At 55.5% G+C, this 69505-nt stretch overlaps 1 protein-coding gene and 1 long non-coding RNA gene across 2 annotated transcripts; one reads left to right on the top strand and one right to left on the bottom strand.

Annotated features, from left to right (window-relative positions):
- The first annotated feature begins 1059 nt into the window (after nt 1-1059).
- On the top strand, nt 1060-24829 carry SDC1 (syndecan 1). Its single transcript, XM_045073812.1, has 5 exons — nt 1060-1446; nt 20162-20243; nt 21157-21629; nt 22425-22551; nt 22688-24829. Exons 1-5 carry the CDS (start codon nt 1381-1383, stop codon nt 22855-22857), a joined length of 918 nt encoding a protein of 305 aa, XP_044929747.1. The 5' UTR covers nt 1060-1380; the 3' UTR covers nt 22858-24829.
- Nucleotides 24830-30946: 6117 nt separating this feature from the next.
- Nucleotides 30947-38609, bottom strand: LOC106005202. The gene is made up of 3 exons (XR_001178413.2): nt 37373-38609; nt 33701-34030; nt 30947-32934 (listed from the first exon to the last, which is right to left on the bottom strand). It is a non-coding gene; the product is annotated as an uncharacterized LOC106005202 (long non-coding RNA).
- Nucleotides 38610-69505: the final 30896 nt, after the last annotated feature.

Here is a 69505-nt window from a genome sequence, read left to right on the forward strand (position 1 = left end):
GAGGCCAAGACACTTCAGAAGCCCTTGTTGGTTCCCAGTTCAGGCCAACGGAGGACAGCCCTGCCAGCTGCGGGGAGAGGATGGGTGAGGACACGCCATCTTTGATCTGCTGGTCCAGGTACGAAGGTCATTTGGCACCATGACCACCGCCTACTAGATGCCATGCAGGGCCGGCAGGTTCTTCCCCTTTTCTCTCAAGGCCCGTTGCACTACACCCACAGGCCTTCCATAACCTTTTTGCACAGAGGTTCCTGAAGGGTGTTGGACACACTGAGAGGGGCAGGGCCTCTCCCGGAATCACAAAGGATCACAACTCAAGTGGTTCTCCTCAGATCTGCAGGCCAGAGGAGGCCTGACCTGGGAAGAAAGCCCTTCAGTTTTCCATTTAGACTCAGAGCCTAAAGAGAGAAGGTAGTCTTCTACAGAAAGACACAGAAAACGTTTTTTTTCTTCCCTTTTACAGCCAGTCCTGAGCATGTCCTGCTGTTCAAAGCAAGGCCCCAAGTTTTCAGCACTTTCTGGAGTGCTGGCAGAAGGCGAGGGCATGTGGGAACCTGTCCTTGGGGAAGTGGGGACGCTGGGACCCCTTCCGAAGCCGGACCAGAGGATGGAGGAGGGCTCCATCAGTTTAAGGCCCCTTCACCCCGAGGCGCCGCACAGCCCGAAAAGGTTCCCGCCGCCGGGATCTGGGGAGTCTAACGCACCTGGAGAACGCTCGGTGCCCACGCCCAGAGGGCGCTGCAGACTGGCGCTCACGGTCGGAGACCGACGCCCGCCTCTCCCGCCCCTCTCCCGGACAGCGCCCCACTACACTGGGTTGGGGCGGAAGGGGGTGCGCCCCGGGCCCCGCCACCCAGGAGCAGCACAGCTGAAACGCCGGGCACAACAGCCTGTGGGGGACCACAGCTCCGCAGGAAGACGAGGTTCTCCTGCTTCGCGCAGCGAGAGGGGGGCGGGGCCGGGGGCGGGGCCAGGGCGCCGGGGGAGGGGCGTTGCGAGGAGGCCGGGCCGTGTGGCTCAGGGGGCGGGGTCCTAGGGGGTGGGGACTGGGGCTGGCCGGGAGACCTGGCGAGCTGGGGGTGGGGGGCTAGTTTTTGCAACGGCTAAGGGCCTGTGGGTTTATTATAAGGCGGAGCTCGGCGGGAGAGGTGCGGGCGGGAGGCGAGCGGAGTCGTGCGAAGAGGAATCCAGCGGCAGAGAGCGGACTGTAGCCGGCGGGTCCCGCAGCCCTCGCCGTAGACAGCTGTGCGCGGGGCAGCGCCCGAGGGTGCAGAGCGCAACGACCCGGCGGAGCCGGCCAGGAGCCCCGAGCAGTCCGTGCCGCGCGGCGCCGCCCCGATCCCCGCAGCCTGCCGCGCTCCCGCCGCCGGTCCGGGCAGCATGAGGCGCGCGGCGCTCTGGCTCTGGCTGTGCGCGCTGGCGCTGCGCCTGCAGCCGGCTCTCCCGGTGAGTGCGGCCCGGGGCCGGGCGGGGAGCGGCGGGAAGCCGGTGCTTGCAGACCCGCCGATGCCGCCGGCGGCACGTGGAGGGGGAGGGGAAGCGGGGACTTTCCTTCCCGCGCTAGCCGGGCGGGCCCGGGACCGTGACCGCGAAACCGGGGCTTCCGCCTCAATTGCCTCCGCCGTCGGTGGGCGCCGCGCGGGTTCCGCCGCCAAGAGCCGGGGGCTCGGGCGTCCCGCGGAGAGGAGCCTGCGCCGGTGCCCCGCGCTCAATTATGTGACCCCGCTCCACATGCGTCGGAGCCCGCCAGCCTGCGGCGGCGCCGGGGTCGCAGGCTCCCCTCCGCTCCGCCCGCGACCTGAGAAGATGCAGTGACCGCGGCCACGACGCCCCGCCCGCAGAGCCTAATTTAAAGCAGACTCGCCGAGCCCGGGCGCCCAGCCCCTTCGGCGGAGACGAGTTTGGGCGCAGCGGGGCCGGCGCGTTGGCCGAGGAGCCGGGGCCAGGGCTGCGCGGGGGTCGCGGTGGCGGCGGAGGTGGGGCCCTCGGCTTCCAGTCGGCTGCCCTGAGGGAGCGGGGCCGAGCTGGCAGCGGAAGGTTCCGGGAAGTTGGCCCCCGCACACCAGAGCCCCGCAGGAACCCAACTTCGGGGCTGCTGAAGTTGTGCTGCCCGCGGAGGGGCGCGAGCGGGGCCGGGCACGGCCGGCGCGGGCTGCGGCTTCCACGCGAGTGGACCCCGGAATGGCTCTTCCCCTCCCCCGGCCTGGCTTTGTGCTGGAGCCGCGCGGAGGGAAGGCGGGTCCCTTGGCCCGCCCAGTGGAGCCGAGGGGAAAGAGGGACAAATGTGGAGCCCGTGGCTGAGGGAGGAGGCCTTCGGGGAGGACTCCAGCGTCCACCTTTGGCGAGGGGGTGGGTCCCCCTTTAAAGAGGGACCTGGCCGACCTAGAGCATCCCGAGGGCCCCCAGAAAGTGATCTCCCGCCCCCGCCGCCGTCCGCTAGCCCGCCTTCCCCAATGGGGGCGCTTTGTTCTCGGCCCCTGTAACCCTTTTCTGGGAACCGCCCCGCCGCGCCGGCCCTGCCGTGGGCCAGGACGCGGGCGGCCGCCAGGTGTCAGCGCTGGCCGCCGGGTGTCCACGTCCACTCCCAGCCCCCACGCCCGCTGCGGGGGTCCCGGGGCCCTCCCCGCGGGCTGGCTCGGCCATCCCCCGGGATGGAGAGGGGAGGTGCGGACGGAGCGGGGGGCTCTTCCCCTTCCGGAAGTGGCGGTCTCTCGCCACATCTGGACCGCTCGACTTCCCTAGCTCTTGGTTAGGGAGGCACGTGGGCAGAGAAGGATCGCGGCCGGGTTGGGGGTGGGGTGGGGGGAGGTGCCGGGTCTTCCCCTGGTAATGTGGCATCTGCGCAAGTCTCGGCAACGCCGACCGTCTGGAAGCGGGTCCCTCTACAATGATAGAAACTACCAGCTCCTGAGAGCTGGCGGGTATTTTACAGGGTCTGGCTCAGGTGAGGTGTTTCCCAGGCTCATCTGGGAAGGCTCATCTGCTTTCCAGGCGATTGTTGTTTCTGGAAGTATTTTGAAGAGTAGGGTCCCCGATGCTTCTGGAATTGCTGATGAGTTGGAGGTGAGGGGTCGAGGGTGCCAAATCTGAGGGAGCCATGGGGGACTCATGGGATTTCTGAACTCCGTCTCCGGTGCCTTCCTGGCTTTCAGGTCCAGGAAGTTGGCATCTGGCTTCTTCTCTCTTCAGGACTGCAGTTTCTGTGGGATTCAGTTGGTGCCTTGAATCCTAGTTAATATTCGGGAGAAGAGAGTGGAGGTGTGTGGCTTACTCCCGTGGCCCCTCTGGCCTTACCTGGCTGCTGCACTCTCTCCAGGTCCAAGATGGGGCCTCAGCAAAGATTGCTGAGGTGGGGTTCTCCACCTATTTCCAGCAGAATCGGGGGGAGTGTGGGTGGTGGTTCTTTTGCCCCCCCTTGATTGGGGCTGGCATTCTCCTGAGATGGGATCTGAGGCTCTCTGTGGAGCATGTTTCCCAGTCTCCTGTGCACTGGGTAAGGGCAGATGCTGCAGTAGGAGGCATTATGTCTTGCCTGGAAACTTTGACCCAATACAGAGGGAGACACAGGACTGGGAGGCAGTTGTGTCTCAAGGGGGACAGGAGGAAAGGACGGAGTCTCCTTAGACCGCGGCGGCGGGAGGGCTTCCTGGCGGCTGAGTGGAGCCCGAAAGCACTAAGCTTTGGAGTCAGACCTTGGCTTGGAGTTCAGGTTTTCTTTTTTCTTTTATAAAGTGTAGCGTGTTTTCTCTTGCCCAGCCCTGCTTTTTCCTTTTATAATGGATGTCCATATTGAGTTAAAAGTGGGGACATAAAGTGGCATAAAGTATCCACCCCTACCCCCTTCCTAAAAGAAGTAAGGCAGTGGGGTTTGCCTAAAATAGGAGGCGGGGTCCACAGGTTGCAGACATCTGGTCTACTCCCAGGGTTCACTTTGGTCCCAGTGGGAAAGCAGGTCAGAGCCCCCCTGGGGACCGGTGAGGTAGGGTATGATCCTGGGCACCTGACTTTGAATGGGCAAAGGAAGGCTGCTAGGGCAGAAGGTTGCTTGAAACCACTCCCAAGAGACAAGAACAGGTTTGCCTAAAAAGGCTTCGGAGTGTGTGTTTCCCGTGGTCTTTTGTTTCTTCCATGCCAGGAGAGTTGCTTGTTCTGGAATAGTTACTTGTTGTTTTTCTCTCCTTCCCTTTTCTCTTTCTTGAAAGGCATAAAATCCCTTTTTGCCCTAATTATGGGGGCCAGTAGAGACATTTCCCAAAGGCCTGGCAGAGTGGGTGGGGGGTGGGGGAGGCCTTAGCTGCCTCCTCCTGGGCTCGGAGCCTTCTAGAGGTGATGTCACTCCTGGCTTCAGCTCTTCCAGGAGGGTGGAGCTGGTTTTCATCTCTACCTGTGGCTCATGGTGGGTTCCAATAAAACCTCATTAACCGAGGCTGGTGGGAGACGGATGAGAGAGAGGCCTGGAAAGAATTAGAAAGAAGTGAAAAGCTTGAATTTTGTAGTATTTTTCTTTTTTTATAGAGGACTGTTTCCTATTGTCAAATTTGGGATCCTGAAATCCCTTGGGAATGAGGTATCCTTGGTATCCAGGTTTCCTTAGTGAGCTAAGAATTCACATTAGCCTCAGAAGTATTCTTACTTTGGGCAGGACTGTCTGCAGTGTATTTTCCTTCCCTTAGTAACAGAGGGATCCAAAGCATAATCTAATCCAGGGAGTCAGGGGTCCTCATTTGTCACCGTGTTATGTGAGGCATTTAATCTCCTGGGTTGTTGAGCTCCCAAGACTACTTTGCCTCCTGTGCTGGGTGCCCCTGGTTGGTGCCTTTTGAATTCTGGCTTGTTCTTCTTCCTCCATCTCTGATAGCAGCCTGAGGTGACAGTCATGGCCGTGCAAGTGCAGTCAGCAGCTTTTCTGTTCGTTTCTAACTTGCACTTTTCTCCAGCAGTGCTAAGACACTAATCAGAGTTGGGAGAACCATTTCTCAGAAGAGCAGATTTCCGTGCTGAGAGTTTCGATTGTGAGCCACGTTCGTGATCCGTGACACGTGCACTTTGTGCCTTCACGGGCCCAGCTGGGACCTCTGCAGTACCCCTGACGGTACCTAGAATAACAAAGGCTGTCAAGGGTGAACAGGTGTGGATGACCACTGGAAGGAGGCCCCTGGTGACCCCCATGTTTTGAGTTCCCCCATCTGGCTTGAGTTGTAAGCGACTCTCTAGTCACAGAGGTAGCCTGGACCAGGCGAGGCTAACTCCTTGTAACTCGTAATCGGAAGGGCCCTTGTTCTCAGCATGGGTCCTGTCTCTTCACCATGTTTTAATTGGATCGAAGGACATTTTCTTAGTGCCGGTACTGCCAGGCAGGCCACAAACAGCTTTGGATTAAGTAGAGCCCCAGGACCGAGTCTCAACCCTGCCACTGATTCACCGTGTAATCTTGGGTGAGTCACTTCACTTCCAAGTCTTGGTGTCCTCTGAAAAGCGGACATCATACCTGTTCTCCCTGTCCTCTTTCTGTCATTTGCGTGTTCATTTCATAATGAGCACTTGAAAGTGTTCGGAAGTGAAAGTGCCAGAGGAGAAGGGAGCTGTGAATAGAATTACGGGGCCCTTTGATTGAATGCCTGCTGTCAAGCGCTCACTGCTTCCCTTACATTCTTTGTGTGTGTGTGTGTGTGTGTGTGTGTGTGTGTGTTTGTTTTAATTTTTAAATTTTTTTAAAATTTTTTATAGCCATATAATATATTTTTATCCCCAGGGGTACAGGTCTGTGAATCGCCAGGTTTACACAATTCACAGCACTCTCCATAGCACATACCCTCCCCAATGTCCATAACCCCACCCTCGTTCTCCCAACCCCCCTCCCCCCAACCCCCCTCCCCCCAGCAACCCTCAGTTGGTTTTGTGAGATTAAGAGTCACTTATGGTTTGTCACCTTATATTCTTTAACCCACTGAGCCACCCAGGAGCCCCTGTCACCTTATATTCTTATTTCATTTTTTCCCCAAACCTTTACAAGATATGTCATTGTCCTCATTTTGTGGGTGAGGCCTCTAGAAGTGAGCCCCTCCAAGGGACTGGTGTAGAAGAAGCAGGATTTGTACAGATGTTGGGCCATATGTGTATGGCATAAATGAGTTGCTGGACTCTGACGTCTCCCCAGTAAAGCCCAGTAGAGGAGGCTGCCTGACACTTACTTGCAAGGCCCTATGGGTGATTGCTCTTCTGTCCCAGAGAACTGTGCACGGACATGCTTTGAATGGAGAGGGCATTGGGCTGGGCAGAGCTGGCCTGAACAGTGCCTTTAGGTGAACCCTGACCATTGGCAATGTCCTGGGCTTGGGTTGGATTCAGCTCACGGCTTAGGGACAGGCAAGAGTTGCTCCCAGGAGCCTCAGTCAGGAAACAGTGGGACCCGGGAGAGCAGGGTAGGATGTGCTCCCAGGTCTGATGCCCATGGAGGGACCATATGTCCTTGGCTTGGTGCAGAGTGGCCTGATGGGGCGACTGTCCCCATGTTTGGATGGTGCCTGTGTGTTTGTCCCCAGGGCACCAGCCGGTCTCCATGGACTTTTATCTTAGGCACCGGGGAAATGTTTTTGGAATTAGTGGACCCATTTTTAAGCTTGGGAGGCAGGCACCATGGTACCAGCCAGGTGACCAGACACCCAGGACTCCTGGCTCCTGGGTTGGGCTCCCCTGCCGGCTCCCTCCAGCTCCCGCTCTGGCTGCAGGAGCAGCCCTGTGAAGAAATGGTCATTCAGTGCTTTCTAGTCCTGGAACCTTGCTAGTTTTAGGGAACAAACGATTTCCCGATTTCTTCCTTCTTTTCAACAACCAGTCTTGGAGGCGTGGGTTGAAAGCTACCCCCCACCCCCACCCCCAACCCTGAGGGCCTGCCTGAGTGTGTCTAGAGAGAAGGAGTGGGATTAAGGGAGTCTGTGGAAAGAAGGCTTTTGGCGCCAGGTCCCTGCGCCCTGGAACAGACTCAGCACGGTGTCATTTCCCTCTCAGCTGTTCCAGCAGACGTGGGGCTTTAGATGGGAGTGTGCCTTCTGGAACCTCCCTCTGAGCGGGCTGGGGAGTGCCGAGGGAGGGCAGGCAGTATCCCTCAACACAAGGAGGCCCATTTGAGGCCACAAAGGCAAGACCGTGTGCCCCACGGTCACCTCAGCAACTGTGACTTCAAGACATGGGCAGCATCCACACAGCCGCTGGGACGGCGAGTTCTGTCTGCGTGATGGCACGGCTTTGTCCTGGCCTCACGAAGCTTACGCTGGGTGGGGAGTAGGCTCTCGAAGTTCTCCGGTATTTCTGGGCCTGAGACGGGGGCATCTGGTCAGCTCAGTGCTCTGGGGCCCAGAGGAGTGAGCCGGTGATGGGGGGTGACCTGAGGGAAGGTGAGCTAAGCTTCTTCTGGAAAGTGTCCTGCTTCCTGTCCTGCTGTGCAGGTCTGGGGACCCAGGGTGTCTGGAGGGGCGCAAGCTCGGGGAGGCAGGCTTATGGGGGAGGGGAGTGCAGTGGGCAGCCTTGGGGCTTGGGACCACAGGGCCAGGAGAGGGGAAGGCTGGTGGCTGGACCTGCTCCCCGACGCAGTCGTCTGCCCACGAGTGTTTCCTTGACTTGTAAAGTTGGAAGCTTCCCGATGCACCCCCTTCTGGTCTCTTTGGGGGTCTCTCTCCTCCTGGCCTCTGTTTATGGCTCTAAGGGCTGCGTGGTCCTATGCGGAGGCTGCTTCTCCTCTGGCCTTCGGTGCTGGGAAAACTCCGTGACTCCCCCGCCCCCACCAGAGGCTGCGCGCGTGCGTGCGTGTGTACGTGTACACACGGGGGGTGGGGTACTGGACACGCAGCGTGGGTTGAAGCCAAACCTAAGCTTTGCTTGGGGCATCCTGACTCTGTTTCCCCAATGGGCCTTTGTACTGAGTAGGCCGCAGTCTGTTTCGGGGGGAACCTGGTTCCCACCCGTCTACAGCTTACTCTCCAGAAGCTAGCAAGTGGTCTTCCTCTCTCTCCCCTTTTCTGGTGGGCTTTTCCCTCTTTAGCTACAACTCTTGACGCTCCTCTGTCACTGGCATTATAGGACTTTGGAAGTTCTTCCTAGAGAAAAGTGCAGCCAGGACACTTGTCCTTCCTAGTCCTGGTTTAGCCTTTGACTGGCCTGCGCAGGTCTTTCCGTCTCTGCGCCTCAGTTCTCCCATCTGCTCAAGGGGTTTCCTTCCCCGTCTTTAGCTCTGATGGTCACGTGGTTGCAGAGAGACCTTGTCCTGGGGACGGTGAAGGTGGCAGTGGGGAACATGGCAGGGGTTTAAGGTCCTCTGCTCTTACTCTTCTGGGTCTTGAAGGGACTCTTGAAGGGACGCTCACTGCCTGAGAGGTCCTCTGTGGAGGGCCGGGCAGGCTGCTTGGAGGAGGTAGACTTAAAGCTCAGAGTGGGAACCAGAGGTGGACGGGGGACCCTGGGCAAGGTCAGACTTGGTGATGTTCTGTGCACACACCCAGGCATCCTGGCCCCGCGCCCCAGGTCCGTTCATCAGCAAGAACGGAAGCCCCGTCGGGCAGGTTGGGGCAGTGGGGCAGGCGGGCGTGTTTATCGCTCCATTTGTCAGCTGAGTCATGGTGCCAGGCCCACAGATCCTCCCCTGACACTCACCCAACCAGTTTTGACCATGAGCCCACGATGTGCCAGATGGGATGGGGAACAGCCCAGTGTGGCTGACTAAGGCTCTGCTTGCCTGGCTTCAACCCTGGCCCTCCTCTTTGCTGCGGAGTGACTTTGTGCAAGGGCCTGTCTTGGCCTCAGTGAGCCCATCTGTGAAATGGAAGGAGGGGGCAAAGAAGCCGGTGACCATCATGCATTGGGGTGTTCATGATGTCCTGCTGGGTCACGGGACTGGGGGCGGGGCCTACCTCTGTTCCCGCTGCCTCGGTCCCTGAGGGTCCTGAGCCCTTCCTGGCTTGACCAGATCTAAAGCCCAGAGCCTGGGCACCTGCCGTGTACGCAGCCCCATGTAGGTGGGGAGCGCTCTACAGCCGATCGGGGGGCCCACGCAAGAGAGGGTGGCCATGGCGGACCAGACAGGAGGCTTGATCTGTGCAGATGGGCCAGAGGGGCCGTGACAGTAAAGGTCCTTCACTGGGACAGGGTTCCTCCCAGAATCCCTCAGCGGTACCTAGTCAGGAGCTCAGACCGCAGCTGGCCATGCGAAGTAAGAGCGGAGGTGGTGCCCCGCTGAGGGCAGTAGGGGCGGCCGAGGCTGCCAGTCCTGCTCCGGGACCATTCACGGGCACCGTGATCTCCAGCGGTGTTAAGAGTCCTGTCCCATCGCAACCACGTTGAATTCGTCTTTCCCACTTAGGGCCGCCCAGCACTTTCTGTGGCCACACCCGCTGTCCTTGGTGGTCCTCTGGCCCTGGGTGGCTGCAAGGTGTGGAGGTACGGAGGGGCCTTCTGCAGCCCGGGGTGTGCTCATCCGCTCCAGACCCAGCAAGTAATGATCGCGGGCGGTCCTGGGGGACTCGAGGACTGCTGTTCCCGTGCCCCTTGCCCTACAGTGGCCGCTGATGTTTGGGGCCTCGCCAGCCTGCTTGGGGCCTGGACTGTGTCGGCAGCACCGGCTCTTCTCTCCGTGGCTTGTCAGCGTCCCTGCTGCCCAGGGGACTGTCCCGGGCCTTGGAGTCCCATCTCTGACGAGTGTCCTTGACGGATGTGTGATCAGGTTTGGGCTCGCAGGGCCCCAGGCTGCGGGTGTTTTGGGAGGCCTCTGAGACTGGCAGAGGCTGACGTCACTCCACCTTCTCCCAGAGGGAACTGCAGGGGTGCGGCCCTGCTGTCTGTGGGGACCGCACCTGCTCCAGGGTGCCTTGTGGGGACCGTCAGGGCAGTGAGACCTCCAGGCTGGCCAGGGCCTGCGCGCTGTGGGCTGGGCTAGGAGAATGGGCCCCCTATTCAGGGGAGCTCCTCAGACTCTGCCCCGCCTCCCCCCACCCCCCCCCACCCCCGCAGGCATCTGGGGGTAGGGGTGGGGGAGGAGCATAGTTGCTGTGTTTTCCTGGGGTCATCCTGGATGTTGTAAGGTCCTGGGAAGGCCCTGAGGTCTGGGTCCTCATCCTGGGAATTGTGTGAGGAGCAGAGAACCTGTGACCTTAACACCCACCCCCCGCTGAACAGGGCCATCCTTCGACCTAGGGGCTGGGCGTCCAAGGGACATCCTGATCCACCTTTCCCCCAGTATGACAGCAGCAGCCTGAGCCTGATTGTCTGGGTCTGTCTACCTTTGGGGTGGGTTCTAGAGTCCTGATGCTCTGAAGGCTGGGCAGGCCAGGTGGGGTCTAGAGCTGGTGGGCTAGTGGGCATAGGTGAGCATCCCTGGGGACTGGACCAGGGAGAGGCGACGTGTGGAGGCTAGGACGAGCACTGGACACGGAGTTACCAGTCTCCAGGCTCCGTCATTACCAGGCTCCCTGGGTACCTCCGGCCTGTTTCTTCACCTGCCCCTAAGCCTCAGTTAACACTTCTGTAAATTGGGGGTTTTCATCTGCCTCAGAGGGCTTGGGACAAGGTCCCAGGAAGTAATATATGTGGCATGAGTGAGACCCCCTTCCTTGCCTGGGCTCAGAGGAGCAAGTCTAGCGGGGCTTGGGGGTGCCGTGCCCTGTGGAGACCCCCTGCTGGCTGGCTGACCTGTCCCGGCATGCTGTCCCTTCATGTCCGTGGCTGTCTGGTTTTACTCCCGTGTGCTGATACTGTAGGGTCTGAAAACAGGGCTTTTGCCCCTTCTTGGAAACTGGATCCTTCCCTGGCAGGCCAGACTCTGCTCACCTGTGCCCGAGTCTCTGCCAACGGCAGGCCCCTGACCCCAAGGAGGTGTCGGCTGGGCCGCTGGGTAGTGCGAGGAGGCCGGACACCAGGGCACCGGGGTAGGGGCGCAGGCCAGCTGAGCAGGGACCCCCAGACTGTGGGGGGACAGTGGCTTGTCCCTAGATCTGCAGACTTAAGGTCGCCCAGGAGAGGGAGCTGGGCTAGGCTGGGCCGCAGGATTTGGGGGGAAGAGGGCCCCACTCCTACGGTCCTGCCTTCTGCACTTTCCCCTTTGCCAGCTCCCATGGAAATGATGGCTCCTTCTTCCTGAGGGCGGGGGAGCCACGTGGTCCTCACTGAAGGGTGGCTCACAGCCTGCGTGCAGGCCCGCCTGCCCGCAAACCCTCCCCCTGGCCCTTCGCTGGCTGTGTGCCCTGGGACTAAACGGCTTGTCCCCTTTGCCTCTGTTTCTTTATCTGGAGGATGACTATGGTACTAGAATCTAAGGTTATTACGAAGATTAATTAATTCAGCCAAAGTGCTTAGATCAGTGCCAGGCACAGGGTACACAATAAATATTAGCTGTTATAACTGTTCTTTCCCCCTAAGGCCTAGTTCAGGTATTTCTGTTTGTCGAGTAACCCCCAGCCCAGGTTAAAGCCCAAGATTCTTACTGCCACCCCTGACCGTCCTTGAGCCCTGGGGATGGTGTTAGGGCTACTCCCCATCCTGGGTGCCTCCTGGGTGCCTCCTAGGTGCCTCCTGGGTGCCTCCGAGCTCCTAAGACTGGGGCTGCGTCCAGTCTCCCTTCAGATGCCTTAGGACCTACTGTGCACCGGTGCTGCTAGTGCCTGGGAGGGCAGGGCTGGGCGTTTGAGGCTCGGTGGGCCTTCCAGCCATCAAGAAGCCCCTGGCGGATGGTATGCTGATGTCAAGGGACCCAGGCTACTCTGCTTCTGTGGAGGCGGGAGCCCACCAGTCACCTGGGGAGCAAGCTCAACCTATTCAGACCTGGTCTTCATGGAAGATTCTGCCACATCTTGCTTACGCCCCAAACTCCCAGTTCCACTCTGCTACGGTACCCCCGTGGAACTCCTTCGAGGACGCTCTGCCCTTCCTGTGTCTTTGTCTGGGCTTCTAGCAGCCTCAGTGCCTAATCAGTCTGAATTGTACTTTATTCCAGAGGCAGGTTCCCAGGCTAGCCCATTCTTCTGCTTGTGGGAGGAGAAGCCATGTCTGTAGCTCAAAGTGGGAACAAAGAGAATTTAGTCTTTCTTAGGTGTGGGGTTGGCTGGCAACCATATTCTGACACAGGTCAAAAACTTTGTTCTTGGCGTCTCCCAGCCTCTCTTTTGTGACCTTTCCCATCCTCCAGAGCTCCTACCCACCCACAGTGCCTCACTTCCAGAAGGAGCACATACCTCTTATAGAGCTGCTTTATACTCTAGTGTGAATGACTAGCACGGGCTAGCCTTCCCAGAGGCATTTTAATGGGGATACTCTGCAACAGCAGGGACACCAATGGGGTAAGTGGGTGAAGAAGAGGTCCCTTTCCCTGCATACACAGCTGGAGCCCTGACTGGTTGCAGGTGTGTCCAAAGCTACAAGTTTCTGCCTCTGTGAAACTTGAGGATACTTTATTTAGAGCAGTGGGGCGGGGGGAGGGTTTGTCTCTAGAGGCCGGTGTGCCAGAGGTGTCAGGCCCCCAAGCCTGGTGGAATCTGGGGGTTAATCAGCTAGAGAGGAGTGCAGGGGGCCCCTGTGAGGGCTGGTGGGGAACCCTACACTGAGCTTTTGGTTTTAGCTGTCTTGTTTGGATAGCCAGGGCTGGGGAGGGACAAGGCTCTGGAGGCCTTAGCTGCTCCCTCTGTCCTCATGGATTGCCAGTTGCCATCTCAGAGTCCCCTTGATTTGGGACATCCTGCCTGGTCCATAACCCTCCTCAGGAAGCTGAGAGCAATGACCCCGAGTCCCTGTGGCCAAGCGCCCTTATCCCCACTAGCCACAGTGGGTCCTCTGCCCACTAAGCACCGTGTTTGCTGCGGCTGCTGCACCTGCCTGCCCCTTGAGGGCGGGTCTCGACCTCCCAGCCGTAGACTGGGAACTCGGAGCCCCCTTGTCGTCACTCGTTGGACAGATGGGGAACTGGAAACAGTGTGTTTTCCAAGGTCATCCAGTAAGTTGGGAACAGAGCCCAGGCTATAACCAGGTTTTCCTGGTGTCGGGTTTGGTCACTTTCCCCTGGCCGTCCCTTGTCTGGCTCCCAGGGCAGCCCTGGCCACAAAGGCTGGCAGGGCCAGGGTGGGCAGCCTTGCTCAACGCCCAGCCTGGGGCGCTCGCGGGCGGGGTTGGGGGGGCAGGAAGCTGAGGGACTGGTCTTCCAGCTCTGCGGCCCCACACCCAGCCCTCAGCTGGGCCTGTTCTGAGGCGAGTCCCAGCACGTGGGCTGTGAGGCGGGCTCCAGCTCTGGGGCGGGGTGGGTCTGGGGGTGCCGGTGGCAGCTCTCACCTGGCTTGGGCATCGGGCCTGGGGCTGGCTGCCAGGATCCTCCCTCCCTCAATGCAGCCTTGTTTATTCTGGGTACTTGACATAGGCAGAATGCGCCAGGGCAAAGGGCTCTGCGACCTTGACCTCAGGTTTCCATCTGGAAAGCCCAGCATTAGTGTTGTGGGAAATGCTACCACAGGGCTGGCCGGGGAGGAGGGGGGTGTTTCCAAGGCCGGTTTGGACATGCCCTGCCTCGGAACCCCCCACGTGGTGAGGCCTGTGTCTGAGTGGCAGGCTGGGGACAGGTCAGGTGGGTTGTGTGTGTGAATGGGGGGAAGGGTACACGCGTGGGAGGTCCCCTGAAAGGCGCTCCTCCTGGTAGAAGTGCCGATGGGGGCTGGGGCCCGGGTGCCCTTGTGGCTGCTCAGGCTGAGGGCAGAGTAAGTCCCCTGTCACTCAGCTGCTGCTGCCTGGGCCCCTGCCGCCCTAGGCCAGGCCTGTCATGCCCTCTGCAAGTCCCGGCTTGACCTGGTTCTGGTAGAGAGACACTGAGCTGATAAATCAGGGTGCCTGTCGGGCCGGAAATGCTGGGGTGGCTCTGAGGCTCTGGGGGGGCCCCCACCTCCTGGGAGTGTCTTCAGTGGCGGCAGGTTTCAGGGTCTTGAGGCCAAAGCTGGGAGACTGGTGCCTCTCACTCTCCTAAGCACGTCTCCCCGGCAGCTCCCGAGGTAGGAAAGAAGCCTCTGGAGAGAAAGTGATTTATGTGCCACCACTGGGATAGCCAGGGGCAAGAGGGAGCCTGGTGTCTTCCCTGGGCCCTGGCCTGTTGTCCTGCCCCTCCTACAAACCCTGGTGTGGCAATCTGGGGCCACTGTGTCACCTGCTGACAAGGATCTGGGGCTCCTGCTCCCATGTCCCAGCCTCGCCTGTCCGAGCCCTAAGGGAGCTTGGGGGACTCTAGCCTGGCCCCTTCTGTTGTCTGGAGAGAGGCAGAGAGCTGCCCAGGTCACCCAGCAGGGGACCAGTAGGGCTAGATGCGCCCCGGGGCAGCCACCCTGGTCAGGCTCCCTACCCCCACAATCCTGGTTCTGGTGATTTCCCTGCGACCCCGGATCCAAGGTGCTTTGGGTGTGACCTGCCTGGCCCTTTGGGTCCGTGCTCAGGCCATGTTGCCCAGGTGCTAAGGGAGGGGGTACAGATGGTGTCCCGGACGAGGAAAGTAGGGCCCCAGGGTGTTGGGTGAGCCATAGGAGTGAGGCTGCGTGTTCCACAACATCCCCCCCCCCCGTCTCTCGCCCCGTCCTCCCCCCCAACCCCGGGAAAGCAGGTGCCCCTGAAAGATTGCAGGGTTGCTCAGCGGCCCCTGCTCCCTGCCCCGGTGGGCCCGCCCCGAGAGACCCGGCTCCTCCTGCCAGGTCAGTGCCGAGGCCTGAGATCCCACGGAGAGCCCGCAGCCCTGAGCCGGCAGGGCGGGCTGGAGGGAGGCTCCGCTGTGTCCCCTGCAGCTCGTGCTGTGAGCAGCCAGAGGGCCCAGGCCTCCGAAGCTCAGGGTTTCCTCAACTCCTCGGTGAGGCTCTTTCACAGACCAGGCCGGCACTACGGTGCACTGTTTGTAGAGAGTGGCGGCATCAGAAATACAGAGATTGTTCCAGAGTCATCTTGGATCCCTTTGCCGCTAGGGCTTGTTTATGGGTCCCTGTTGCCGTTTGGGACCTCCTTCTTGAACATGACCAGAGCGAGGGTCTTGGGACCTTCTAGGGGTTTGCCTTCCCCGGCGCCCAGGCCCTGGGCAACTCCAGGCTAGAAGTTTTCCTGTTGAGATTAGTGTTCTGCAAGAATAGGCTGCATCCCTACTCGAGTGGGGACTTTGTTCGCTGTCAGAGTCCTGGGCCTTTGCCCTAGACCCACTGAGTCAGCTTCAGGGATGGCGCTCAGAGGACTTCATCTGGTGATTCTCGGGATCCTGAGAAAGAGAGCCCCGGGCCCGGCCAAAGGCGATGGTTTGGATGTCCCCTTGGGTCAGTTCTGCATCTTGATGCATAGGTGGGGGTTGAAGGCTGGGGTTCTTTAGCTCTGAGATCTCGGGACCCAAGAGTTAGGAACTGTGGGGGGGGTGGGGGGTTGGGAATCTTAGTTCCATGGATCTGACCAGGAAACTGAGGGAGTAACAATTCCTAAAGAAAATATGAATCTCTTAATCCTCCCAAGAGTGTCTGCTGCCCCGTGGAATCTCAGTGGGTGGGAACAGTGGGTGTTTGTCCTGGCAGGTCTGTGGGGCCTGTGTTGCATTTGGCCCCACAGCTGGGCTCCTGGAGCAAGTTGGGGGCCCCTCCAGTCAATAGCCCCAGAGCCAGCACCCAGGCTGGCTGCCTAGGAAGCGCTGCCGCCAGCCCCTTTAGCTCTGAAGGAGACCAGGAGGGCTGTGGACTCCGTGACTTGGTCCTACCACAGCAGCCCGGGCTTCATCGTCCCACTGGGACAGATAACGGTTAGCGGATACCTGAGCCTCCTTCCCTGCGGCTGTGTATGCCTGCCACACTCCTGAGGTTCCCATGTCGCCGAGCTTAGTGACTTGGGCTGAGTGTTGTCTCCAGGTCTGCCTGGGGGGTTTCAAGGCCTAGCTTGAAGGGTCACCCTCTGTGCCCCAGCCACTTGTTTGGAAGTCCGAAATGGGGCTCCTGGCTGTGTGCCTTGGGAGCTTGCCAGGACCAGACCATGTCTTTTCTCTCCAAAGCCCCTGGATGGTGATCCCCTGAGTGTTGGTGTCACGGTCCCTGTTTAATATCCATCTATGACCTCCTTACACGATACTGTACTTTTAGCCACGTGTTGGTTGAAGAGCAGCAGCTCAGTGATGTTTTCTAAAGGCTTTGTGCTTTCTCCATCACTAAGTCAGGCAGCCGGTGACACATGGTTAGTGTGCTGCCCCACGACTGCACTCTCGGCCTGCCAGGGTGGAGGTTGCACAGGTTGCTGTCTATGGCCAGTGCGGTGTGAGAGCGGGCTGGGCTTGGCTTGAGGCTCTGCCTTCTTGAGGCTCTTCTGCTGGCCTCCGCCCACAGACCCTCCGATCTATTCTCGGGAATGGCAGGCAGCAGCCCGATGCAGACTCCCAGCCCTTGGCAGCTGTGACTCGTGGGCTGGCACCTTGGTCCCCTCGGCTGCTGGGGTAGGGGTCAGGCATTTTTCCTCTGTGACACTCTCATCCTGTAGCTCCGGGCGGGGGGCGGGGGTGGCGGCTGTGTTGACGGGATTGACATCTTCATGTATGTGTTGCATAAGTGTAGATGGGCCCCTTAAACCGGATGGGCCTGCCAGGGGGTCTTTTGAGGGCTGGAGGGGGAGGGACAGAGCTGGGTAGGTGAGGGGAGCACGTGTAGCCACAGCCCGTGGCCTTGGGCAAGTCCCTGCCCTTGTCTGTTTCAGTTCCTTATCTGTGCAAGATGCTAATCTCAGGCCTGCCTGCCTCAAATAGAAGGGTAAAGGTGGAAAGAGATAGAAAGTGTTTCTAGTGTGCGAGAGTGCCTCAGGTTCTCGTACCATCTCTTTTCTGCTCTGCTGGAGCCCTGACCCTGGGTCGCCGCTCTCAGTCCTTCCGCGCAGCCCGGGTGTGGCCAGCAGCTCTGAGATGGAGATGGGCTAAGCTCCTCTCCTGCTCCCTGTCCCCCAGCCTCCGTGTGTCTGCCCCATGACCTGTGCCCTCCACTGCAGCCAAACCTGGCTTTGGCCTCTTGGGCCGGTGGGCTTAAAGGTCTGGAGCAGATTGGCCCTTCCTCTGGGCAAACTGAATGTGCAGATGTTTAGATCTTCCTATAAGGATTTTGGTGTGTTAGAGGAAAAGCTGAGCTTCTTAGGATTCTGCAGAGGTTAAAGGTGTGAGCTGGCCTGCCTTAACCTTCCCAGGCTACTTGATGTGGGTTCCAAGCTGGGCTACTCACCTGTCCCCCAGCAGCCCTGACCTGTGGCCACGTGGTGGTCTCTGAGGGGCCCTAAGCAGAGACAAGGTTGCGGAGAGCCCCCCAGGAGGCCTTGGGGGCAGCTGGCCACAGACTCTTAGCACAGCTGCCTAAGTGAAACTGGAAGTCTCACCCAAAAATGCCAGTCCTCTGGCACCTAGTGATCCAAGTTCAAACTCAGCAGTTTCTGCTCATTTCCTCCCCAGGGAGTGGAGGCCCTCACTAAAGTTCACACCGGAGGGGATCAGGAGGTCACTGCAGCCCTTCCCCTGCTGGAGACCAGGCCCTGAGAGGGGAGGGGCTGCCCCCCGAGGTCAGGGAGCTGGTTTCAGCAGAGAAAGCGTTTGCTTAAGAGCTTGTTGTGTAAACAAGATCGCACAGGGATAAGCTGAGCGGAGTTGTGGGAACAAATTGTTTTTAGGGACTGGGCAGATTCACAGTCTTATCTGGTGGTGAAAGAGGCCCTGTGCTTGGGAAACGGGCTAACCTGTTGGGGCTTCTCTGGGTAGGTGAGAGGTTGGGCCTCCTCAGCGTCTGCCTGCCCTCACCTGGGCCCGAGACTCCGGCTTCTGCTAGAAGATTTGGCCCTAGTTTCAGTGCGGCACGGCTGCTCTGGCTGGCGCCCTGACCCACCCCCGAATGCTTGTGTCTCCCCCTGCACCCACGCCAGCTGCCCTGTGGGTGGCAGTCTGCTGTGGGCCTGGGGTGGGGCCGTGCTGGGCTGGGGGCACCTGCTCGATGCCTGCCTGGGGAGCAGTATTCTTTGCTCCCTTCGGGTGCAGGTACAGGCCTGGTGGAGGTGAGCTCCGCGGAGACAGGCCCCATGTGGGAAGCACCACCTGGGGACAGCCTAGGCAGGAAGTGGCCTGAGGGGCGGGTAGAGGACAGGGACCAAGCCAGTTGGTGTGGGTGGGCCACGAGGGCCCAGATGGGCTCTTCTTGGGCCAGAACCTTTTTCTGGGGGGGTGGGAGGAGAGGTAGAATTTGGGTTTTGTACTTTCAGAGGAAGCTCAGTGATATTTCTAGCCTGGTGGTTTCTACACGTGTCTGAAGTGTCCCTCTGACCCGGGGGTCTGATGGGGAGCCTCCACCTGGCCCAGCGGTGCCCCAGGCGGGTTCAGGGAGGCCAAAGGTCTTATCTGTCTCTTCCTTGCTCTGCTCCACTCAAGAGCGAAACCCCATGGCCTGTGGCGGGGACCCAGGGAGGCCTCCGGGGCTGAGGAGGCCTCATTCCCTGGAGCCCAGCCTTGGGTCTCCTGTGACCTGGCTCTGTCCTGCCTCTCTTCTGACACCCCACCACCTCCATCCCAGCTCTCCCCCAGAAGGCTCCAGAATCCTTTTATCCATGCTAAGCAGCTCTCACTCCCCGAGTTAAAGCAGCGGCTGCTGTCGGTGCATAACCTCAGTGAGTTTCTGTAGCAGTCCTGGAATGTAGATATTACTACTGTCCCCATTTTACAGATGGAGAAACTGAGGCCCTAAGAGGTTTAGTGATGTCCCCAGGGCCACTCATCTAGTAAGTGGCTAAGGTCAGGGAGTATCCTACCCCATGTGCTCTGAACTGTACTGCTCTGCCTCTTTTTTTTTTTTTTTTTTTAAAGATTTTATTTATTTATTTAGTTGACAGAGAGATAGATCACAAGTAGGCAGAGAGGCAGGCAGAGAGAGAGGAAGGGAAGCAGGCTCCCTGTTGAGCAGAGAGCCCGATGTGGGGCTCGATCCCAGGACCCTGAGATCATGACCTGAGCCGAAGGCAGAGGCTTTAACCCACTGAGCCACCGAGGCGCCCCATGCTCTGCCTCTTTATTCATGTTTTGGTGGGGCCCCTGACATCGGGGCCCTCTAGAGATGGAGATGTCCCGAACTCCTCTGGGTCAAAGGCTTGTTGCTGAACAGGACACTCATAGCTATCCTTCCTGCCACCTGGCTGTTGGGTCTCCCCTTCTCCGACTGACGTTCTGGAACTAGTGTTGGGGAGCCCTCCACACCCCCACATCGCCGGGCTCCAGGCTTCTCTGCAGCCTGCTGGGCTCTCTGTGGTGTGTCTTGCCTCCTCCTGGCCTGCTCACTAGTCCTGCAGTGGCAGCCCCTGCCTCGAGAGTCACCCTCTGGCCCCCGCAGCCGCTTTGAGCTGCCCTGGGCAGGCAGTGTCCTGGGACTGCTGTTTGCACACAGGGTCCCTACCAGGCCCATAGCCCGTGTGTCAGTGCCTCCTGAGTGCCGGGCCTCTTCTAGATCAGTCTCATCTGTCCCTAGCCTAATGGGCACCCTGTCTTTGCTTCCCCAAGGGGGCGTGGACCCAGTCCTTCCCGTTGGTGAGAAGACAGGCTGTGTGGGAGGGAGCACGGCCAGGCCTGGGGCTGTCCTGTGTGGCTATGTCCCATACCCATCCCTGATCTTTTCCCCTGTGAGACCCTTGATGTCCATACCCTGGTACCCAGCATGCCTCTCTGGAATCAGGTTACTGGGGGATTATTCCTGGGGCTCTAGAAAACCCCAGTCTTGGACCCTGAAGCTCCCTGGCCAATGGCCCCATTTTCAGTGTAGGCTGAGCTGATGGGGTCCATTGGGGCCACAGTCTCTCTTCCCAGCAATGATATCTTCTGTGGCTTTTCTAAGAGGTCCAGGGCCCCCTTACCAGGCTGAGTTTCTTGGGGCAAAGCCTGCCCCCTCTGGTGTGTTTTTGTACCCCCAGCACCTGGTGCAGGGCTGGGTCATCATAGCATTCGGGGATGTGTGGAGGACAAGCGGGCTGCCCCGAGCTGAGGGTCCTGGTACCACATACGAAGGCTTCTTTCCTGTGCTGTGTGTGTGTGTGTGTGTGTGTGTGTGTGGTACAGGAGTTCAGCTGTCTAGGACAGGGACCTCAGAGCAGCAGGGCCTTGGCCAAGCTTCCACTCATACCCTTTTATATCCTTTTCCAGCAAACTGTGGCCATAAACGTGCCCCCTGAAGATCAGGACGGCTCTGGGGATGACTCTGACAACTTCTCTGGCTCTGGTGCAGGTGAGCTGACACGAGGGACCCCCAAGGTGGCCATCAGGCAGCAGGGTCTGGGGGGTGATGTTAGGGAAGAGAATGAGGTCCATGCTGCAAGGAGAAGGCATGTGTGGGTTGGCGGGGAGTGAGTATTGGGGTTCTAGAAAGCTCCAGGGGCTGTCTGCTGCAGACAGACTTGGGCTCATAGTGTCCTAACTCTCTGGGCAACCTTTGGAAAGGGGGACTTCTCCAGGCCTCTCTTTCTTCATCTGTAAAATGGGAATATATCTTGACTTCATAAGATTATTGGGGGCTGTAAGGTAACACAGAGCCTGGTGGGGTGTAGATCCTCCATGAATGTCCCCTTATCTTCTCCTATTTCTCCTTTTTCTGGGGGAGTGAAGTCCTTGAGTGGGAGGTGACCAGGGAAGCCTCCCAGAGGAGGTGCTCTTGAGCAGGATTTTGGAAGAGGGTTGAGGCCATCTGTGGGGAAAGTGGCCGAAGTAAGGGCCTGAGAGCTGGAAGTGGGACACAGGCCTCTGTTCTTGGTGGGGGTGTGGTAGGCCTTTCTGGGGAGAGGGCAGGTGAACAGGGAGGGGGCCAGGGAGGTGTGTGTGCAGGGGACAAGGCAGTCAGGCTCCTGAGAATGCCTCCACCCAGGGAGCAGGCTTCTGTGGCTGCAGAAAATCTTCCTTCCCAGAGGGCCTGGTGTGTCATGCCTCGAGACACCACGCTGTCCCCAGGCACGTGCAGCAGAAAAGGGCAGCTTTCCTCTTCCATTTTCCAAAGCAGAGTTTCTCCCCTGGGGAAACCGCTTCTCAGGGAAGGGTTTGCTCTGCCGGCCGGGGAGTCTTGGGGCGGCCCTTCCTCCCTGCAGGAGCTTGGCCGGTCTGATGTCCTGGGCCTTGCCTGCTCCAACAAGCTGCTTCTGGGCCTCCAGGTGCTCTGCCGGATACCACCTTGTCGCAGCAGAGCCCGTCCACGTGGAAGGACGTGGGGCTCCTGACAGCCGTGCCCACGGCTCCAGAGCCCACTGGTGCAGATAACCCCACGGTCTCCACCTCCGTCCTGGCCACGGGAGAGGCTCCCGAGGAGAGGGAGGCCGTGCTCCTGGCCAAGGTGGAGCCTGGCTTCGCCGACCGGGAGGAGGAAACCACGCACCCACCCGGTGAGACCACGCTGCACCCGACCACTCACCGGGCCTCGACCGTGAGAGCCACCACGGCCGCGGGGCCGGCCACCTCCCATCCGCACAGGGACATGCAGCCTGAGCACCATGAGCCCTCGGCGGGACCCAGACGGCTCGACCCTCACACTCCCCATGTGGAGGACAGAGGTCCTTCTGCCACCGAGAGGGCCGCGGAGGACGGAGTGTCCACTCAGCTCCCAGTAGGCGAGGGCTCTGGGGAGCAGGTGAGTGCCCCCCGCTGTAGTCCTCTGTTTCCATGGTGCATGGTGCCAACGGACTCTGGCTCAGACATCGGGCGCCCCCAGCACCCTATGTCCTGTAAGCATGTCCCATCCCCCGCCATGAACAGAAGGTCACAAGGTCCCACCTTCCCCCTGCCTCCAGGGCCAGGCCCAGGGCAGGGCAGACTAACTAGGAGACCAGAGCAAAGGAGTCCTTCAAGATTGCCTGTGAGAAGTCTTCCCAAACTTAAGCAAGAGAGTATAAAAATTCTACTCGATCTGTCTGTCTTGCAGTCATGGTAACTTTACACTTGACATTAAAATGACGGTATTTCTTTTCTTTTTAAAGATTTTTATTTGTTTATCAGAAAGAGGGACAGAGACAGAGGGTACGCACGTGCATGTAAACACACGTTGGGGGCAGGGGCAGAGAGAGGGAGAAGCAGACCCAGTGCTGAGCAGAAAGCCCGATGCGGGGCTCCATCCAAAGACCCCGAGATCGTGACCTGAGCCAAAGGTGGACACTTAACTGACTGAACCACCCAGGGGTCGCCCTGTCTATTTTCATATAAATACATGTGCCTTGTCTCACTTGCTGTGATGTCTCTGCCACAGTCCAGCCGGGGTCTGGTGTGATAGGATGAGCTTTGGGGGTCCAGGAGGTCTGGGTTGGGTGCATCTGAGCTGGTGGCAGTGGTGACCAGGGAGGCCTGAGCTGCTTCTGGGTTGGGAAAGAAAACTGGATGCTGCTGCCAGAGGTGGCCCACCCCAGCCTGAGGTTGTCCCTGCCTCCCGTAGGACTTCACCTTTGACCTTTCCGGGGAGAACGTGGCCGGGACGGCGGTGGAGCCCGACAAGCGGAATCAACCCCCAGTGGACCGTGAGGCCTCCCAGGGCCTCCTGGACAGGAAGGAAGTGCTGGGAGGTGCGTTTCTCTCAGGTGGGGGGTGGGCTCTCTTTGTCCCTGGAGCGGGGCTGACCCAGGCCGCCTTGGGGGCCCCTCCTGGTGTGGGGGGCACTGCTGCTTCACCCACGCTGAGCCGGCCTGCCTGCCCTCACAGGGGTCATCGCTGGAGGCCTCGTGGGGCTCATCTTGGCCGTGTGCCTGGTGGGTTTCATGCTCTACCGGATGAAGAAGAAGGACGAGGGCAGCTACTCCTTGGAGGAGCCCAAACAAGCCAATGGCGGAGCCTACCAGAAGCCCAGCAAGCAGGAGGAGTTCTACGCCTGACGGGGACCGTGCCCCTCCTCCCCCTGCCACTCGCTAGGCCCCCACTTGCCTCGCCCGCGAAGAACTGCAGGCCCTGCCACCATGCCCCCCTCCCCGCGCCCTGCCCGCGGACTCCTGGGGCCCGCTGGGGGCTCTCGACTCTGCTTCTCTGACTTCTGCCTGGAGACTTGGGCGCTGGGGCTTTCTCGCACATGACCTTTCCACCACAGCCAGCACCTGGCATCTCCTCCTCCTGACTCGGTTTCTCCAACCTGGAGCAGCCCCTCCCCAGGTCCAACTCTGGAGGGAAAGGGGGACCCTGCCGCTTTGGCCCTGGATGGGTCTGCGGCGGGTACATCTGTAGCACTTGCCGGCGAGACCCCTGATCTGGGGGCGTTTCCTCCCCCGAGGGGCGAGGGGTGGGGGAGAGGAGTTTGGAGCTCCGGCAGATTCCCATTGTTTTGTTAGGGGGGGTCTCCTTTAGATACAACTTTGTTTTTGCACATGTTTCCTCTAGTTTCTCTGTTCGTAGCCCAGTAGACTTTGTTACTCCTGAGGTAAGTTAAGTAAGTTCATTCAGTTACCCCCGTCTTGCTTCCCCTCATCTATGGCAAGGAGACAGCATCAGGGTTCAGACTTTTCTGTTTTGTTTGTCTTTTTTTTTTTTTTTTAAACTAGGAGAACCAAATTGGGAAAACAACATAATAGGCCTAGTTTGACGGTTATCTCTGAGTTGTCACTCATGTGTACAACAGGGTATGGAATGTCTGCCCAGTGGCCCTTGGGCTGGGCTGGCTGATCGTGGGGGCCCATGGGCAGACGCCGCTGGAGCAGCCGTGCCCTAGGCCGTGGGGCCGCCGCCGTGGCCAGGCTGCTGTGAAGCAGAGGAGCCAGGGGAGAATGGAATCCTGGCACCTCTGGCTGGGGACTGAGGAGAGAGGACTGTGGGCCGGGAGATGGGGCAGTGGGCCCAGAGAGTCTCCCGCAGACTGAGCCCTGCCTTGGGTGCCCCAGAAAATGTCTCTGGGGGACATCTGCTTCTGGAAGGTGGTGTGAGGGGCCTGGGCATACCTGGCACAGAGCTGTTCCACGCAGGACCAGGTTCCCCTTCAATGTGCTTCTGTGGCCCTGCCCTGGGCTGGAATCAGGAATGTTCCAAAGAGTGATAGTCTTTTGCTTTTGGCAAAACTCTACTTAATCCAATGGGTTTTTTCCCTGTACAGTAGATTTTCCAAATGTAATAAACTTTAATATAAAGTAGTCACGTGAACTCTTCTACCTTTGCTGCTTCTCTCTGTGTTGGTCGTGTGGACGTGACCAGCCTTTTCTTTAAACACAGATGGTACTGAGAAACTTGGCCAAAAACTCTGTGCCTTTGTCTTTCCTGTGAGGAGGGGTTCTGGGACCAGAGTCCCTCTGGTTGCTTTGCTTCTCATTTTTTTGTCTTTGCTCAAGTTCTTCTGGAGGTCAGTAAGTCCAGCCAAGGTTATAGAAGGCCTGATGTAAATTTCTGTTGCCAAGCTCGAAGCATGGTCACTTCAACGACTGGAGAAGCTGTGGCGCCTCCAGCCCAGCCTTCGGCGGAGGCCACTGGCTCCACAGCGCCCCGGAGCCAAGGCCTGCCTCTCAGACACCTTGGACGGACCTCCTCTCACACCTTCGCCAGGACCCGAGGCCCCCAGCGCAACCCTCCTGGGAGCCCCTGTGCTTGCCTATTTAATTTGACACCGTTCCAGCTGCTCTGTTGGCTGTTCCAGGAGGGGGGCCGTCTGTGACCCAGAGAGGTGTGCCGCCAGGAGAAGGGAACCTGTGCTCAGTACTGGGACTTTCTGTCTGGAGTGTGTGACCGGACACGACTGGGGGGGAGGGGGTGTGGGGAGAAGGGTGGGGAAGGGTCTGTTACTGCTCATCTCTGCTCATCCTTGGGATGAGGCCGAGCCTGTGGCTGGGCCCGTTCGTGTAACTATAATAAACAGCACTTGTCATTTTGGGCTGTGGTGGTGGTTGAGTCTCTTCTTGGCCTGGCCGTGCCCTCACCTGTCCTCTTCTTGGAGGGATCCCGGCTCTGGGCTGTGCTGCCAGTTGGTGAGGAACACGGGACCAGTGCCGGGCCCTCTGCAGTAAGGGAGGGCTGTGTCCCTGCTGCCCCGGATCTCGCCTTTGTCATCTCCCCTCCTTCCAGGACTCTTGGTCTTACTGTCTCCTGCCCAACCCGCCTTCTTGCTCTTCTAGATCATTCCCTACCTTGTGGATGTGAGGGCTCTCTACCTACCCGAAGTTTAAAAATGTGCAGTGCATTGTGGGAGCCCTGGTGTTGTAAGGGCATCTGGCTGCCCTCCCCTTACTCGGTCCCATCCAAGCTGATGCCCCCCAGCTGTCCCTCTGTGGCAGATCTCTCTGCCTATGGCCCTTGTCATCTGCCCCTCTAGTCCTGGGTGCTGGCGGGCACCCCCGGTGTGTTCTCGGAGCGCAGGGCAGGAGGGACCATTCCCTCCAGGGCCCTGCCATCAGTGGGTGGGGTGGGGAGAGCAGGCTCCGGGCTGCTTTGCAGAGTGAATTGGACTTTCCCTGACAATGCACTTGAAGGGTTTGGAGGCGGAGACAAAACCCTTAGCTCACTCGCTGGTTCAGCATCGAAAACCCTGAATGTCCATTGGTCTGGACGTTGAGGCCTCAGTTGCAGAACAGGCAACTTCCTACTCTGACTGAGCTCACTGTGGGCCAGACGCTGCTGGACACCGCCCCCACCCCACCATTATCTCCCATTTCCTCCACTACGGACTTCTAACCCGTCTCAGAGACGGCGCCACTGTTGCTATGACCACTTCACAGACAAAAACTGGCCCAGAGAGGAAGCCGCTTGCCCACAGTCGCGTGCCCGTGGGCAGGGGAGCTGGGCTTTGGAAGCAGGCCGCTTGGCCCCTGAGCCCACCCTGGCCGTGTACCCCCAGAGGGCGGCACTAGGACCCAGGAGGGTTGATGGCCCTTCCGCATGGGACCTGCAAGGTTCCAAGACCCAGTGTCCAGGCCACCTGCTCCCTTCCTCTACAAAGGGCGAAGCTGTGCCACTACCCACAGCTTCTCTTGCTCTGCTAAGTGCCCCTCCTGATCTGAGCCCCCGCTGGAGTCCCGCCCCCCCCAACGGAGGGCACTGCCCCTACAGGAAGGGGCCATAAAACTGGCTCCACTGAGGAGCCTAGCAGGGAGAAAGCTGCAGTGTGAGGGGGTTACACAGCATCTCCACGTGCCTCAGGCCCCCGAACTTCAAGGAATTTCTCTGCCGCTCCCTTCTCAGGCCTCGGCTTGCTGCCCTACTCCCCACGACCTTGACCTGCTTCTCCCCTATCTTCTGCTTTCCCGTGACTCTCCCTCCCCGCTCCTGGGAATGGAGCAATGGAGCGCTATTTCCTTTTCTCCTCACCTTTTCATCATGTGCCCGTGTGCACCTGGTCACGTGTCCCTGCGTTGTGTGGGGGTGGGGCACTCGTGGAATTTTTTGCCGAGAGTGCTTTCGAGCTTTTTCTAAACTAATGAGCTGTCTTCTCTTCTATTGGTGGTGTTTCCTTCTTGGTTTAAGCCAGTTTCTGCTTTAAATGGCACTTTCTGCCTAGCTTGCCTCTCAGGTTTGGTTCTGGCTCCCAGGCTCATCCTGTGCTTTCATTTCCAGAACAAAGATGCACAGCATTGCTCTCAGGGGTGTCACGGTCCAGGGGCGCCGTTGTGGGCTGCTGGGGGGGGCACCCAACCCAGCATGGCGTCAGGATCAGGGGAGGTGCCCTGGAACGGGGTCTTGAAGACCGTGGGATGAGGGGAGGCATTCCAGGCAGAAGGCAAGGCTTTGGCAAAAGTAGGGACTCGGGAGACTCGGTATGGAGAGAGGTGTGGGGAGAGTCACCTGCAGCTTCTCTGAGCATCTCTGAGGAGCAGCTCTGGGAATTGCACAGGCATGTGGGGCCGAGGCCCAGGCCAGTAGAGAGATGGGGAGGAGGGGCTGACTTTGAAACCTGGTTTGGAGTAGAAGTGGCAGAACCTGTGAGGCCTGTCCCCACTTCACTGGGCCTCGCCTTGCCCTCCCCCGGGTGCACTTCTCCAGTGGAGCCTGAGGTTGTCCTCTGGGCTGGCCCATCATGGGATGGGGGCAGGGTAACGGGCAGCAGAAGGGACAGTAGTCCCACTGGTCTCATGCCCCCTCCTAGGCTAGGCTTGTTGGTAGGGGGACCCCAAGCAGCAGCTGGGGGAAAAGCCTTCTTTTAAATGGGTCTGCAGAGGGCTCCCGTGCAGAGAGGAGTGTGGGGCTGTGCTCCCACCTCTGAGGGATCCCCGTCTTCTCTCCCCATCAATCCTACCCCATCCCCCATCTCTCCAGCCTGGAGGGCAAGATAGAGGAGCAAGGCGGGTGGGCTGCCCTGGAAGAGGCAAGTGCTGGTTCCTTGAGTTGCAGGAGCTGGAGGAGAGGGCCCTGAGCCAAGGGACCCTAAAGGGACTTGGGATCCTGCTGGCTCTGCCTGCCCATGGGCACAGCCCTTACCTGGCTTTCGCGCTTCCTCCCACTCCCGAACACCATTGCACCCTGTCCTGTCACCCAGTGCTGTCTTTGAGCCTTGCCAGCTCTACACCCACTCGCAGAATGTGCGTATGAGTGTGAACACACCCCCAAACGGGGCCCTTGGCTGGGCTATCACCCGCTTCACTTCAAGGCTGGGCTCACAGCTCAAGGGAGGGGCCCTGTGTCCTCTATGGCCCTTCACTTCTGGCACCTCTCCCGGTGTCCCTGAGGTGTTTGCTTCCACAGTGGCTTTCTGCTCCCCTGGGTGGCTCTCGAGGGCAGGCGCTTTGCTAAGACCCAGCGTGACGCATGCGCTCGGCACACATCGAGAGTCTTGGCCTTTGGGATGCTCACTGTAGCCGCCTGGTGCTGCTGTCTTGCTCTGAAAGTTGGGCGCTACCACACCCCCCACAAAGGCTGGCATTAGAGGTGGACGATAGTTTGCAGAGGGCGTGGGGAGGAGTGTGTCGATGGATGAGGGCATGCTGGAGCCGTATCTATTGAAGACACACATATGCTTTCCAAATAATCCAAGCGGAATGAGAGCGTGTGTGTGCTGGAATCTTCATTCAGCACAGCCCAAGCCTGGACACAACCCCCGAACAGGACAATGGGGGAAGCAACAGATTCATTCATACTACGGAGTGCTACTCAGCAGTCAAAAAGGACACACTACAGTTTCACATACAACAGAGATGAATATCACAGGCAATATATAAAGCTCCAGGAACTAGACGCCAAAGAGCACCTATCACATGACTCCATTGGGAGAAAGCTCAGGAATAGGCAAAACTGATCGATTTTTTTTTTTTTTAAGGATTTTATTTATTTATTTGACAGAGAGAGAGATTACAAGTAGGCAGAGTTGGTTGGCGGGAAGCAGGTTCCCTGCTGAGCAGAGAGCCCAATGCCGGCTGGATCCCAGGACCCTGAGACCATGACCCCAGTGGAGGGCAGAGGCTTAACCCACTGAGCCACCCAGGCGCCCCAGAGCTGATTGATGTTGACAGAAGCCAGGGGTGCCCCTGCTGGGGCTGTGCGGTTGGCAAGGCGGGGACATGAAGGAACCTTCTCTGGCAGTTTCTTTGGCTTGATGTAGGTGGTGATTACAAGGGTGTCTGCGTCTGCACGGAAACCGTCCGGCTCTACACCAGACCAGTGCACTCTGTATGTTATTCTACAATAAGAGAGTTAAAGCGGGTGGCGGGGGGAGGGGGGAGCTTTTTAAAAGGGGCTTCTGAGATTCTAATTAGTTCCTTTAAACCCCACTGTAGCTTTTTCAGCAAAAACGAGGGAGGCCCACATGGCCCACGTTTTCTTCAGGATCCCAGAGGATTCTAATTTATGGGCAGAGAGGCCCAGGGCAAAAGCCTTCCCCAGTCCTGAGCGGCACAGAGCAAGTAGGCTGCTACCCGGGGGTGAGGAGGGACGGGGGTGGGGGGAGCGGGGGGGGGGCTCGCGACGGGCTGGTGGAGTGACCTGTCCGACGCCGGCCTGGAGGGCGGGCACCGGGCACAGAGGGCCGCCCCGAGGACCCTCCCCTCCCCTAGCTGCGGCCAGACCCCACTCCTCCTTGGGTTCCTGGAAGCTGCCCGACCCAGCGGGGTTTCCAGCACTCAGGGCTGGGAGCTAAGCCGCTCCTCCACTCCAGGAAAATATTTGTTCAGGGCCTTGGCACCCGCCGGAGAGGAAATAGAAGCCAGCGTGGAGCGGGCGGGCGGCGCTGCTGCGGGTGGCTCCGTCTGCCCCTGCAGACTGCATCAGGGGACCCCGAGGCCCCGGGACCCCACCCCGCAGCTAGGCCGGCCGGGGGTGGGGGTGGATGAGCCTGGGGGCTGTCAGTGTTGTGTGTTCCTTCCCCTCCGGCGGTCACCTGTCCGATCCGCCCGCAACAGTTCCTGAAGTGTCCTGTGTGCCAGGCACAGTGCTGGGCCCTGGTCGCTGTCGGTGACACGGGCCCTGTCCCCACCTTCCAGGTCAGGGTGAGGAAATGCGGCCGGCAGAAAGGCCTTCCCCGCCTGATGGGAGCGCTGGGTGGACAGCGCTGACGCCAGGGTGCTGGGGAGCGGGCCAGGCCAGGCCAGGCAGGGCCACGCTGCCAGTGGGGGGAGGGTGGGCAGGCGCCTGGCGCCAGGCTGGAGGAGGAGGAAGGCGAGAGGGAGAGGCAATCAGAGGGGCCGAGCGTTCCAGGTAGAGGGAACAGCACGGCCAAAGGCCCAGCGTTAAGAGAGAGCAAGGGGCTCTGGGGTGTGGAGAGCAGTTGGGGTTGGCCGTGGCAGGGACCCAGGAGTCTGGAGACTGGAGAGGAAGCAGCCGCTGACGCCGAAGGACCTCCCAGGGCGAGCTCAGGAGCATGGACTTTATCCCCAGGGCAGCGAAAGTTTTTGTTTGTTTTGCAACATTTAAACACATTGATTTTGATTCTTTTTGATATAGAAAAGTACAAAGAAGAAAACCAATTGGCCTCATATCCCACCCCGCAGATACTTCCCGATGACATTTTTAAAAAATCAAAGTGCTCTGTGCCCACGATTAGAAATCCAGGCAGAACAGCAAAGCACACTAGGAGAAGGGAAAGCCTCCTTCTCCCCACCTGTCTCCCTCGCCAAAGGCAATTTCATTTCACAGGGGTTTTGGTGCGTGCCTCCAGACGTTTTTCCATGCATAGCCTTGTGAGGATAAGCCCACGCTTTCAAGAGTTGCAAGCGACAGAAAGGCTCTCACTGGGGAGATGGGCAGCTCCTTTCCCTGACCAGAGTCATCTGGGCCCTACTTCTTTCTTGTTAACGTCTGGGGAGCATTTTGTTGTCTGGACAGAACATGACCGACTCAACTCTCCCCTCTTGGTGGGCATCTTATTTGCGGGCTCTGCTCCGGCTGACGGAGGGGGAAGCCGCCCCGGCAGGCACCTCCCACACACGGCAGGGGACATGGACCGAGGACACCATCTCAAGTACACACCACAGGCCTCTTTAGAGCACTGGGTTCTGGATGGAAGGAGGTGTCCCTCACGGTGACCCTCCAAAATGTCACCACTGGGCCACGGCTGTCGCCACACCCAGACGGCATGTGAGAGACGCCGGACACCCCCTTACGGGTCACCACGCACACCAGCCATGGGTTCCATCTTCCTTTCCCCAGGAGCTGGGGGACGTAGACCGTGTCGCAGGGTGGTTTTGATTTCATTTCTTTAATTCTTTGAATAGGTTTTTGCTGTTCACCTTTCTTTTTTCATAGAGCAACTGCTTCTTCATGTGTTTTGGCCTGTTTTTCTAATGGGCCTTTTGTCTTTTCCTAGTGGGTTGGCGTGGGCTCCTGGGGTACTGGTGATTTCGAGGGAGCAGCCTGTCAGGTTCTGGGGTCCCTCTGGCTGCAGGAAAAGGGGGATGAGGGTGTGGCCAGCTGGGAGGCCTGCGCAGGGGTCCCTGTGAGAGGTACACGGCCTGGAGTGAACGGTGCTCTTGGGGAGGGGAGGTGTGAAGACCTTCAGACAGGAAGATCCACAGGACGAGCCAGTGGATTGATTTTTTTTTTTTTTTTTTTTTTTTGCACAACAATTCAGGGCACTTTGGGGGTCAGTAAAAAAAAAACCCAACATTGCCAACTGCCCTCCTCCAAAGTTGTGACATAGGTAGGTTTCATATCGATAAGCCACCATGTAGGCCTGAGCCCCCTGCCCGCTAGTTTGCGCCCCTCCTTCCCTGACTGTGTGGGCCATGGGAGGCATGGGGTGACAAGGAGAAGCGACATGTCAAGGATGATTCCCAGGTTCCCACTTCAAATATTATGGTCCCATAAACCATGGAAATGTCTCGGAAATTCCAGTATTTCAGCACAGTTACCGACTGACCCATCAGTCAGCATGAGGCTGAAGCCATCCAGAGTCCCCTAAGAGGGAAATAGGGGTGCACTGGGCCTCAACACGCATGTTGGGAGGTGTGGGAGGAGACACGAGCTGAGGAGGAGCAGGGGTGGGGAGGTCCCCAAGTGAGTGCAGGCTTCTGGGTGCGGCTCCCTTCTGTGGGCAGAGCAGAGGGCCTGGCCCGCAGGAGGCACGTTGGAAATATCCACTAATTCAAATTCGTTGTTACTCAAATTTATGTGGAGGTCAAAATGAATGGAAAGGGACAGAAAAGGAAATGTAATTTTCTTCCTGTTTTTTTTTTTTTTTTTAATTTTTAAAATTGAGATCTATTTTACATACAGGAAAACCTGTTCTGATTGTCGTACAATTCTTTGACAAACGCGGACTGCCGTGTACTGCCCTCCCCAGTACAGCCCAGAACAGCTTCAGCACCCTGAAAAATCCCCGGTACCCCTCTGTCGCCCAGAGCCTCCTCGGCGCCTGGCCCCTTGGCGACCACTGATCTGTTTTCTGTCCCGGGAATTTTGCCTTTCCCAGATGTCTTAGGAACGGAATCGTATAGCATGAAGCTTTTTGAGCCAGCTTCTTTCATTTCGGAGACTGCCTTTGAGCCCCCAGCCAAGCTGCTGGTGTATCAGGAGTGCGCTGCTTTTTATTGCTGAGTTGTATTCCGTGGTACGGATATGGTGACTTTACTCAGAATCGCCCCAAACTAGAATGAACCACATGCTCTCCAACTGTGAGGATTTCCTTATTTCTAGATTCATACATCAATACTGCCTTTGTCCGAGTTCAAGTCCTGATTTCAGACCCGAAGGCACGGTCCCTGTTGCCTGAAGGAGAGATCAGTGAGAGCCTGCGGAAACTTACAGGCCCCTGGGGAGGAGAGAGACCCGGGCCAGAGGGCAAGACAGGAGGCCTGCTCCAGGGCTCTTGGAGGAACTGTCCCCCCTCCTTTGAGCAGGCTCACGCTGAGCCCATGCAGCACCTCTGGTGAATTAAAAAAGACTGTCCATTTGGGGCTTGGCTCAGCAGACTATAAGAGCAAGAGCCTTTTCCTCCAGGCCCATGAACCTTGAACTTGGAAATCAGGATATTGGCCCCTCCTGGTCCGTTGACCCAGGCTAAGGCTGCACAACCACAGGGGCAAGCCCGATTGGGGCCTCTCACCCTTATAAACAGCAAAATGCTATATTCTGCAGATCCGGGAGGCAAGCAAGCATGAGGGCCTGTGTAAGCCTCAGAGGAAGCCTGCGTGGTGTCCTTGGGCTGCCTCAGGGCCTCCCCCTCACCCGGAATGGGAGGTCTGGACCCCAGAGACCTTGGCAGGGGAACATCTTCAATCCTGGGTCTGTAGAGCCCTTCCTAGGCCAGACCGGCCAGGACCCACACTGGCTGGCACGCCTGCTGCACCAGCCCCAGGTGTGAGGGCTTCTCAGGATGGGGACTCCCAGGGCTCCTGTTAACACCCGAAGTGAAGGGTGAAGGTGCTGTGGGGGCACAGGAGAGGTGGTCATCCCTCCACAGCTCAGGGAGAAGGCAGAAGAGCATGGTGGTTGAGGGGAAGACTGGAACCAGAGGCTTGGCCTTAGAATCCTGGTGGTTCTGTCTGCCAGTCACGTGATCTCCTCCATGGGGCGTCCCGAGGACTCCGTGAGGTACTAGGTAAACGGCATTTGGTCTGCTGCTGCCTTGTGGTAAGTAACAGATGCTGTAGTTAAACCCGGGCAGCACCGCGGACTAGCAGGGCATCCGGGGCCCCAGCGTGGACATCCCCAGCCAGTGTTCTCTCCCTCTGGACACCGTCTCCCCATCTCCTAGGACATAGACAGGGTGAGATCACCCCTCACACCTTCCAGAGCCCTTGCAGAGCAGGGTGACCAGACCTGGTGCTAACCAGGCCCAGGGGCTTTGATGAGGCAGACCCTGGGAGTTACCTTCCTAGGAGGGGGGGTGTCCCTGCAGCCTAAGGGTCAGGGGCAGAAGGTCTACACCAGGCCCCAGGGGTCCCCAGTGCAGAAGCTGCCGCGCCCCTGGGGTGGGTCCAGCCTGGCTATTGCCAAACCAGAGAAGAAGCTGAGGCTTTGCTCCAGGCCCACTACTGGCCGGCTGTCCATAGTCTGCAGAAGGAGGAAGAATTTTTATCAACTGCTTTTCTCTGTACAATGGGTCCTCAAGGCTATATGAAATGTTTATATACTTTTCTCTCTCTCCTTTTTAAAAAATATTTTATTTGTTTATTTGACAGAGAGAGCCACAGCAAGAGAGGGAACCCAAGCAGGGGGAGCTGGGGAGGGAGAAGCAGGCTTCCTTCTGAGCAGGGAGCCCAATGTGGGACTCGATCACAGGACCCCAGGATCATGACCTGAGCCGAAGGCAGACACTTAAACACACTGAGCCACACAGGTGCCCCCTTTTTCTCCTTTTAAATTAGGATGTTTTGCCATACGAACCCAATGTGCTACCGCTGGAAGCCATTAGGGAAGTCTCTTCTCCTGGTGGGACAGACAAGCCGCTGTCAGGCTCCAGAGTGCAGACGCCGCCGAGCGGGTGTGTCGCTGTGGGCAATGTGGGCTGAGCCATCCCCATCCCGGAGATGTGTCCTGCCCCTGCGGCTCAGTGCAGGCTCTCAGCCCCGCCCCAGCCCCCTCCCGGAGCTGGGCTCCCACCCACGGGGCCAGGCCAGGCACCACCATCAGCCTCTCACGTTCTCCGGACGTCCTGGGACTGGGCGCCGGTGCTGGTGTTATCATCATTCCCATTACCCAGGTGGGGACGCAGGTCTGGAAAGAGAGACACGCACAAGGTCCCAGGGCTGGAGTTTCAGGTGCCCCATGCCTCCCCATCCCCATCCCAACTCAGTTATGTGGCCCAAGATAGGGGCAGAGGAGAGGGTGGTGGAGGAGGTGGGGGGCCGGCCTGTCTGCCCGCTCTCCGTCCCTGGCCCAACAGCCAGCCCTCTTCAGCCCTGTCTTTCCAGCCTCCCTCCCAGCCAGCACGCGCGGACACACCAGGCTTCTCCCAGGAGCCGCTCGCCAGCCCTTCCCCTGCAGAGCACAGGCCCGAGCCTTGGACCTGGTGCTCAGCCCAGGTCTTCGGGAACTCGCCATGGGACTGCGGAGAAGCCCACACAGCCTTGGGTCTCTGTTTTCCTCATCTGAAGCCCAGGAGCACAAGTGCTTACCTTCAGGTTCAGGTAAAACTTTGAGAGAGATTTTTAAGAAATTCCATCTCGGGACAGTAGGATTTGGGGTAATTATTAATAAGAGCTACCACCTATCATGGGCCTAGAAGGTGCCAGGCCCCACACACCCACAGGCCCTCAAATGTGATAGGGACACAAGGTAGCATAGCGGTGGGAGCAGAAGCTTTGGTGTTAGACCTCACTTGCTGTGTGACTATAAACTCCTCGGAATCTGTTTTCTCATCTGTGAAATGGGGCTAACAGGTCTGCTGCTGTAGGGCTCTGGGGGGAATCACACAGATAATGTGAGTAATGTGAGTGGGTTTTGCTGTGGATACTTTGCAACGACTCCATACACAGTGGATGTTACTCTGACGTTCACAAAAGCCCTGAAAGGCAGGCATAACTACATTTCACAGATGAGGAAATCAAGGTTCCACATCGGGGCTTTGTAGAGCTACTGAGCGTCCACGCTGACCTGCAAATTCAGGTCTTTTTCCCTTGGAAGCTGAGAGCCCTCCCCGTGCCACTGCTGCTTCCAATCTCTCCCATTCTGCTCACAAAGGACCACCTGGGCAGCACTGGGTAGGTGGGGCTCTTCCAGGCCCCGGGCTGCCCCAGCCACCCCCGAGGCTATTCCCAGGCACGGGAAAGGGTGGCCTCCCCAAAATGCCTGGATGCTGGTGCCAAAGTCAATAATGATAGCCCGCCCTGCAGGAAACCATGGTCACCACGATACAAACAACTGGGAGGGACGGCAGGTCACTTGGGCCCCAGCACCCGCCAACTGTGTCCCTCCGTGCCGGAGGAGGGCAGGCTGGGGCTGGCACCTGGTGACTCTCAGACCCAGGAGTGGGGAGGGCGCCCCTTCCTCCAATATGGGCCGTGTCCCCTGTCCCTCTCTGACGGCTCTACTAGAAAGCTGGCCAAGAAGGCGGCAGTGGGCTCAGCTAGGAAGGATCCCAGGGAGGACCTTGGGTCCCCGGGTAGCTCCTCCCATGGAACCCTGGGCCCCAAGCTTGCTACTCCGTGCCTCTCACTGCCTCAGCTCCGTCTTGAGGCCTCCTCTGGATTAGGGGCTGAGACCCAGAGACCCCAGAACATGGCACTGGCCTCTGCAGAGCCATCAGTTCTGTGACAAGGACGGGCATGCTTTATTAAATACTATAGATGTCCAAGGGCAGTTGTTCTAGGGTCACAGAGGAAGGACACTAATCGGGCTTGGGGAGTTAGAGAAGATAGCCTAGAGGAGGGAACATCTGCTTTGGGTATTAACAAAGGAGCTGGCCAGGCCACACAGGAGACGGTGTTTCTGGCGAGTGCAGGGCGCACTCGGGGACCTACAGGTGCCCTCCCGCGTTCAGTGTCTTCGTGGGGTGTGGGAAAGCAGTGAGAGATGAGCCGGAGGGACGACGGGGGCCGGGAGAGGAGGACTTTGCACCCTGGGTCAAGGGGAAAGGGGTAGAGATGACGGTGTGCTGAGGTTAACAACTCCTGGCTTGTGTGAGCGCTGATGGGGCATGAGTTCGGCGACCTTATGCTGTTACTTTGAAATCAGCTGGGGTGGGAATATTTACACCGGGGGACCTGGTCAGTGCTACAGACCAGAGCCAGTTGTTAACACACACACACACACACACACACACACACACACACACACACACACACGGCAGCCTTTGGTGGGTGCAGGGGATAATTAGCTCTGGCTGCTGCTATGTGAAGGACGGATGGGAGGAATGGGCCCGGAGCCTGGAGATGGGGGCCCTGGGTGACCCCCCCGGGGATTGTGAGAGGCTGCCCCCAAAGGGCTAGGTGGTGGGAGACGGGCCCTGCTGTGTTGGCACAGCCTGGGGTGGGGGGCGTGGCGGAGTGGGGAGCTCCTTCAGCCTGCTTCAGCCAGAGCCTGAGAACCCGGAATAAAAGCCTTAATGGGAAACACCTGGGCTCTGCCCGCCCTGCTGAGATCGGGGGAGGGGGGTTAGGGACCGAGGCTGAGCCTGGAGGACTGGCTCCCCACCCCTTCCTTCGCTTGTGCTGGACGGGGCCCCCTGGGCCTGCGCTGGCGAGCTTGGCGAGGTGCGGAAGGAGGCGCGGCAGGGGTCATGGGCACGGGCCCCTAGTGATCGCTTGAGCCAAAGGGCTGGTTGCGTGGGTGTCTGTTCTATGGAGGCTTCTAGCGAAGGTCCTATGTGTCAGAGCCACAACCAGCCTAGGTCCTGGCTCTCCCCTGGCTTCCCCGCAGAGGCCTGGAGGTGGGCGGGGGGGGGGGTGGCTCTGCTGGAGAGAGTGCAGGGAGGAAAAGACTGAAATGCGGGGAAAGAAGTTCTGGCCCCGAGAGGACGCCACTTTGTTAACTGCGCTCCCACCTGTTACGTGCCTTCCAAACCCTGCTCCTCGCTCAAATTCCCACCCAGGGACCGACTCCCAGCCCAGGTTCAGGGCATCAGGGACAGAGTATCTCTGCCCACATTAGAAACAGCGCCCCCTCTGGACAGGTCCAGCTCTGTGGGACGGGGGCTTTGGTGGGTGGACATGGCCTTGATTGTCCTTAGAAAGGAAGACACTCGCTTCAAGCCTGTCCCAGAGGAGTAGACTTCCCTTACACACACGCAGCTCTGCCTTCTCTGCCCTTCCCCCACCCGTGGGCCACCCCAGCCCTCCCTAAGAATGACCCTGAAAAGGCGGGGAGGAGGGCCTTGAAGGCAGAAGTCCTCACACACTTCAAGGGCTGGGGGAGGTGTAGCCCACTCGAAACCCCGCGGGCTAACCGCCCACCCCCTGCTGACAGCCCTGCCTTGGGCCGCCTCCAGGAGGGGAAGCTCCACGCTCCTTCTGGGCACCATGTGGGGAAGGAGGCCCCGGCATTTGGAGATGAAAGGCACAGGGCCGGCCGCAGGGTTTCCCTCTGGAGCCATGTGGTCCCACCCAGCGCCCACCCTACCTCCAGACCCACGGAGTCAGCCGTGCAGCCATAAACGCTCTTGGGTAGAGGAACTGGCCTTGCCTTGCCAGCCGGGCTGTGAACGGCGCTGCTATCATCCCAGGCCTTGAACGCCGATCACCCCTGCACATCCTGGCCCTCTTTAGAAAGCTGACCCTTCAGGGTGAGTCTGTCCTCTGGGGAAGACGGGGAAGGAGCCCAGAGCTGTGGGCCAGCAGGCTCAGGGACAGGCTCACGATCTTGGGGACATTCGTTCCCTCCTGGGGCCTCAGGTCTCCTCATCTGTGAAACATGGTCAGAGAGTTGGGTCGTGGGCCAGTGACAGGCAGAGCTAGGGTTGGAACCCCACAGCCAGGGCTGCAAGCTTCCTTGCGGCCAGAGGGACAGGCCGTGCTGAGTGGGACACCCCTCGTGGATCCTTTAGGACGTGGCCACCCCTCAGCGCTTCTCCACACAGAGGAATTTCTGGAAATCACAGCATGGAGGATTCTTAGGGTTCTTGAGGCCATAGTCTTGAAACAGGCTCAGAGGTTCAGAGAGCCTGGCTCATCAAAGAGGGAGCCAGTTGCTCCCAGTACAGTGTCTCTCCACTGTTCAGGTGGTCGTCTGGGTCCCCGGCCGGGGACACTGCGTGCACGTGGCACCTGGATTGTGACTGGGGCCTCCTTCCCGCCGGAGGAGACAGTCTCTCTGGAGAAGCAGAAGCAGATGCGCCTTCCCGCGTGACTGTAGCTGTCACATGAGGCCACCCTTTCCCTTTGTTCCCAGTTACTGACTCACGGAATAGCCGTCAGTTCCTTGAAGAGAAAGGAGCCTTGGCCGGTGACTGGTGCGAAGTTGCTGAGAGTTCCCTGGGCAGGTCGTTTGCTGAGACCAGGCCCTGAGTTTGCGCAGCCTGGAAGGAGCCACGCTCCTGCCTGCAGAGCCTGGGGCAGGGCTGCCCCCACAGGCAGGAATTCCTGAGGCCGGCAGGTGTGGGGACCGGGGAGAGGGAGGGGCCCCAGGGGCTACCGCTGAGGATTCAGTCCATTGCTGAGTTCCCACGGGCACCTACAGGAAACCCAGCCCTAGGCTCCCCAGTGGAATAGGCCATTAGGGACCCCAAGGTCCTGCTGGGAAGACACCCACCAGACTTGAGCACTTGGCACCATGAGTTGCCTCCAGGCCCTGTAGGAGCAAGGGGAGGAGGGAGAAGCCTGCTGAGGGCTGTGGGTGCCAGGGGTGGGGTGGGGGTGGCTCTCAGCCTGGTCTAGAGATAAGAAAAAATAAGGAGCTAAGAAACCATGTCCGGCAGGGGAAGTGGGGCACTCCAGTCTTTCTGGGTGTTGCTGAAGTGGGTGCTGGTTCTCCAAGAATGGTTTCCCTGTAGCAGGCACCACAGTGGCCAAAGCAGACCACCCCCCCCGGCCCCCCAGACATGACAATGCAGGGATGGTGATGACATGAGCTCCCGCGAGTCGGGGTTCAGGAGTGGCCCCTGATTCCCAGCATGCCCTCCTTGTTCGGGGAAGACTTCCTGTAGGGTTCAGGATGAAGCGGTCAGCTCTGTGGGTTCCCCCAGGTGGGGAGTTCAGACACCAGAGTTAGTGTGACCCCTGCCCACTCAACACCACCCCCTCTGGGGAGGCAGTTTCTCTCTGTGGCCTTCTGGATGCTTTTTTTCCCCTGTCCAGGAAAGTCTTCCCTCTTACATGCTGTCTCTCCTCACAGTGCCACCTGTGCCACGGGCAGCCACTTGGGAGAAAGATCCTTGGGAGGTGGGGCCACACAGCCCTGGAGCCAGCCTCCTGGAGACCAAGAGCCCCGGATGGACCTTGTGGCTTCTCCTCCCTCTCCTTCCTCCTTGTCCCACATACTTTTTTGGCCTCTGCTTCCCTCCATTACATTCTCAGCAGCTGCCCACTGATTCTAAGACTGCCCACATTCACAGGGCAGGCTTCCAGGAGGAGGTGTCACTGAGCTGGATCCTGGAGTGCTAGGAGGATCCTTCTGTAACTCTAGAAACTTCCAGCAGTTTCTAGGAGCCTTCCAGGACAAGGCTGAGGCTGTGAGTCGAAGCAGCTCTGTCTTCCATTACCCACCCTTACACTGACCCACAGATTCTCCTCAAGCCCCGTGGCAGTGGGGTGCAGGTTTGAGGAGTTCTCAGTCCATGGGACAAAGAATTTTGTCTGCCTCGTGGGATGTGCAGAGCTGGGGCAGCTGACTGGGGACAGAACGGGAGGATTTAGAACCCTGAGGTGGGGAGAGAGCAGGAATGGGCACAGAGAGAGAGAAGGGGGTGAGACCATCTCTCCTCAGTGTCTCCACCCTCCTGAACGCAGGAGTGTCCGACGCTCTCACACCAGTGTCTTGGGGTGTCTTTGCCAGACTCCCTGTTTTCAGTTTCTTGCTGCAGCTCCTGGCAGTCTTAGTTCAGGGGCCTTGTCCCTGTGCTGTGCTGTGCTGTGCTGTGCTGTCGTGGATGCTGTGTGGAGAGCCGGCCCTGCAGCCAGGTGCACAGACAGGAGGGACAGTTAGATACTACCTACTCGTGACAGTTATGCTACCCCTCCCCTCCCCCACCCTGCCACCCAGACTGATGACTTCCTGAAAAGGGGTTCAATGGGGGATTTGTGACATGGAACATTTGATGTGACCTGAGAACTTCCTGTTCAAGTGACCCCTGGGGCTCCTGACCTCTGAACGTGTCCGTGCAGTCAGAAAGTCAGAATGAGGCCGGTGGGGGGGTGGGGGGGTGTCACAATTTCCTAAACAGAGCTGTTGGCAGGCCCCACTTGCCCTGGGCCCCAGAATCCAGAATCCCCTGCTCTGTAGGCTCATCTGACTTTTTGCCACAGAAGCTGCTTGGTGACCTTGAGGCTCAGGAAACCAACCGGGGAATCCCAACAGGAAGCAGATCTTCCCATCTGAAGGTGTTTCCCACACCCACCCCCTCCCCAGAGCACTTAGGAAAATGGATCCTGAACTGAGCCTTGGGAGCTGGTACCGAACCCCGGGCCTTCAAGGCTCCCAAGTGTGAAAGCGACCCAGGCTGCTCCTCAGGGCCCCTCGGATTTCCTGATTGCCCGTGGGTTTCCTGAGAATGCCTGATGAAGCCCTCACTGCACAGGGACTCCTGTGGCACCACTGCTTACACGGAAGGGACTGGGAGGGATGTTTACCTTCATACCAAGGAGTCCTCGAGAAGCCTTAATCCAGGTGGCTGATTCTTGTCAGAAATGTCCTTGTTCAACACCGCCTTGTGCGAGCTGGGATGTGTGTTAAGAAAAAGTCTCTATCCACTGATTTCTATGGAGATTTGCGTCCCTCCAATTCTGTGACGCTCGGGCTGTTCTGCGATGGGATCTGGAGGCCCTCGTTTTAATCTGAGCCCGGGGACTGCAGTCTGTGGGGCACCTCTCGGTGTTTCTGGGGAATTTTGTGGTGGGAAACCTGCTTCTTGCATGAAGTCTGAGCCAAAAATGGTTTGGCCAAAACAAAGATGCACGAACTTGTATAACATCTTTTTTTTTTTTTTTTTAATTTATTTGACGCAGAGAGAGAGAGAGATCACAAGTAGACAGAGAGGCAGGCAGAGAGAGGAGGAAACAGGCTCCTAGGACCCTGAGATCATGGCCTGAGCCGAAGGCGAAGGCTTAACCCACTGAGCCACCCAGGTGCCCCTGCATAATGTCTTTTCATTCTGTCCTCCCCCCTGACCCGCTGGACTGAACTATAGGTTAATTGCCTCATGCCCACTAAGGTGTAGGTTCAGTAGCTAAATGGAGCTAAGCCTAGTGGAGCTTCTGGGGAACTCAAGTCCTCCGCTGTCTCCAGCATGTCATAGAACGATCCAGAAAACAGTGCTCAGCCAATTAACACCCTGTGGTCTGCGCAGACCAGGCAGGAGCGTCCGCTGGGTGCCCACCCTAAGGAGGGGTCCCGGGCCTGATGGCAGAGCCAGGAAGCCTCTCTGGGCAAAAAGGCCTTCCTATGTGTTTCAAGGATTCAGCATCACCTGGTGAGTCAGAAGAAAGGGCTGTTCTACAGGCCCTGTCTCAGCCTCCTCCGGCTGAGGTCCACAGAGCTGTTCCCGTGTGCTCTAGGACCATCCAACTTGACCAACCCCTTGGCCAGACCTGGGTTGCCTAAAGCATGAGCTGTTTGCCTGCTAGGGCTGCTTGGGGAGCGATGGGTCTGAATCAGACCTCGACTAGACACTAATGAATGCCAGACCTGGGGACTGGGGCTTAGATTGTGGGGGTGGGGAGCTTGGAGGCAGGCCAGCCTCGTGGGAGAAGGAGATGGGGTAATTCGTTGTGGGCACATGGAGAGAAGCATTGGGCAAACTACTGTGCTCTCAAAGGCAGGGAATCTGAGATGACTGCAACTGCCCAGCATTCTGTGGGTGAGAGAGAGCAGAGAAGCCTGAATGCCCATCCCAGGAGAAGGTCAGGCATGGCCTTGGTCAGAATGATGAAGAGGCAAAGCCAGCGTATGTTTGATTTGCTGGGAGAAGGAAAACTGAACAGTGACTCAGCTGAGAATTATTCAATCAAGTGTTTGCGGAAGGACAGCGTAATCAGAAGGCAGTGTGTTGATGAAGGACATGGAACCCTGGAGAGGTCTGAAGGCAGTGCCCTGCCCCTTGCCCCTCACGTGCACCAACACCAGGACCCCCTCTGGAGGAAAGCCTGGATCAGACCTCCTGCCCCCAATAAGTCACAATGAATGGGGGTTAAAAGGAAGATTTAAAACCAAATATATCTGGGGTGCCTAGGTGGCTCAGTCATTAAGTGTCTGCCTTTGGCCAGATCAGGGTCCTGGGAACGAGCCCCGCATTGGGCTCCCTGCTCGGCAGGAAGCCTATTTTTCCCTCTCCCACTTCCCCTGCTTGTGTTCCTTCTCTTGCTGTGTCTCTCTCTGTCAAATAAATAAATAAATAAATAAAATCTTAAAAAAACCCCAAACAAACCCAATATATCTCAAATCGAGGTGCCTCCTCGTGTTCAGCATCCTTGGCTGATGGGCGGAAGCACCCCTTGTCAATATCACCGGCTGGGTGGCTCCGGCTTTAATTCACCCATGGCCCCTTGGGGATGCAGTTCTCCTGGGCCTCTCCTGAGAGCCCCAGCATGCCCTGTCACTCCTCACTGCTAAGTTCATGGATCCAAGACCTTCTCCCTACATCTAAAGAGCCAGCAACCATTTACGCATTGATCCCTCTCCAAGGCTCCCAGGCTAATCCCTACATGGTGGTGGTTAATGGTTGGGTAGAAAATCGGGACTGTAGGAGGGCTGGGGTACACCTGTCATCCAGCTACCTGGGCGTGCTGCAGGCACTACTTCAAACTCATCATTTCCATTGCATATACCTGCCTCTCTCCCTGGGTATCCTCTCCTCCTGGGTACCTCCTGGGTGTCCTGAGCATCTCCGTCTTCCCAGTCCCAACTCTTCCTCTCCCTCACAGTCCCATTGCTTCACCTTCCTTCATCAAAATGACAGTGGTTTCCTAACTGGTAGCTCTTTCCAGTCTCAGTCTCTTTGAGTCAATCAGCCAGGTTGCCCTCAAGTTTAGATAAACAGAAGAATTTGCGAACAAGTGAGCAAGGGACAGGAAGACATTGAGAACTAGTGAGCTCAGCCACGCCTAGCGCTTTGGCTTTCCCTCCCCTGCTTGCAGACACCCTGCAGAGAGTTAATGCCAGGAGCTGGGTCTCTGTCTTTCCCCCACCTCCTGCTGGGGCTCCCTGTTGGCTGAGTCTGTCTAGCGGTGGGAGCGTGGAGGAGCGGGCTGACGCTGTCCTCACAGGCTGGTCTCCCCAGCCCAGGGCAGCAGGTGGAGCAGGGATCCGGAGGGGAAATGGAAGGAGTTCACGCATAGGCTGACCCATTCTTCACGTGGCCACCAGGGAGATGTGTCCCAAACCTGTATCTGAATGAAGTTCCTGCCTAAAATCTTAAAAATAAACAAAATAATGGTATGAATTAATAAGGGCTACTCCTCCAATGCCCCCCCCGGCCCCTGCCAGCTGGCCCCGTTCATAGGATTTTCAAGGTCAATGGCATGTTCCATTTTATAGCGGAAGTGACTGAAGCTCAGAGAAGCAAACACTTGGGTCTCCATAGCCAGGGCCTGGAGACATGAGAACCTGAGCTCACCTGCTGTGACAATCCCTCCTGTCAGGAGGCGCCCCGGGGGTAGCTCTGGCTCTCCCCGGTCTTGGCCCAGACTCCTTCCCCACTCCCGAGGCTCCCGGGCTCTAGCTGATCTGTGTAACTAGCTCTCTGAGGCCTCCATTTGCTCTCACCTCTGTGAGCGTTTAGGGCAGAGGCTGGCCAACGGTGGGCTCATGGCTCTCCACCGGCCTGTCATTGTACAGCCTGGGAGCTAAAAACACTTTTTACCTTTTAAGCAATCGAAACATTTAAAAGGATCCCATTTTGAGACGTGAAAATCATGCGACATTTCCGTGACCATAAATAAAGTTTTATTGACACAGGGCCGTGCTCGTTTGTCCACATCCTGTCCGTAGCTGCCTTGGGGCTCCCATGGCAGAACGGAGTCATTGTGACAGAAAAAATAGAGCCTGCGAAGTCTCAAATACTTGCTGGCCCTTTACAAGAGAAGTTTCCCAGTTCCTGCCTCAGGGGGCTGCTTTTTGACACTCTATCAGTCTCTATTGTGCTCCCGTGCATTTCAGTTTTACCTCCAACTTGAAAATTGGTGCTCACTATAGGAGACTTCTTCCGTCCTGGTTGCCCCAGGCTTCTCTGGCAGGCTTCTCTCCCATTCATACCTCGGGCCCAGCTCGGCCGCCACCTGGTTTAGGAACCACTGGGCCACCCTTTTCTTTTCTACGTTGCTTCAGAGGCAGCCTACCTGGCGGCTAAGAGCACAGGTGCCCGGTTGGAATCCTGGCCCTGCCGCTTACCTCCTTGGGTGACTTACTCAATTTCCCTGCTCTTCTCTCATGAGCTACAGTGGGGGCCATACCTTGCTGTGAACCTCATGGGATAAAACCCAGCACCTACGTGGGACCCGCTCAGAACAGGGCCTGGTATCCAGAAGATGCTGTGTAGAAGGCAGGCATGGCCTCTTTCGTGGAAATTCTGGCCTGTTCTCTGCCATCTGCTCACGTGGCCTGTCTCCCTCACGAGGTCCTGTGCTCTTGGGGGCAGTGAGCGGCTTCTGTTCTCTTCATGTCAGGAGTGGGTGCTGAGTAAAGAAACAGATTTACTATAAGGAGGCCGGAAGGAGGGGTCCGGGCAGGGGTCTCACAGGGCCCGGAGAGGATGAGACCCAGGCTCGGGCGTGGGATGGTGCTGTGGGAGAATAAACAGGATGCCTCAAAACTTGAGTTCCCAGAGGCTGGGCAGGTGAATCTGGGCCCCAAACAGTCAGTCAGGAGGAACCCACCTTTGTTTATGGCTGAAAAGTTTGCAGAAAGCCTAGGGTCACGGTGTCCCCAGATTATGAGGAGAGACCGGACAGCCCCGGCGGGCCCAGGCCTTCCTTAGTGCCCCCCGCCTCTGGGGACTGTGGGGAGGTGGGGGACAGTCCTCTGAGGGGCACGCGCAGGTCAGCTAAGACACCTCATTGGCCCAGCAGACCCGGCCTTCCTGGAATATTGAAGTAGGGGAGAGGGGCTGGGAAGAGGGTCAGCCCCGTCTGCGGCACCCGCTCCCGCTCCGAGCTTCAGAGAAATGATCTTTTCCTCCCTCACCCCATCTCCCACCCTCACTGCTCAGCGCTCCCTGGACTTCTGAAACTTCTGAAACCTGAAGAGGGCACAGGACTTACGCAGGACAAAGGACATGCGCAGTTCATTCAGCGAAGGGAGAGGCCCAGCCTCCAGGGAGGCGGGCGCCAGGGTGTGGGCCCAGCAGCGCCTCTGGAGGCAGATTTGGCCCCGTCTGAATGGAGGTTCACTGCCACCACCACTCCAGGAACCAGGGTACCCCTGTGGAGGGGGCCCCAGGGGTGGCGCGTGGGTGGGCGCACCAGGCCGGGAACATGCATGTGCCTGTGCGTCCCGGTGCAGCCGGGACAGGGGTGGAGGTGCAGAGGAGGGAGCTGTGTGACTCCACTAGCCGAGGGCCTGGAGCGGGGACGTGGGGGTCCTCGTGGTGAGCTCCTGCCTCCTCCAGTCCAATCTGCGTATGCTGGTCTGTGGCTGGATGAGAGGGACAGGCTCAGGATTTGACAAACACCTCCAGCAAGGCCAATCCCCCCGAGGCCTGAGGCCGGAGTCTGCTCCTGGGACCCACGGGAGCCCCCAGAAGTGGCCCCACAAGCTGGGGACCAGGAGCGCAGAATGTGGTGGTGATCACTGGCAGCCAGGCTGTCCCTTGTCCTTCCCGGGGTGTCTCCCCAGCTTCTTGGAGCCTGCCTGGCCCTGCCCTCCCTGGGTCACCCCTGAGCCCAGTAGGCGGGTGCGGCAGCCGTTGTGCAAGGGCTGAGCTCACCCGCGGAGCCCGCCCCGGCCTGCGCTGGCCTGCTCGCTGCAGTTAATCATTGTTCAAAGGCCCTGGCAGGCGAACAGGCTGCGGAGGAAGACGTGATGGGCAGGGCCACCCTTGCCAGGTCTCAGCAAAGCTCCCCCCGCAGGCCTGGGCTGGAGCCGTTCCCTAGGACCCCACAGTGAAAGCCAAAGGCCGGCCTGAGACCACCTCCCCTAATTCTCCAGTAGGAACTGAGCAGTTGTGTCTGATCGCAGCAAAGAACGTCCCTTTGTGGATCTCCTCTTTTGGTCAGAGCGGCCTCAGAGCAGTGCGGTTGCTAAGTGCGGAGGGCAGGTACTAACACCAAATGCCTTGGTTCGAACCACAGCGATGCCATTTCCCAGCTCTGGGACTTGGGCCAAGCATCACCATCTCTCGGGCTCTGAAAAGTTGGTGGTGGTGTTGATGATGCTGCTTTCCTCAAAGGACTGTTGTGAGGCTTAGGATCTATATCAAGGGCTTTCTATGCCAGTAACACAGAAAGCCCAGGACCCCAAACCGAGACTAAAACACTCATCACTGGGCATGGCTAATCCCCAATAGGAAGCCAAGAGGTCACCAGGCGCTGGGCTGGACTGTTTGTGCACATTGTGTCATCGTCCCTCAATGGGGGCCCTTGTGAGTTAGGTACAACTGTCCCCATTTCCCGGAGGACAGCCAGGCTTAGGGGAGGGAAGTGACCGCCCCAGGTCACACGGTGTAAATGACAAAGCCGGGACGCAAACCCAGGTCCGTCTGCCCCCAGATCCTGAGTTCTCTCCCCTACCCACACTGCCAGGTTTGCAGATCAAAGATGCGAATCCAAACTTGCCAGGCAATTAACTTCTGCCCACACTCATTGACATCCTCTGCGCATGGGGGCAGGGGTGGGGACGGGGCGAGGGGGTTCAGGACTGAGTTGTCTTGTGGGAAAGATAGAGATCGACAACAGCCAGCCCCGGCCTCTGTCTGCGCTCAGAGAACCTCCGATGGATGAGGCCAGAGCCAGTGCCATGCACAATCCCTGGAGAATCCCAGTGCTGCTGTGGGCTGGGATCTGGGGGAGCTTGGAACCCCCTGACGGCCAGGGCGTGGGTGGGAGCTGGTGGGAAAAGGGCCTGGAAACAGCATACTGGTTTGTTGTTGTTGTTGTTGTTACAGTATATGTTTATTTGTCATGGGTGGGGAAGGGGAGCTATGGGGATGTCAGGAGGCCCAGAACCCCTTCTCCCTCCCACCGGAAGCTTCCCCATGGTGTAACTCTTGGCCATAATGGCCTTGTGCCAGAGATCCCCACTAAACAGAAGAACCCACGTCTCCAGGGAGGCTCTTGGCCTCCTGCAAGGACTCTTCTGTCTATTTCAGAGGTGCCCCTTGAGGGAGCTTGCCTTTGGGCCAGCAGGAACATTTGGGGGTCTCGTGGGAGCTGGCACAGTATGGGATTAGTGGCTAGAAAAACTCCATGTCAGACGTGTAATCTGAGATTTTGGGAAAGAAAGGGCCATGCGGCTAACTAACACAGCCCAGGGACCTCTGGGGGGGTGTGTGTGTGTGTGTGTGCGTGCGTGTGTGTGTGTGTGTGCACGTGTGTTGGGGACGGGCTAGGGCAGCAGTGCTTCTCCTCAGAATGGTGGCTTTAGTGGAGTTCATCTCGTGACAGCTCTAGAAAGTTCTCTCTGGATCGTCCCGCCTCCCTCGGTGTACTTTCCCTGAGATGCCCACCCCGTTCCCCACCCAAACACTCCACACTCCCTGCCCTCTCCACTCCTCTCCAGACAAAAAGGCTTTCAGAATATGCTCCGATAAGCGCACTTGCTCTGAGCTGTTGAGGGCTGAAAAGGTTTCCTCTGTGGCCCTCCCAGCCGGTCTCACTCTTCACTGCCCATCGCCCTGCCCCTAGATGCATGGTCCCCTCTTATGTCGGGGGCAGGAAGCCCAGCGCTGAGCACCCAGGCCCCCCCTGGCTTTCTAGGACACTGAGGCAGCCTGTTCCTGCCTGGCTGCTGCTGGAGGCAGGGGAAAGGAAGCTGAAAGCCCATCTTGGCCCCCGTGACGAACTCCAGCCCCAGAGGCCAATCTCAGGTCCCAGAGCTGTCCTGAGTGTTTACTGCCCTGCCTTGGAGGCCCTGGGCACAAAGAGACCATTTCTGGCCATGGCTGAGGCCACGGATGTGGGTGTTGGGAGACATGGCTGAGACCCCGGCAGATGGGAAAAGGTGTGGGACGTAGCACTGGTGCCAGGAAGGGAAGCGATACTAGAAAGATGCGAGAAGATGCAGAAGGAAAGAAAAGGTCCAGTCTCCTCTGCCATCTGTGCCCTGCCGCCCACCACCAACATTATCCTCCTGACCTCGGTCATCATGGCTGTTCCACGATTCTCAGGTTTTTAAGTAAACATTGGTGTCCCCAGGGACTAGGTGGGGGCTCTGAGACTTCAGGTGATGGGATGTTATAATGAAAGCAAATTTCAGACCAGACTCTGCCACCATGGCCTATTTTTAATAGCTAGTAGGCATAAAAACCAGCATCTGAGCCTCTCCACTAAGCCCAGGGCTGCCCCCTTCTTTGTCCTTATGTGTGTCAGCAAGCATTGCATGAAAAGTTCAGTGCCCCAAAGATAAGCCCATGTCCTGTTGGCAGGACCAGCCCACCTTTCGGTCGGATCAGGAGACAGAAGCTTCTGTTGGAGTTGGGGGAGCGGTGTTTGGGGCTCAGAGAGAGACCCAAAACCAAATGGGAACAGACCTAGAGCTCCCGTCCATGGGTGTTATTCAAGTCAAGACATGGGTGCCTGTACCATCTTTCTAGCCAAACATGTTTCTTGAATATCACGTCACCCATGACACATTATCTAGAACACCTCTCATGATAACTAGTGAATTTTGGGGATCAGATTCAGATTACTGTGTTTGAAGCTCTTGCTAGCTGCTCCTATGGTGTGAATTCCTTTCAGTGTTCACTAATCATCCCTAGAGCATAAATTACAATGACTCCTACACAAACATACCATTCCTCCTGTTCGTGGATTGGTGCTTTAAAGTAAATGATAGACAGTGTCACTAGCCCAGGTCCCCCAGCCACAGTCAGGACCACTGACACTTCGGGCTGAATAATGCTTTGTTGGGGGAGCTGTGCTGTGCATAGTAGCACAGAGTCCTTGGCCTGTCCCCACGAGATGCAGTAACACATGCCCCCACGTTACGACAACTCAAGATGTTGCTAGATGCTGCCAACTGTTGGGGAAAAAAAATCCCTCCTGGTGATTGAACTAGAGCGACCATATATATTGTCCAGTCTGGGATGCTTTCATTTTAAAAAAAATTTTTTTTTTTAGAGTTTTATTTGTTTGTTTTATTTGTTTGAGAGAGACAGAGAGATCGAGAGAGAAAGAGCATGAATGGGTTGGGTGGCAGCGGCAGAGGGAAAGGGAGAAGCAGATTCCCTGCTAAGCAGGGAGCCTGATGTGGGGCTCAAACTCAGGACCCAGAGACCACAACCTGTGCAAAAAGGCAGATGCTTAAGCGACTGAGCCACCCAGGTGCCCCGTTTTTAGATTTTTTTAAAAAAAATATTTTATTTATTTATTTGACAGAGAGAGATCGCAGGTAGGCAGGCAGGCAGAGAGAGAGGAGGAAGCAGGCTCCCTGAGGAGCAGAGAGCCAGATGTGGGGCTCGATCCCAGGACCCTGGGATCATGACCTGAGCAGAGGGCAGAGACTTTAACCCACTGAGCCACCCAGGTGCCCCTTTAGATTTTTTATAGTAGACGATTTCAAACGAACTGCTGTAATAGAGTGGTATAATACAGTGGTATAATGAAGCCCCACGTATCCGCAGCAAACCTCGACAATTATGCACTCTGCCAGTCTTGTGTCTTCTCCACTCCTGCCTACTCTCTGCTGCTGGCCCACCCCTCAGCTCATGTGGAAGCAAATGTCAGACAACATTCAGCTATGAATATTGAAATATATATCTCTAAGTGATAAGATCTCTTTTTTAAACCTACCTGCAGTGTTTCTATCATACCTCAACAACTTAAAAAATAATTCCATAATATCATAAAATATCCAGTAAACAAAACCAAGATACTTTTGAGAGAGTAACAGGGAGTTCATGGAGATAGCAGGTATAAATCGGGACTGTCCCGGAAAACCAGGACGGAGCCAGGCACGCGGGAACATTCGGTTTCCCTAAATAGAGCACTTCTAATGCACATGTCTAAAAAGTCATTCTCCTGCTCGATAGCCTCCAAAGGCTCCCCGGTGCTGAAGCACAAAGTGCTGACTCAAGCAGACCCCCAGGGCCCCGTGACAGGTGCCCACGTGCTCTGCCTTATCCTCCCATAGTCCTTCTGCGGCTGCTGCCAAGGTTGTGTCTGCTGAGCAATGCTCCTGGGAACGCCAGCTCCTGCTCCCTGCTGCCCAGACGCCTTGCTGGCGCATGGGACGGGGGGCTGTGCCGGGAGGCCCTGGGACTGATCAGAGTGTGCTCTTTGCTCCCTTAAATTCTAGCCGTTCCTTCCAGGCACCTGGATTTGAATGTTGGCAGAAGTAGGATGTTTGATGTTTTCTGTTTAAAAAAGTGCTGGGCTAGAGGTTAGAGGTGCCCGAATTGCTTTTTTTGTCTCTTTCCCCCCTTCTTTCTTTTTAAAAACACAATATCCAGGGTCTGTTTTGCTCTTGTGGGACCAAAATGACTCCCTCCAGATGCCAGGGCCCCTGTCTGTGCTCAGCCATGCCCAGGGAAGGAGCTGTGGCTCCACCGGGCGGGCAGAGGGAGCTGCTGAGACAGGTGGTGCCATCCCCCCCAGTGCAGACGGACAGACAGAAAAGCAGAGTTCAGCTTGCTTGACCAGAGTCAGCCCTGCTGCTTTCTGGGAGGAGCTCCCAGGGAAGGAGTCTTGCCCTCTCTGGCTAGAAGAAGCAGAATCTCTTTCCTCTCTGGCAACCCGAGCTCCCCAGCCAGACTGGCCGGGTGTGACCACCGCCCCATCTCCGTGTGCCTCTACCAATCTCCCGAAGGTTGAATTTGGGGGTTTCTGGAAGAATGCAACTCCAAAGAATGACAGCAAGCCATGCTCCTTGAGAGGAAACGAAACATGACCAGAAAAGTCTTCCAGATCCTGCAAAGGCTTGATCCTCAGTTCTGGCTCACCCCACGTGCCCAGGCCAGGCCAGAGGCCAGCCCTGCAGGTCCCAGCCACTCGTCACCAAGATGCCTTCAAGATCGGCCTGACCCTGGTGCTTCCCATTCCTTGGCTTCACCCCAATGAGTTGAGTCTCTCTCTGTCTACCTGTCTGTCTCAATCCCCAGCTAGTGCCTGACCCAGGCCTTGTGTTGACCTGTGGCCCAGGTCCCGTTTGCCTGGTCCTCCTGGTGGGTGCCCTTCCTTTCCTATAGTCCTTTCCTGCAAGCATGTCTTTGTTCATTTATTCACGGCACAAAGATTTATTGAGGATTCGCTATGTGCCAGGCCCAGGAGCCGGTGCTGGGACACGGGTAAGCAGTATACACCAACCCACCCCTGGCCCCGTGGGCTCACATTCAGCCACTGAGATGACTTTTCACACGGGTTTTTGGGACTCCTTCTCTTCTCAAAAGCCCTGGGATTCTCATGAACACAATTCCCCTCTTCCCAAGGGACCAGGTTTACAGACCAAAGGACCTGAAAATAGATGTCTGCTCTAGTCGAGCTACAGAAAGTTGTGTTATCCCCTTACCCTGGAGGGTGGGTGTCTCCAGCCCCTATGATGATACAGGAGAGAAACGTGCCCCATGGCTTTTCTCTGAGGAAAAGAGGCCCGTTCAAGGTGACTCATTCTTTCTATTGGTGGGAACAGGATTGTGTGCGTGCGTGTGTGTGTGTGTGTGTGTGTGTGTGTGGCAGTGGGGATTTAGGCTTCCAGGAGCACTCTGGTGAATTCTATGAGGATTTTATATGGCTTCTGAAAGGGTTCTCTGAAGCTTCAACATGGATTTCATTAAGATCTCGTAAGGATTTTATGTTCATCCACGAGAAGTAGACACGGCTTCCAGAAAGACTCTGAGAGACTTTAACGTGTCAAGTGCCTTGGCCCTGCAGGGTGAGGCTGCTGAGCCGTCCTTCGCTCTCAGCTGTGCCCCACTTGCCGCACACAGATGGGCTTTCACCTCCCCTTCCCCTATAAACTGTAGCATTTTTCTTTTCCGCTGGGTTCCTTCTTTTGCTCTTTACATAACCAATTTAACGAGATGAATTTAAAAAACGAATAAAAGGAAAGCCCCAGAGCAAACAGCACATGGGGAGCTTAGCCAAGGACATCTTCTGACATCAGAGGCTCTGAGGCCATTGAAGAGTCTGTGAAGCAAACACACAAGTGCTCTCCCCACCCCCACACACCGCCTCCCTCCTGGGGCCAGCGGGTACCGAAGGCCAGCGGCTTCTGGATGGCAGACAGAACCCAATTGCCTGCAACGCCCGCCAGCTCCCTTTCCTCAAAACTCTCTAGGAGGAGGAAGGAAGGTGGGCAGTCCTCCTGCTGGCCCCACCCCAGCTGGGCCACAGTCTCCAGCTGCAGCTCCTTGCAGGTCCCTGTCCCCTGCAAGCCCCATGGTTCACCCCAGGTGATGGGGACAGCTGCAGACAGGCCTCAGGCCAGGTCAGCCCTGGTGCTGGGGCTGAGGCCGGGCAGGAGGGGCAGGAGGAAGGGCCTGGGCCTGGGGGTGGGCCCTGCGCTGCTTCGCTGGTCCTTCAAGGCCTCCTCCGAGACCCACTCCTCTGCCTGTGACTCAGTTCCGGCGGGCCGAGCGCTGCTTTTCCTTTCATCTGACTTTGTTCCTTCCAGGGCCACTGCTGGAGCAGGGTTTTCTGTGATGATGGAAGTGTTCTCAGCCCGCACTACCCAGCCCATCACCCCCGACCAAAGGTGGCTTGTTGAGGGCTGGCAATGTGGCTAGTGTGGAATGGAATGGAATTTTATGTTTTGCTTAATTTTAATTAGTGTAAATACAAATTGTCCAATGTGGCTAGTGGGCAACTGAATGGACAGTGTGACTCTTTTTTTTTTTAAGATTTATTTATTTGAGCAAGAGAGAGCACCTACACATGCGCCAGTGGGGGGAGGGGCAGAAGGAGAGAATCCTCAGGCTGACTCCCTGCCAACCCTAGAGTCCTAGCGGGGCTCCATCCTATGACTTGTGAGATCATGACCTGAGCCAAAACCAAGAGTCCCACGCCCAGTGAACTGAGCCCCCCGGGATCCCCCTCACATGGACAGTGCTGCTCGTGGGCCGTGCCTTCTTGGGTCCGTTGACATTCTCCTTCTCACAATGTCCCCCACGGGTCTGTGACAGCACCTCAGCAGGGCCAAGGCTGACTCCCATTCTGCCCTCCTAAGCGTCTCTGGGCTACTGTTGGGCCCGAGGACCAACTACCCCATCTCTGAAACCATCAATAAAGTCATATTTCAGAGCATGTCCATGCCAGCCTTTGGGGAGATTTCCTACCCTCAGCAGAAGGCCAGCAGGAATCCAGCATCTCCACCCCACTGTGAGGTCACAGGGACCCCACTGAAGCCCTCTAAAATCCCCTGTTAGAGACCTGCAACATTTCTGTAGGAACTTAGCAAGGACCCCACTCGGAATGGAGCATTTTCGTGTATCCCTGGATACTCCACCTGGAACGAGCTGGCTTCTGTCTGTGTGTCTCAGCCCTTGTAGTGGTCATTCAAGGCCAAGTTCAAGGTCACTTTCCCAACTGATTGGGAGGTTTTACTCTCTTGTTCTTTGCAACTTCACTCGCCCGCTGCATATCCCTTTCTTAGAACTTCTGTCGGTGTCCCCGGTGGGATGGAATTTCTCGGCTCCCGCCACCGTGGGGACACAGACCAGGCCTTCCACCACCCCTGCACACCATGGCAGGACTTCCGGGCAGCACAGTCACCCTGCCCCCACGGGGTGAGGTGTGCTCAAGAATGGGCTGCCCCTGCTGGGCCCTGCTGCCTTCTCTCTCTGCAGGCCCAGGGGCATCTGTCCCACCTGCCGGCACCTTTGTCACCTGCTCCTTCCGCACAGGCGCCCATGCATCCCAAAGCAGCAGAACCCTTGTGGCATCACCTCAGGGCTGGGCCGCCCATGTAGGTCCTCTCTCCTTCAGTCTGCTTCATGCTTTGTCACCTGGGCCTTAAGGTAGTTAACTGCTAGGCTAACTATAACTGGGCTTTCATAAAGTTCTTTATTTCAGGAAAATGAAATGAAACAAAACTCTTTCCAGTTTGTGTCTCTAACCCTTATGTCCACACAACTTTAAATGTCACACAGCCCCGGGGACCGACAAGGTCACATCCCCCATGGCACTGTGTTCTCTCCGCCCCTTAGCCAAAACCCCCAGGCCCCAGAGGCTTCCCTTTTTTCACAATATCACCTCCCCAAATCAATAAAAGGGGAAAAGAAAACCTTTGGGCAAACCTACTCACTGAAAAGGATACCCATAGGACTGCCAAAGAAACTCACTGTCAGACTTGCCCAGAGAGTCTGTTTGGGGGGACCCTTCCCATTCCTCCCTATATATTTGGGATCCCACCAAGCAGGGAGCCCAATGCAGGGCTCGATCCCAGGACCCTGGGATCATGGCCCAAGCCGAAGGCAGATGCCTAACGATTGAGCTAACCAGGTGCCCCTTTTTTTCATGTTTTAAATTGAAATAGAGTTGTTTTGCACAATGTGACATTAGTTTCAAGTGTACAACATAGTGATCTGACACGTCTGTGCGGTAAGCAGTGTTCACCACTAGGGTAGCTTCTGTCTGTCACCACGCCGTGCTACAGTAATACCACCGGCTACAGTCCCTGTGCTGTACAGAGTTTCCTCAGCGCTGTCTAGTCTACTAACAAACCCATCAAAGGCATTCCTCATTTCTGCTTGTGTTTTTGATCTTTAGCATTTCTTTGGGTTCTTAGAATTTCCATATCTCTGTACATTGCCCATCTGTTTTTGCCTGGTGTCTACTTTATTCATTAGCGTCGTCAACATCTTAATTATAGTTGCTTTAAATTGCTGCTTGGAGAATTCCAACATTCTAGCCACGTCTGTTCTGATGCTTGCTCTGTCTCTTCAAAGTATGTTTTGTTTTGTTGCCTTTTAGTATGCCTTGTAACTTTTTCTTGCTAGCTGTACATGATGTATTAGATAAAAGAAATGGCTTTAAGTAGGTCTCTAGTGATGTGGTTGTGAGGTATGGAGTGACGGGAACGTTCTATGGTCCTGGGATTAAGTCTCGGTCTTTCGGTGAGCCTGTGCTTCTGGGCTGTGAGCTTCACAAGTGTTTCTCCATTTTTCCTTCCTGCTTAGGTGGGACAAGATGACTAGACTGGGTTAAGCTGGGTATTTCACTTCCTCTAGGTCAGTTAGGCTCTGACAAAACCCCAGCAGGTTATGCTCTACTTAACTAGTTTCCCCCAGGGTAGGACTTGTTATGGAGAACTTTCAAAATGGTTCCTTTCCCCTCTCCCTGTGGGAAGCAAAGGGATTTCTCTCTGCTTTTCACTATGGGAACCCGGGAGCCCTTGGAGATGAAACTCACAAAAGTGCCCCTCCCCCCGGGACTGGGTCCCCTGTTGTTCTCCCCTCTCGACCTTGTCTTCACTGAGCCTCCAGCCATCTGCCCATCCCCATTCCGGTTGCCTTGCCCAGCATTGGCTCCGGTGGCGGTCTCTGCCCCCTGCCCCCTGCCCCCTGCAACGCATTCACCCATCACTCTGCTGGCTCTGGGGGCAGCGGTTTGCTCAGTGCCCCACCTTGCTGAGCGGTCTAAGAAGAGGTGTTGTGTTCTCAGTTTGTCCAGTTTCTGACTTGCTGTTAGGAATGGCGACTTGTAGCTTTGTACATGTTGGACGGGAAAGAGGAAGTGCCCTCACCAGTTTATAGACACACATTTTCATATATGTACATTTCCCCCCTGAGAAAATTGTCTGTAGGTTTCATCAGGTGCGCCACTAACTCGGAGTCCTGTGCCATCAGGCCAGGTGGTGGGTAGAAGGGAGGCTTGGTTTGGGAGCCATGGCTTAGAGTTCTCACCTGATTCCAAATTCCTCTGTGAACTGGAAAAGCCACTTTACTCAAAGCCCCTCTCTAAAACAGGACCATAGCCCCTGTCTTGTGTGGTGAGTTAAAAAACATGTTCACGGTCATGGTCACCCATTGTTTTGACATGCTTCCCATCCGAAGGCAGAATCGAATCGTCCTCCCGTCATTACTGGGGGGGATTTGATGACATGCTTGCAATGCAGAGAGGCAGAAATGATACTGTGTATCATGCTAGACTCTAGACTCTAGTTTAGAAAAGGGGATATGGTGTCTGCCTAGCTTTCTCTTGCCCGGGAGCCCTGAGCCCATGTAGAGTCTGGCTACCCGGCAGCTGCTGCGGAGAGAGGTGTGTGTGAGGGGTCCCAGCTGTTCCCGCCCCCAGCTGCTGGCTCTTCCCAGGCCAGAACCAGGCATGCGAGTGGCCTCAGACGATGAGTGGACGCAGTCTTCCAGCTGATGCCAAGTGGAGCACAGATAAGCAGGCAGAATTAGATGATAACCAACACCCTGCCTATCTCCGAGGGACGTTGTAAACACCGCTTAGCACAATCCCTTCCACGTGGTAGGCACTCAATGAAGCTCAATACGGGTGATCTGGAAACTGGGTGGGTGTGAGCCGTTGTTGGTCACGTGACAGGATGATCTGCTTCCTCCTGCTGGGAGTTCGGTTTAGCTAAGTTGCTCTGGGTTTTCTGGAGGCGCAAAGTGTCCATCGCCCCAGCCCAGCCAATCAGCTGGTTCGTTGAGGGGGGGGGGCATGCATCCCCAGGACAGAATTAGGGCCGTGGGATAAGTGTGGAGAGGGAGGGTGTTCTCTGTCCTGTTGGCCTGACTCACGACAGGCTGCCCAGGAAAGGGTGGGGAGCGCGAGGTGAGCCTGGGAGCAGTGGGCTGAGGCTGGGTTGGGTGATGGGCGTCCCCTCAGAATCCACAGTCTGCCCTTTGGCCCTTTGGGGTCTGTCCCCAGCCCCTGAGGCCGGGGCCTCCCCTCTGTGTGCATTCCGTTAGCCTTGCCCCCCTGCAGATCTGTTTGCTGCTTCTAATCCCCACAACCTGCAGGGCACCGTGTTTCACTTACGTTGTAACCGAGAGCTGAGTACACAAGCTGGCAAGAGTGTGACATCGTCAGAGCGTCTCACCACATAGCAGGGTCCAAGGCATGGGCGGGCTATGAAATGAAAAGGCCCCATGAAAAAGGCTCACTGGGCTGGTGGCAGAATCCTCAAGCTGGCCCCGTCCCCCACCTTCCCAGTGGGGAGAGGAGACCCTGAGGGCAGCATTTGACCTCAGGCCAGTTTTGAGGTCCCTGCCTGCTCTGAGCCCTGCATTCCATGATCCGATCCCTTGGCAGTAACCTGCCCAGCACCATGAGTCCTGTAGGACGGGGATCCCGGGGCTGGGCTCGCCACCGGCTCCCCACGCACTGATGGGCCGGTCTTCTGGATCCCTCGCTCAGTCACAACTGTCTCCCCGCCTGTCTCATCCCACACGCCACAGTCTGATATCAGTTCTGACTGCTGTTTCCCTGGAAAGGGTTTTTCCCAGACCCAGAACTCAGAATCCACGTCAAAAGCTCCCCAAGAACAGGCGGAATTGTCTGGGGGCACTGAACCTTAAAGGAAGTGGCTTGGCTGCCCCCTGCCCCTCCGCCAGCCTGCACTTCCTAATAGACCCAAAGCTTTACAGCAGGAAGGCCTGCCCACCAGGCCTCTGGACCCTGGGCCCTGGCTGCTCCCTCTGCCTGCCCGCCCTGTGCCTGGATATCTGCCCCGAGCAGATGTGACTTAACCTGCTGCCGGAGAAATAGCTGTGAACATTAACCATCAACAGAAAAGCAGCCCCTCCGGCCCAGGATCGGGCTGTTGGCCGAGCACCCTGCGGCTGGGGCGGTCTCCAAGCCGAGCCGGGGGCTCTCGCATGCGCACAGCTCTCTCCATCTCCCCAGAGCCCCCGACACGAGATGTCCTGGCCTGAGATCATGGAGCTACTCTGACAGAGAAACAGGCCACCCTTGTGCCGTGTGACCCCGCCGTGCCTCAGCGTTGCTCCCAGGCCAGGAGGGCCCGGAAGCCGCACGTTCCAGAGTCAGGGGTGGCATCTTTCTGAGCGCCGGTGCGGGCCGGAGCTGGAGCCGCAGGAGCGCAAGTCGATGGTCTGAAATGAGAGGGAAGCCAGGAGCATGGGGGACGATGTTCCTCTGGCCGTGGTGCGCCCAGAGATTGTGAGGACACCCTAACCCTAACCCTGGCTCTCAGGAGCACGGACTTGACAGTGGGGATGGTGGGCGCAGTCCCTCGCCTCTGGAGAACAGCTGCTGGGCGGGTGTGGGGCTCTCCTGGGTCCTCTGGTTCTTCCACTCCTGGCCCACCTCCTGCCTGGAGCTCCCACACAGTTTCCGGGGCGGGGGGCGGAGTTGGGGGGTACCTGATAAGCTGGGCAGGGTTTGCTGGTCACAAGTCCCAGGGCTCCTGTCTGCCCGCTTGCTCTGCTGTGCTGGGGACAGAGGCTCTCAGAGCCTACTGCCCTTAGTTGGAAAGGGAACTCATGCCCCAACTCAGGAGACCAGGAACATGAGCTGGGCAGGCCGGTGGGGCCCCCTGTGTTCCTGTGTCCCCAAGTTGTGGGCTGGATTTTTTTCTTTCTTCCCACGTTGTGCACACTCCCCTTGCTGGGGCTCAACAAACACCTTATCCCTGGCACACACCAAGGCTGGGGTAGTAAATGGGTCATTGAACTCACGGTGAAGACAGAGGCTCTGAGCGTAGTTTCACACCGACTCCCAGGTGGCCTGTCGCGGGAACACGCAGGAACTACTGACCCGGGAGAACCGTAGTGGTGGGATCTGAAGCCAGACTCCCGCCCTCGGGGCATCTTTAAAGTGAGACCAGATGGAGTGCAAGAGCTGGCCACACAAGCCAGCGGTCAGGGGACAAGGGGCCAGTGTCCTGCCACAAGGGAGAAGGGCAAAGAGCCTGAGGGCCATGCCAGGGAACAGAAGAGAGAGGCCCAAGGGGGTGGGGGCTGCGATCTGCAAGAGGGTGTGCTTGAGAAGAAAGGGTGAGTGGAAAGGGGCCACAGCAAACCCCCTTTTCCAACCAGGCTTCCTTAAGGGGCTGGTAGACATCACGCAGACATAGGGGCCCACATTTGCTTGAGGGCTCCCTGGAAAGGCCCGATGGACACAATAACGATTAAGACCATTAACAGCTGATGGGGGTGCTGGACCCGGGGAGTTGGCGTGCACGTCACACACACACACACACACACACATCCTGCTGGGGTGACATACGCTGCAGACAGAAGCCCTGAGCAGAGCGGGCAGTCATCGTGTACTGACTGTGTCTCCGTGGAGCCACCAAGGAAGAAGAGGAGCTTTCTGCCACGGGGGGCTTCAGTCTGTCTGGGAAGGACACACCCCCACACCCCCACCCACAGGCCAGACACCCAGGGGAGCAGCAGTGCATGAGTAAGCCCGGGGCGGTAGCTGTGTCACCCTTGTCTGTGGTGTGAGTAATGGGGCCGAGCAACGCCGTGGGACCCACAGAAGGCATTCTGGACTCAGGAATCTCTCTCCTCTTGGCCTGGCGTGAATCACAGCCACCATTTTCCAGATAAGAGGATGCACAGAATTTCGAGGTCATTCTCCCTAGAGACTGTGATTCTCCTGTCGTCTGGAGGGAGTCCCATGGAAATCCATCTTTCCTACAGTCTAAGTGGCAGGCAGCCTCAGTCCCCAGAAACTCTGGAGGGTTGAAGTCGGGAGGTCTGCCATAGAGTACAGAAGTGCTGAAGGAGAGGGAAAGCCAGGAGTCCAGGCCTGTGTACTCACAACACTGTCTTCCGGTCCGGCTGCTGGGGGTAGTTGTGGGAACGACCAACGAGCTGGCCTGTCGTCCCGGAGACTGACTGCCTGAAACTCTTGGCTTGACGTGTCCCCCATGCCCTCAAAGAGCTGAGGCAGCAAATGGAAGTGATGAGGCATGTTTTGCTGTAGTTGGCACGGTGTGTGTGTGTGTGTGCGCGCACCCGCACACATGCACGTGTACTTGGGGGGTCAGATCTTGCTCTGCATGGCCAGGTAGGGTGGTGAACATACAAGTTTCATATCCGGAGATCCTGGGGCTTTGGGAGCACACGGGCCAGGCTTGTGCCCTTCTATGGACAGAAGAGCTTCCCTGGCTTGGCTTGGGGTAGACAGGGAGGGGGAGGAGGTGAGGGAAGGATGCGTCCAGCCCAACACTCATAAAACCTCTTTGTCTGAGTGTTTATGGGCCCAGGTCCCCGCGGTAAGCCTTTAAAGTCGCACAGGAGACTCCTGTGTGTTCATAAGATCCTTGTTGTCTATAGCATGCTGCTCCAGCAACACCTCCCTCCCAGGCCACCTGGTCCCTCCCACGTCACGGCCGCTGGGAGGTGGGGAAGCAGGGGACTGGAGAGTCCATCCCAGGGTTGGGGGGACGTGGAGGCCAGGGGTGCAGTGTCCGGACTGAGAGCTGCTTCTGGCCGGCGAGGGTTCTCCAGCCTGGCAAGGAGCCTCCCCGTTCCTTCATCTTCTGCCCGACTCCCTGGTGGAGGGCAGGCTGGTGACATCCAGCTCCTCCTCATTCCAGGGAAAGCGGGTGAAAGAGGGTTGCCAGACAAAGCAAAGATTGCTCGGTTAGATTTGAATTTTAGGTGAACAACAGGTAATTTTTTTTTTAGCACAAGTATGTCCCAAACACTGCATGGGATGTGCTTATACTAAAAAAGTAATTCTTTGTTTATCAGGAATTCAAATTTAATTCAGTGTCCTCTGATTTTATTTGTGGAATCTGGGAACTTGAACTTGAACTTGAACTTGAAGGGAACCACAGTTTCTGTCCCAAGTTGTTGAGAGCGCCCCTTCTTAGCAACAGGTGAGACTTTGCATACATTATTTCCTTTAAACCTCACCATTATCCCACAACCCAAATTTGGATGATGTTTGCCATATCTTTTGCATACCACTTGTATTGTTTTTTTTTTTAATCTTATTATGTCAGCCAGCCAACATATAGTACTTATAGTATTCTTTACTTCTTTATTTAGATCAATTTCTTTTTAAAATTTTATTTATTTTTAAAGATTTTATTTATTTACTTGATATAGAGAGAGAGCGAGCACAAGCATGGGAACAGCAGAGAGAGAGGAAGGGTCCCTACTGAGCAGGGAGCCTGATGTGGGGCTCGATCCCAGGACCCTGGGATCATGACCTGAGCTGAAGGCAGATACTTACCTGACTGACACACCCGGGCATCTCCAATTTCCTTAAAAAAAAAAAAAAAAAAAAAAAAAAAAGTCACTTACTTTTAAATTTTTTTTTTTAAAGATTTTATTTATTTATCAGAGGGCAAGTACAGGCAGGCAGAATGGCAGGCAGAGGCAGAGGGAGAAGCAGGCTCCCCGCTGAGCAAGGAGCCTGATGTGGGACTCGATTCCAGGACACTGGGATCATGACCTGAGCTGAAGGCAGCTGCTAAACCAACCGAGCCACCCAGGCGTCCCAAATTTTTAAACTTTTATTTAAATCCACTTACTTTTAAAACAAATTATATCCAGTAGCACTTGTTATAAATAGCTGCACAATTAAGTGCAATGTTATTGTTATGTTGTCCGCTGGATACCATCGTGTAAGGGGAGACTGGAGGCAGGGGTATTCCAATGTATTTTAACCACTGTCTGAGAGGTTCCAGGCTCACTGTGACTGACCCTGGTGATCTACAGCCTTCTCACCCCTTCTTTCTTGCTGGAAGAACCCTCCTCCTCCGAGGGGGATAAACATGCTATACTTTTCCCAGCCTCCCTTCAGCCAGTGTGGCATTATGGCCCAGCTATGGTCCCTGAAATCTGAGTGAAATCTCCCGGGAGCTTCTTGGAGAGATTTATTTCTCTGTTTAAAAAATAAACAAACCCCGGAAATAGCCTTAATGCCCATGAAAGAATGAATGGATAAAGAAATGCAGTCTATACATACAACATACAATGGAATATTATGCAGCCTTAAAAAAGGAAGGGAATCCTGTCATTGGCTATAATGTGGGTGAATGTTAAGGGCATTAGGATAAGTGAGATAAGCCAGGCACCAAAAGACAAATACTGAGAGATTCCAGTTATATTTTTATGAAATATCTAAAGTAGTCAAATCCTTAGAAACAGAAAATAGAACAGTGGCTGGGAGTCGTTAATTCAGTATAGTGTTTCAGTTCTGCAAGATGATAAAGCTCTGAGAGTTGTTGAACAACAATGCATTCACTAGTGTACTATACACCTAAGAAGGGTTAAGATGATAAATTTTGTTATAGATATTTATTACCATAATAAAAAAAAATTCGAATTAGATGGTGGTGACGGTTGTATGACCTTGTGACCCACTGAATAGTTTGTCTTGAAATGGTTATTTTATGGGAATTTCACTTCAATAAAACATTGTGTATGTGTACGTGTATATGCCTCAAAATAAACAAACAAAGGGCGCCTGGGTGGTGCCGTTGTTTAAGTATCTGACTCTTGGTTTTGGCTCAGGTTATGTTCCCAGGATTGTGGGATCAAGCCCTGCATCAGGCTCCATGCTCAGCCCGAGTCTGCTTGAGAGTCTCTCTCTTCCTCTCCCTCTGCCCTCCACTTGCTCCTGCTCTTTCTCTCTCTCAAATAAATAAGTAAATCTTTAAAAATAAATATGTCACACAAACTGAGGGTTTTGCAGGGGAGGGGGGTGGGGGGTTGGGTGAGCCTGGTGGTGGGTATTAAGGAGGGCATGGAGCACTGGGTGTGGTGCATAAACAATGAATTTTGAAACACTGAAAAGAAATTGAATTAAAAAAACAAAAACAAATAAATTGCAACTTAAGCTACTCTTAATGTCTTTAAATAACATTGAATTATATGTCTTAAAGTATAAAGACCTAACGTACACGTCTTTATAGATACATACTAATCCTGGCGCAGGGGCAGCCATTTTGTAGCTGCAAAGGGACATGCCAAAGAACCAAGCCAATGAGAAGATGAAGAAAGATGAGAAGAACATGGGCCTTCGATGACTTCACTGCGCTGTTGAACTTCTCTGGAATTGTGTTTCCATGTAAGGTTACATGAGGTAATGCATTTTCCTCATTGTTTTATTTACTTTTAATCTGAGTGTTTGATTATTGCAACAAAAGCATCCCAACTTAAACAAGTACTAGAGACTTTCTTTTTACGTAATCGGAACTGAAGGAGAAAAAAATGAAAAAGGAATACATTTATCAGCAGGTAATTCATCATTATTTAAGGGCATATCCACACACTATGTAAAATAACCTATTATACCACCCAATATCTCCCATAAAATAGGCATTCTACAACTTGGGGCACTCTGTAGAATTATTATCTCTATTTTTTGGATGAGAAAAATAACAATGGTCACAAAGTTAAATTGCTGAATAACCTTTATTTACTAAAGAAACCTGAATTTATATGGTACAGTTGAAGCTAGTATTTCAGGTGAGGAAGAGCCGGGCAGTTTCTAGCCCAAGGCTTTGTTCCCTCTAGAGGCTCTCTGCCTACTTCCCTCTGACACCTCCACACTGGCCTCCGGGATAGTCATTCTCTACTCTCTTAGATGCTCTTTCCCTCAGGCTCCTGACTCAGCCAACATGGGCTGGGGCTCTTCCCAACAGCATGATGAATCCTGAATGAGACAAACACAGGAACAATGCAGGTGAGTGTGGCACACACCATCAAGCCCCTCCAGCACACTTCTGATTCAGAGAAGTAGACTCACAGCATTCTTGCTTCCCGGGCCATCCCTTCCCGCATGCTGCCTTAAATGGCGGCTGCTTTAGGAGTCATTGGCCAGGTCCCTCAATTCCTGCTGTAGGCCTGCCTTCCCAGAGAGGGTGTCACCCCGCACTCTAGGGCTTGAGGGCTGGTCTCTTTCATCCCTGGACCCTTTTGCTGCCTAACCTAGGGATTTGATTCAAATCAGGCTTTCCCACACTCACCTCTCACCTCGTCTTCTAGAGTGGTCAGTCAGGGATCTGGTCCCCACCATCAATGCCATGGTGTAATCATCCTTTAACCTTTTAGTGATCATGGCATCCACTTAGCAGGTTGGACCCCAGGGCCTACCTATAGTAGGTATTGGTCACAGAGATGGGTAGATGCGCAGGCCTGGCTTGGGAGAGACAAGCTGTAAAGCAAATGGAACCCAGCGGGGCAGGGGAGAGGAAGGGAGGGGAGGAGGGTGAGGGGTGCTGTAGTTGAGTCTTCTTAGAGCCTCTCTGAGGGAGGCCAAGTTAAATAAAGCCGTCAGCTGGGGCTCCACTCATCAAGTGGAAGAGAGACCCCCTCAGCTTTGCTGCCCTTCCCACCCTCCATTCCAGAGCCTTCCAGGTTGTTCCAGGCACTTGAGGGGACAGAGGACCTGCATGTGGCCCTGGGCTTCACTCTCTGAACTCTAGTCCTTCCCAAAAATGTTCCTACATGTATCCTATGGGAACATACACATGGAAAGATTTTGTTCCTACATGATTATGACCAATTTGAAAATATTACGCGAGAAAAGATCCTCTTCACAGCACAATGAAAACTCACGACATATTTAGGACTAGTCCTAAGAAAAAACCGAGATAGGTGCTCGGGTGGCTCAGGGGATTAAGCCTCTGCCTTCAGCTCAGGTCATGATCTTAGGGTCCTGGGATGGAGCCCTGCATCTGTCTCTCTGCTCCGCAGGGAGCCTGCTTCCCCCTCTCTCTCTGCCTGCCTCTCTGCCTACTTGTGATTTCCGTCTGTTAAATAAATAAATAAAATCTTAAAAAAAAAAAAAAGGAAAAGAAAAACAATGAGAGACTTATGTGGAGAAATCCATAAAACTTAATAACAGACAAAAAGAAGATTCAAATAAAGGGAGATGTATACTATAAATGGAAATCTCTATATTATGAAAATATCCACTGTAGAAATTATCTATAAATTCAGTACAATTCCAATAGCCATCTCACTGGGATTTCTAGTTAAAATGGACAGTTTTATTATTATTCACATGGAAGAAAAGATGCAGAAGAAAAGGAAGAATAGGGAAGGGAAAAGTATCCTGCCAGGTATCAAAACATCCTGTAGTTATGGAATTAAAAACAGCATAACAATAAATAGACAAATAGACCAGTGGAATAGAACAGTGAGTGCAGAAACAGACCCATAAACATAGGAACTTAGTATATGATAAAGTTGGTATTTTAAATGAGTGAAAAAATACTCAATTAAAAACGTTGAGAGAAATGAGTAAAAAAAAAAAAATGGAAATCAGGTTTGCATCCTACTCCACACCATTCAACATTAAAAAAAAAGAACTCTAGAGTACTTAAGGAATGAAACATTTTTTGCAAACTACAAAAGAACAGAAAAAAATATAGGAGATTATTTTTATGGTTCTGTGGTCAGGAAAGCTTGTGAAACAACTATGATTTTTTTGTAGATGGAGACGAATTATTCTAAAATTTATACAGAAATGCAAAGGAACTGGAGTCGCTAAAAGAGTTTTGCAAAAGAAAAGATGAAGTAAGCATTAGTCTACCCAACTTTGCAGGTGTTATACAGCCACAGTAATGAACCCTGTGGGTTGTTGGTGTGAAGGACACAGATTGGTGGGACAGAGCAGAGAACCCGGAAGAAGACCCACACCTATGCCCAACTCCGTTTCGATAAAGAAGCAAAAGTAACCCACCAGAGGAAGGACAACCCTTGAAACAAAAGGTGTGGAAATTCAGACAATCCAAACACACAAAAACGTGACCCTCGATCTAGACCCCATAGCCTGTATAAAAATTAACTCAAAATGGATCATAAACTTAAATGTGAGACATAAAACTATAAAACTTTTTAGAAAAACAAACGAACATGGGAGAAGAATCTTTGGAATTTGGGGCTCAGCAGAGTTCTTGGCCTTGACACCAAAAGCACTCTCCGTAAGAGGAAACATTGATTAAATTGGACTTCATCAAAATCTAAAACTTTTGCTTTGTGAAAGGCCTAAGAAAGAGGATAGAAAAATAAACTGTAGGGGTGCTCGGGTGGCTCAGTAGGTTAAGCAGCTGCCTTCATCTCAGGTCATGATCTCGGGGTCCTGGATTTGAGCCCCCTGCTCAGCAGGGAGTCTGCATCTCCTTCTCCCTCTTCCCCTCCCCCGTCGCTCATGCTCTCTCCATAAATAAATAAAATCTTGAAAAAAAAAAGACCAATCTTGCAGATTGGTTGTGGTGGTGGGGAGGATATTTGCACAACACTTATCTCATAAAGGACTATCACCTAGGGGTGGCTCAGTGGATTAAAAGCTCTGCCTTCGGTTCAGGTCATGATCTCAGGGTCCTGGGATTGAGACCCATATCGGGCTCTCTGCTCAGCAGGGAGCCTGCTTCCCCCCACCCCCCTGCCTGTCTCTCTGCCTGCTTCTGATCTCTGTCCAATAAATAAACAAAATATTTAAAAAAAAAAAAAGGACTATCACCTAGAATACATAAAGCCCTTTCAAAACTGAGCACTAAAAAAACCCAACCCATTAAATTAGTACGTGGGCATAAGACATGAACTGATATTTTACTGAAGAGAATATTCTTGTGGCAAATGAACATATGAAGAAAATCTTCAACATTCTGAGCCATACAGAAATGCCAGTCACACACCTATCAAAATAGCTTTAAGGAAACACAGTGACGACCTCAACTTCCGACAGGGATGAGAAGAACTTGGATCGCCTCTACTTTGCAGTGGGGATGTAACATGGTCTAGCCACTGGGAGACAGTTTGGTGGTTTCTTCAAAAACTAAACCTGGGGGCGCCTGGGTGGCTCAGTGGATTAAGCTGCTGCCTTCGGCGCGGGTCATGATCTCAGGGTCCTGGGATCGAGTCCCGCATCGGGCTCTCTGCTCGGCGGGGAGTCTGCTTCTCTCTCTCTCTGCCTGCCTCTCTACTTGTGATTTCTCTCTGTCAAATAAATAAATAAAATCTTTACAAAAAAAACTAAACCTGGAACTGTCATTCAACCTAACAATTTTGTATTTCTGAATGATCTGTACACAAACGTCCCTAATAATTTTATGTGGAATAGCCCCAAACTGGAGATGACCCAGATGTTCTTCCACAGATGAAGGGTAAGCAAAGCAGATGCCTTCCACCCTGGAATGACCACGTCTCAGCAATAACAAGGAGCAGACTATTGCTACCCAAGACAACTGGAATGATTCTCCGGGGAATTATGCTGAGTGAAGAAAGCCAATTCCCAGAGGGGAATTGGAATATCGGGTGATTCCTTTTATAGAACATTCTTGAAATGTTCTATAAAATAGGGCAGCGGGGGGGTAAGGGGTGGGGGTAGGAGATCGAGAATTCCATGTGGCTCTAAAGGGAGAATAAGGGGGCTCCTTGCATGGAGGGACTTGTCTGGATCTTGACTGCCCCAGTGTCAATGTCTAGGCTGTGGTACTACACTACAGTTTCGCAAGCGGCTACCACTGCGGGAGAGTGGGTAAGAGAGGTACAAGATCCTCCCGTATTATTTCTTTCAACCACATGTGAATCTACAATTACCTCAAGATCATAAGTTGAATTAAAACAACTACAAAAGAGGAAGGCTCGGCTGGCTCAGTCAGCGGAGGGTACAACTCTTGATGTCGGGGCTGTGAGTTCAAGCCCGGTGCTGGGTGGAGAGACTACTTAAGAAAAAAATAAAATATTTAAAAACAACAATGGGGGGCGCCTGGGTGGCTCAGTGGGTTAAGCCACTGCCTTTGGCTCAGGTCATGATCTCAGGGTCCTGGGATCGAGTCCCACATCGGGCTCTCTGCTCAGCAGGGAGCCTGCTTCCTCCTCTCTCTCTCTGCCTGCCTCTCTGCCTACTTGTGATCTCTGTCTGTCAAATAAATAAATAAAATATTTTAAAAAAATAAAAATAAAAACAACAATGGTTACAAAAGAATAAGAGAAAAACACAAGATATTGTTTTTATGGATTTGTGACAGGGAAAGCTTGTGAGACAAGATACTCCACACAGAAGCCATTGAGGAAGGGATATCCGTAAACTCAACCACATCGGAAAACACCATCACCGAGACTGAAAACCAGCAACCAAGGGGGGTGGGGGATGGGGGGCAATACTTGCAACGGTTACAATGTGTACACAATTAATATTCAAAAATATACGTATATCATAAATCAGTATGAAAAAGCAAAGTGCACAAGGAAACAGTGCAAGGGATACGAAAAGACAAAGTCACAGAAGGAGAAATCCAAATGGTGAAGAAACATAGGGAAGGGGGTAATAGCTCAGAAATGAAGGAAACGGAAAGAAAAAGAGCGAGAGACCACTTTTTATTTAACAGATAAGCAAAACAAAGTGTGATTGGTGTAGGGCTGACGAAGATGTGGGCTGTTCTCATATTCTGTTGGTGGGAATATAAATTAGGAGAATTACTTTGGAGGGCAATCGAAAGAATCTGTTAAACTTTGAGAGGCACTTACCTTGTAATCCAGTAAATCTGCTTCCTGGTACATTCTTAGGGCAACAGTCCTGTGTACCCAAGGCAGCAGGTAAAGGGCTTTCCTGTGGAAACTGGAAATGACCTCAGGGTCCATCCCTGGGGGAATGGTTACACAAGGTCTGGCGCCTCAGTTATATGAAATACTGTACACATAGCCCATCAGAAGTAGTAAAAGCAAAGCTGCCGAATCACAGAGAATGAGAGATAACGATTCACGTAAACACACACACGGTTCCTGGACGTAATTTTCATTTTAAGTTCATGACCACAAACCTCAAATGATCATGCCACACAGCCTGGTAATCCTAAAATGTTTCCCTCCTAAGTTTATTTTTTCTTTCTAAAATCATTATTTTGTATCTTCTCCCTTCTCACCTCTCCCACAACCCCTACCCACTTTATATCCAGCTGGTGACCTTGGTTAACACTTCAACTGAAAAAAAAATTAAAAATAGAATTACCATATGATTCAGAAACCCCACTTCTGGGTAGATGTCCAAAAGAACAGACAGTAGGATCTTCAAAGGTTATTAGCATGTCCATGTTCATAGTGGCATTATTATTATTATTTTTAAAGATTTTATTTATTTATTTGACAGAGAACACAAGTAGGCAGAGAGGCAGGCAGAGAGAGAGAGGGGGAAGCAGGCTCCCTGCGGAGCAGAGAGCCCGATGCGGGGCTCGATCCCAGGTCCCTGAGATCATGACCTGAGCCGAAGGCAGAGGCTTTAACCCACTGAGCCACCCAGGCGCCCCCAGAGCAGCATGATTGACAGCAGCCCAAAGGTGGGAACAGCGTAACTGTTACACCAGCAGATGAATGTGTAAGAAAAAAGTGGCATATACATATCATGACATACTATTCAGCCTTAAAAAGGAAGGAACTTATGACACATGCTCCAATGTGGCTGAAGGAACTTTGAAAGCGAGCTGCCAGGTGAAATAAGCCAGACGCAAAAGGGCCGATCGTGTGTGATCTCACGTACCCGAGGTACTTATCGTAGAGAGTAGAATAGAGCGTACTGGGGACTGAGGAGAGGGAAGAATGGGAAGTTCTCGTTTAATGGGGACAGAGGT

The sequence above is a fragment of the Mustela putorius genome, unplaced genomic scaffold, assembly GCF_011764305.1.
Source record: "Mustela putorius furo isolate JIRA1106 unplaced genomic scaffold, ASM1176430v1.1 tig00537284_pilon_pilon_pilon, whole genome shotgun sequence".
Lineage (NCBI taxonomy): Eukaryota > Metazoa > Chordata > Mammalia > Carnivora > Mustelidae > Mustela > Mustela putorius.

What these genes read in the sequence shown, in the direction of transcription:
- SDC1 (XM_045073812.1), top strand. Translation starts at nt 1,381, where the DNA reads ATGAGGCGCGCGGCGCTCTGGCTCTGGCTGTGCGCGCTGGCGCTGCGC. An exon ending in CTTCTCTGGCTCTGGTGCAG is followed by an intron (nt 20,244 to 21,156) that starts GTGAGCTGACAC and finishes CTGGGCCTCCAG; the next exon opens with GTGCTCTGCCGGATACCACC. An exon ending in CAGGAAGGAAGTGCTGGGAG is followed by an intron (nt 22,552 to 22,687) that starts GTGCGTTTCTCT and finishes CTGCCCTCACAG; the next exon opens with GGGTCATCGCTGGAGGCCTC.